We start from the raw sequence: 72,089 nt of genomic DNA on the forward strand, positions 1-72,089 counted from the left end.
CTGCTGTGCTTTTAAGTCATTACAACCAAAGTGACAGCTGTTAATAAAGCTGCAGTCTTTCTCATTATGTTCAGCTGCTATTAACACACGCTTACTAGTGTTTACTGACCTCATGGACATTGTATGTTACCAACTGTGAAATTAAGAAGATGCATGATTCATAGAACCATTATTTAGTTTCTAAAAATGATTATAATAGGCTGCATTTTCCTCCTAATTTTCCATAACAGTCTTAGTAAAAACTGAAATGCTTAACATATGTTATCATTGCGACTGTGTTCCAAGACTTACGTGGGCAATGTCTTTGTCCAGGTGTCATTTCGGCTCTCTAGGTCTTGTTAACCTACTCTAAACAGGCTACTGTTTATCCCTCCCCTGATACTGATCCAGTGATCCTTTTTGAATCTCCAAGTGTGAACAAGTGCCCCATCTTGCCCCCCCCTCTGGATGCCCATGATCATAAATTAATCTGCTATTGTTAATTTTCACTCTCCCTCAATTATAACAGCACTACAGAATTTGCAGGCATAACAATGATATAATATATGCAATGATTGTACCATAGTTCTAAGTGTCAAACCAATACAGGGCCCTAAAAAAGAGAGAGCCCTTTATTTTGATTGTTGGGATATAAGTGATACTCACCCCCAGAGGCAATCAGATCCTACACACTTTTGGGATGATCTTTGGGCGGATCATCATCATTAAAGCCTAATTAACATTTGATATTGGTTTCTGGCCATGGCAGAGATGTATAGAAAGGGTAAAAACTGAATAGTAGTTGTCTTTACAATATCGACTGTTAATGTGAGAGCCTAGATTTTCTTTTATAGCATACCCACCAGCGGGAACCCAAGATTTTACCGTGGCTTGAGCATGCAGTTAGTTTAGACTAGAATACTTGTCTGTGAATAAGTTGGTTTGAGTTCTGCAGAACTAAAATTGTTAGTGTCAAATGGTATAGTAGGCATATCATGGCTTGACTCTTGATAGGCTGCACTGTATGTTCTCTTTGTTCTGCCATTTGAATAACTAAAACCACCCAGAAGCTAATAACCACTAATGAAACTGAGTGGTTATATCTAATTGTTAAGTTGGGTTATTTGATAGGAGATAGTGTTAGGGTTAATGTAAAGTGTTTGTGTAGGAGGTTAGGTGTTGGTTGTTGGGTTAGTATTGGGTGTTGGGTTAGTGTTAGGTGTAACTTTGCAACATAATGTAACTATTGCTCCACATACCCCTATATTATCTTATTTTGTGTATTGCTCTGATATGTGGACACACTGTACTTGTACTTGTAGGACCGTGTCTTTCACTAGTTTGTTTTTTGTACTTGCCTTTACGATGGGAGGGTGCATGCAATCACATGGCTGGTTTGTTAGGCTTCCTGTACACATTTTCTCTGTGTATTCACTGGGTGAGTATTGCCATTTGATCTTCCTACCATGGCAAAAGGGGTTATGTCTTGCTTTTTTTTTTTAAGTCTGCTAAGTCCCTTTTTGAATATACACGGTACATATAAAAGAGTCATGTTCTATATCTTATGTATCTTCAATACCCTCCCAAGAAAATGTTTATACTCTGCTGTATTTAGTAATGACACTGTAGACTGATGATTATCTGAAACTTGAGGTGAATGTCTTCCATGTTTGTGCTGCCAAGAGTACAGAGAGGGCAAGTGGCACATCAAGAAACTTAATCATTTCATGTACAAGTTCTGAGATTGCCTTTAGAGATGCTAGGAAGTAAGTTCAGACAAAGGGTAAGTGGTGCAGAGTGAGATGCATGGGCTAGGAATACAGCTACAGTATACTGAATATAAGACAAGATTAATATTTAAGAATATTTAAGGTCTTTACAGTAAGAAAAAAATTACAGATGGCCCAAATGGCTCTTTTCTGCTATTTTAAAATTTTCAAAGACTATAGGAAGGCTCTCTCTCTCATACAACACATTTGACTTCTCAGATATAACCCAAGGGCAAAAACTATTATAGTACTATGTTAAGAAAACAGATACATATAGTTCTCTGATTAAGACTCAGACACGTCTTTCATATACATGTTTATTTTCAAGTTCACTGTTCAAACAACTTTTGACAATGCAAGAGATCGATCCAGAACAGTCTTTAAAATAGGCATCTGTCTTAAAACATTTCACAGGGTCATTGGAACAATTTTCTTAATGAAGGGTGGTTGGGATCGGGGTCACTAGTCGCAATAAGGGGTGAACAGTGTGCATAGTGTCTAATTCTCACTAGAGGTCAGACATCATTGCAGGACTAGCAGGGGTGATAATGAAGGAGCATTCGTAGTGGAGATTCTAAGATTTAAGGTTGACTTATTTACCCAGAGTATAGATAGACAGACACATGAAAACTATTATGGTGGTTTGGATAAGCACAGAACTTAACGTTATATACACACTTTGCAAGATGTATTTCCAATATTTTTCCAAGTATGGGAAGCAGTTGTTCACTAGATCTTCAAAAGCTAAAATGTTAAGAAAACTGTTCAGTAAATAAGTTGGGCTGTCTGAATGTAAAAAACTGTGTACATTTTAGGGTTACTTTAATTCAAACATAAGTCTTATACCAAAAAATAAAATAAAGTAACGTTTCTAGTGGCTGGTGGATATACATAACACTTGCTTTTCAAACCATTGCAGGAGGCCCTGCACCGATAAGCTAAAAAATAACTAAATCAATACATTACTAGTGCATTAGTTGTCAACTTCTTTTTAGAGAAGAACGCTTTGTAAATGGTTTAAATACATGTAAATATGTAAACTTTATGCAAGTACTAAACCCACACAGTACAGACACAATTATCCATGAGGGAGTCATGGATGAAGTATTATGGAATGTTCAGAACCAGCTGTCTGAGGAGCTGTATTGTTCTCCAAACACTTCCCTGCACATGTTGGTGTTTTCTTGATGTAAAGGGAGCTCAGAACCAGCCACGGTTTGTACTTTTCCTTTCCGGGAGATATATGACTTGCCCGATGGTAAGCTTTCATACTTGGTAATGTATCGCCTAAAAACACAAGTAGATTTCAGTAATGTTGGATGAAGCAGTAAATGATAAATACAATGAATTATAAAATGTAACAGTGACAATACTATATTTTTGGTTTAAACATTGCAGTGCATAGAGATGAACAAGGCTTTTGTCCGGAATTCTGCTGTTCAAAATCGACAAAACACTGATTGCACTCTCTAGAATTTTAAGCAAATACACAGTAGAGGTACTGCGTCGGGATGCGGGTCCTGCGAGATCCGTCAAAAAACTTGCGGGTGGTTTTTCGGGTGTTGCAGACAATGTACCTGCGGGTCCCAGTAATCCCGAGTACTCCCGCAATGCTGCCATTGCGTTGTTCGCACACAGCAGTTCTTCTCTTGTCCCACCTAGGCACCCAGCGGAGTCACGTGAATTTACATCATGTCACATGTCCGTTCCTGCTTCCCCTGGGCGGGACAAGAGAAGAGACGCTGTGTGCGAGCAACGTGAAGGCAGCTTTGAGGGAGTGCGCGATATCTGCAGTTCAGGTAAGGGAATGAATGAGTATCTGTGAATGATAAGTATCTGTGAATGAGGGAATGAATGAGTATCTGTGAATGAGAGAATTCAATTCTTCGTTATCTCTAAAATCTGTGACAGAATGTTTACAGGAGCGGGCGGGATTGGACACATGTTGAGGGAGCTGGCGGGAGTGGAACACACACGTTGCGGGAGTGGGTGGTAACGGTCAGAAATTCAGCGGGAGCGGGATTAAGAAAACAGTTCTGCGCAGGGCTCTAATACACAGTAACAGATCTGCCATTATTCATTCCCTTAAAGGTTTAACCACATAAAAACAACAAGGTTTTTAGTTCATAAGGCAACGTTGTATCGGTGCCTGCTATTGTGTTACATGACATATTTTCACTGCAAAAATGATTAATGAGGTGAATTTTTACATGATTTAATAAATATTTCTTACAGGGATTAGGCCATATTTAAGTACTAGGAACGAGGTTTGCAATGCTGTTGCGAAATTGAAAAGAGGCACCTTTAAGCTATATGAGTAATGATTAGAAACGTACAAACAAACCAAGTGATTTTTGCATTTTTATAAACAGATTATTATTCCCTAAAAGAATAACCCTGTAAGAGGGTCATCATTTCTTACATACTGTATATAAAGCTTCTGAGCTGAATGGACAAATGGAAGGATGAACCTAGCTGCAAATGTGTTCACATTGCATGTGCATTCAAAAATAACAGACCATATACATGCCCAGATACTGACACCAGAAAGTTGCTGTCGGGTAAACAGCATGGATGCATTTGTCCTTAGAAACACTCTGATTCCAGGGAGACAGCACGGTAAAACAAAACTAGGCATGAGTCACCAATGACTCAGAAGGGGGTATCTGGTTTAATAATTCAATACAATCCAATACTAGATGCTTTGGTGAACAGGTGTAATGGGTCACTACCACAGCTAAAATCAAACCTCTCTAAAATGCGCTGAATAATAGTATCCACTATTTTTTACCTGAATGGAAATGTTCCCTTATCCATCTGCATGCACACAAGAAATGGGTACGATGAAAACTTCACAGTTGTAAGAAAATCAAAGGATGACTCAGTCTCAAGTCGAGTTTCCATGCCAGCATTCACAAATCCTGAGTCAACAGTTACATTGCCTACAATCACAAGGGCCCCTCTGTAAAGACAAGGTAAAAAAACATTCCAAAAATAATCAACATATGCAGATGTATTTTTGTGGCCATTACAAGCTTTAAAACAATTAACACAGTTCAAAAACACAGTAACATATATCAAGCTGCATTCTGTATAAAGAACAGTTATGGTATCAGGTATTGTGCTTCATATAGCATTGCCTGCAACATTTCCACTACCACTTAAAAAAGAAACACAAATGAAGAATCGGGATCATGGAAACAACTTCAATGTTTTAATAGTGGTAAAAAAGCCCCACGGCTTTCTACTCTGCCCCCAGATATGCCTCATACCCCCTATTTACCACTCTGTCCACAGATATGCCTTATTCCCCCCTATTTGCCAATATTTCCCCCTGATATGTCTTATACCTCCTATATACCTCCCTACTTACAGTGCTACTCCGTCCCCCAGATTCCCCCCTATTTGCCGATATTCCCCCCTGATATGTCTTATACCTCCTATATACCTCCCTACTTACAGATGCATCCCTACACTTGTCCTCCGTGCTCCAGACACCCGTCTGTCAAGTGAGTGCAGCCCGTGGACGTCTGCACAATCCGCGCAGACAACCTCCGCTGCTACCCGGAACTTCTGCCAGGGCTTCTATGACTGAGCCCAGGAAGGTCACGTCACGCTGGTCCTCCGTCATAGAAGCCATGGCGGAAGTGTTGAGTGACAGCGGAGGTTGTCTGCACACATCGTGCAGATATTCACCGGCTGCCAAAAAGGAGGATACAGGTTTCCTGCAGTGCTGCGGGGAATCCTCCTCTCTGGCTGCTGGTGAACTTTGCTTGATGTGCATAGACAACCTCCGCTGCTGCTGGACGGTACTTCTATGGTGGAGCACCGGAAGGTCATGTCACGCAAGCGCCAGAGGAAGTGCCGGCAGTAGCGGAGGTTGTCTGTGTGCATCGATCCAGGTCCCCTGCAGCGCTGCAGGGGATCTGGATCTTAGTCTTGTGGTCCGACATCTATTTGTGGTGTGATTGTAAGACAACCTCGAATATAAGACAAGGGTTATTTTTCTGAGCATTTTTGTAACAATGTAAAAGATAACTAATTCATATATATTTAACCACTTGAATATTAACACTGATATCGTGCAGCTAAGTGCCTTACCGATTATTAACACTGGTTTTGGATTCTCTATACCACAGACTGAATTCCATTCCTCCTGAGATATCAATGGCCAATCCACCCTGGAACTCTGCACTGGCTTTTAGCCCAGACTGAAGCTGGATAGTCTAGAAGAGCGTTGCAAATGTCATTATCAACTCTCCATAGGGAGATCTGAAACATGTTTTAAACCTATTATTTCTGGATATTGCCAAGGTCACCTTACCAAACATTGCACAAATAGTTATAATATAAATAATAGTAATAATAGTAAAAACATATAAAAAATCAGTTGCGTTGCACTGAAGAAATAGTAATCTAAAGAATATTTCCCATTGTAAATTAATCTTTTATCTGGGCAGGAACGGGACCCATGGAAATACTGTCCTTTGCCTACTTCTTGCAACTAGAACTGCAAAACTGCCCTTGAAGAAATAGCTGTAGGGAAAAAAGAATGCTGATGCATATGTCACATGTACCTTTTCAGGTCACATGGCATGCAATGCTTCAGAAAATATCATGTGTAGCATGACTTCAGTAGGTGGATACTAGGAGTATCATCATTGTTTTAAAATAAACCAGTATGTCCGGCGGAAACAATTTTTAATATTATACTCTGCTCTATCTGCCACAAACCTATTCTAACAAAATAATGACGTTCTTTTTATGATACAAAGAGGATTCTAACTAAAGAACTTGGATATATATACGCTTAGAAAAATAGTATCATGCCATAAAATAAATTAAATGTTTTGCTAATAAATGCATTATATCACTTGTGTTACAATGTGTTTTAATCAGCTATGAGCAGTTGAGATCAATCTTGAAACTAAGCTTAACTTAAAAACAAATTACCTCTGAATGATCCATCAGAAGCACGAGTCCCTTCACCACACTTATAGGGTCACCCGTTGTTGATAGTATTTTGGACATTAAATCACTATATCCTTGGAAAAAGGTAACAGGCCGAAGCTGGACATCAAACAAGATGGCTGACATTGCAGCAAAGGCTTCCAGGTCTTCCTCACCCTCATCAGGAGTTGCGGCTATTAAGGATTCAAGACCCTGAGCTTCAATTACAACCTGAAAGAAGATTTCAGTAGATACCTATCATCTACATTTTACAGAGGGCATTTACTGAAGATGCACAATTCACACCCAAACCTTAGGAAACTTGTTTATATGTGTCCTTTAAGATATCATTTTCATTTAATAAACTTTCCACTCAGCTTCTGTTGAACCAGCCTGATGCGGAGCTGCAAATTCACAGTCAGCTGCTGAGGTGCTAATTTAGCATGAACTACCATGTGTCAAGCTACATCTCTTCGGGGGAAAAGTTATGCGTGTGTATAGGGCAGAGACTATTATGTGTTGGCAGTTAACCTGCAAAGTCATGCGGCTTTCAATAATACTTTTTTATCAATACACTCTTTAAAAAAAAAAAACTTGCAATTAGGTAGAATATTCATGTGAAATACCTGAATTGTGTGTAGCTGTGTGTTTTTAGAGTTAAAAAAGGTGTCCATGTTACTTCTTCTTAGGATGCCAGATCCAGAATACAGGATGTCCAGACTATAGGTAGCTGAGGAATCAGGTCTGTCTGCAAAGAGAATAAATGAGATATATACTGATATTTTAGTATACATATGGTACTATATACAGTATTAGCATTTCAGTAGACTGTCATAGCTGTTTTATAGTGGCACCTTGACCTTGCCATGCCTCCTCTATCCACACACAACCAGACAATAAGAATAATTTTGCTTACACACCAGGGTTTTCCAAAAATAACTAACCTGGTGACTAAACTGTCTCGATTTATGGGAAGACATGATGCTAAGGACCAAGTAAGTAGTACGTTTTTAAAACAAAATGGGTAAAAAAAAACCACCAGGTTATTTTGACACAGATGACTGCATGTAAACTTCCTGGCACCTCACACGGATCAGTCACCCGTAACACACGGATCAGTCATCCATAACACATAAACAGTAAGGACTATTGAAGAATATACATACGTATAACATATCCAGAGTAAGCAGAAGAAGATCCAGGCTTAGAAAAACGATCATAGTTATGAACCCACATATCTTTTAGAACTTGTCGAACGAGTTTACTGTTGAGTATAAACAAAGATGCATTAATTTATACTAGGTTGAACAGATGCTCCCATTTAATATATATGCCCATTGATGTCTCCAAAGCCTTCTTATGCCTAAACGTATATTATAATTTGGAGATAACCTAATATATGCTTTAAACTGTTTAGACACCATAAAATACATCAACTATAATCAGTCATTCTACAATATCCTCCAAAAACTTTATTTTATTGAATATTAACCTTATATACATACATACATTCATATATATACTCACTCGCATTAGCATTAGCAAGCCACTGGCTGAACAATTACTAAATTGCCTTTCTACAGTTCTGTTACTTTATTATTTGCCCTAGACAGTCACAGCACAATTCAGCCTGGGACAATATACAAAGCAAGTTTTTTTCACATAAAATGGCATGATAACTAACTGTTTGTCTATTATAGGGTGACCACACGTCCCGGATTGCCCGGGACAGTCCCGGAATGGGAGTTTAAGTCCCGTGTCCCGGGCAGCCTCAGTCCGGGACAATGCATTGTCTTGGAATTGAAGTGACGTTTTGTTTTTTTTTCACCACGGAGGAGAGAGAGGGGCGCCAATTGGTCGCTCATGAAGTTTTCAGCAACCGCTGGGCCCCCCTCCGTCTCCTCCGCAAGGCCTCTAGCTCTGTTGTTTTGCCGGCATGTCATGCTGAGCGCCAGAATATGACATCATATTCCGGCACTCAGCAGTGAAGCAGGGAAACAGAGGCCTCGCGCTCCCTCCGCAGGACTTCTGGAAGATAAGTGAACGACAAAGGGGGGGGAGGGGGTAGATAATGAGAAGGGAGGGAGAGGGGGGTAGATAATGAGAAGGGAGGGAGAGGGGGGTAGATTATGAGAGGAGAGGGGGGTAGGTTATGAGAAGAGAGGGGGGGTAGATTATGAGAGGAGAGGGGGTAGATTATGAGAGGGGAGGGGGTAGATTATGAGAAAGGAGGGAGAGGGGGGTAGATAGTGAGAAGGGAAAGGGGGTAGATAGTGAGAAAGGGGTAAATTGGGTGATTCGTACAAAGTCCCTAAAACGAGGCCTGACCCCCCATGGATCAGATGATAAAGCAAAAAGCTCTGAATTTTCATCCAAAATTCATGGATCCACATTTACTCTCACTTACCAAAATTTGGTAAATTTACAATTTGTACGAATCAGAATGCACAAGTCTAATCTATATACACTTTCAGGAAGTCAAAAACAAATCAGTAAAGTCATATGAAGGATATGTATATGTGTATACACATAGAAATTACATACCTGGCAGGCATCTGGAACTGAACAATGTCTTGGAACACAGATAGCATATATTTATTCATTTCTAGAGGGAGTTCCCCAATAGAAAGAAGCAGGTTTTTAACCTCCATGTAGGAAGGGTTATTGTTCAATATTATAGATGCAGCAGATGTTCTGGCTGTCTTTTCATGGATTTTAACATTCTGGTGATAGATTCTGTTCATAGTTTTCTTCACCTAGTTTGGGAACCCATAAATGTACAGATTAGATAATGTCCGAGTGGCATAATCAGTCTCTGCGATATTTTCAGCAACAGATGAAATGTTACAGGATAGGTCCTTAAGTAATGTTAAATGGTAAAACTAGTTAGTTTATTAAAACTTAAGAAAATATCTGAAAGTATCATAGCGTCAACAGTAAAGGAATCACTGGCATGCATTCTAGCCATTGTGAAGATTAGTACATGTGAATTTTTAATCTTGGAATTTTCTTATATTGACTATGACATTTTGTGGAAGACTGTCAAATATTTGCAGTGTACAAACTCTGCCCTTAGACAAGTCCTGACGAGTATTATTCTGTACAAAACTATGACGCTTGGCATTTTGCACAGATGGCTATAATTTATGTTTTTGGTTGCTCTCCAGTTGACATTGACGTCCAACTCCAAAGATAATCATCCAGTACCTTAAAAGAAAAACCTGTCCATGGCACGCTGAACATATTGAGAGTTATAGTTTCTCAACAGCTGGTGTTAGTCTATGGCATACCTGCCAACAGTCCCAAATTTCCTGGGACAGTCTCGGTTGTTTTGGGTCCTGTCAAATTCGGGTCTGCCCGCGCATAAAAATACATTACACTGTGCACAGGGAGCATTGTGTTTTAACTATGATTATATAAGACACACACAGTCTAACCACTTGTAAATGAGCGCCAAACTACCCAGTATCTGTACTGGGTAGTAGAGCCCTGCGCGGGACTACTTTTTTAATCCCGCTCCCGCCCGCTCCCGCCCGCTCCCGCCCGCTCCCGCGGTTTTTAATCCCGCTCCCGCCCGCTCCCGCAATGTGGGTGTTCCGCTCCCGCCCCTTTTGTGGCCAATCCCGCCCGCTCCCGCCACATTTGTGGCCAATCATGCCCGCCTCCTTACCTGATTTCCCGCACAGTCCCGCGCGGCTGCCCTCGAGTTGTTCCCTCACGGCGTCTCTACTCTTGCTCCGCCCAGGAACAAGGCGGAGTCACAGGAAGTGACGTCACATCACGTGACTCCGTTTTGTTCCTGGGCGGAGCAAGCTAGGACACACTGTAAGGGAGCAGCAAGAAGGCAGCCTTGCGGGACTGCGCGGGATTACCGGGACCCGCAGGTACAGTGCCTGACCGCCCGCTCCCGCCCGCAGCCCCAGCAAGACCGCCCGCGCCCGCAAGTTTTTTGGCGGGTCCCGCCTCCCAGTGCAGTCCTCTACTGGGTAGCCTAAGCTCAATGCTGCAGGGTCACGCAGAGTATGTGGCTCCGCCCCTTTAGGTCCCACCCCCTTTGTTCCGGGATCCAGGCAGAAAATGTTGGTGAGTATGCCATAGCTGCATAATTCTAATTACAGATTTTAAAGTAAAGGTAACCCCTTTAAAATAAAACATTCCCCAATGTGTGTGTGTGTGTGTGTGTTTGTGTATATATATATATATATATATATATATTTACTAAAAATATCATTATGTACAAGTAAAAACAAGCCATCACATAACATATCATTGGCCAGCCTATGAGTAGAATGCCCATGCACTAATTAACCCTGTTACCTCCTCAGTGATGAATGCTGGATCATATTTCTTGACAGCACTGATAGCAATGCTGCTGACAGGCCCCTCCCCGGACTCCGAATATTTTAGCAGCAATGGAATTCCTTCCGGCAGATTGGCATTTTTCAAGGCCAAAAGATATGTCTTAACATCAGAAGGCTTTTTGGCATTCTGTAAACCTTCTAAGATGATTTTCTTTGCTTCCACAACAGACTGTAACACAACGAAAATCAACTATTTCAAAAAAACTGTTTTAAATCAGTAATTCATAGATTAATGAAACACTTGCGTGATTTGTTTAAGGACAGCATTCATACCGCTAAACCAAGGACTGAATAAGGTTTGAGGATTTTACAGCGGGTAAAAATAGGCAGGCTATATGAGCTGAAAGATTCTGATCTGCTGTCAAATTATACATTTCTGAAATTTTCGGGAAGACTATTTTATTGTTTTTTTTCCTCAGAAGTGGTAGAGGCGAATACATTGTGGGAATTTAAACATGAATGGGATTGTTGTATGGCTATCCAAAATCTAACACAAGACCAAGGATTGAATAAAGTCTGTGTCCTTACATCAGGAAAAATGGGCAGACTAGATGTGCCGTCAAATTCTATGTTTTCTGTTTTATTTTTTACAATGTGATGTGTTTTGTATTCCGATTCATGCAAATATATTAGGTCCAGGTCAATGTTTGTTTTATTACATTTCATTGTGAATTTATGAATTAAAAAAAATGTACTGATGTTTATATCAATTCCAGTTCTGTTATTAGTACTACTCAGCGCTGACACTCATAGTGCGTTCTATATTTCTTCAGCTTTGGGAACAGCTTTAGCTGGTGTTAACAACAGTTTATTAGATTTTCTGTTAATCTTATTTCTTTCTCTCTGTGCTATCCCTTCCTGGTGCAGATCTATACTCGATTTCTCATAGATAAAAACCATGTCAATGTTTAACAATAATATCTTTTTTGTATCTTTAGTGGTCATTTTGGTAGTTCATCTATAATATGAAATTGCATGGAATTAAGTGCAAAATCAAACATCACTAGATACACAGAAAGATACACAACAAGATACACAACAAGAAAACAAAACTTACCGGTAGGTCACACTTTCCATCTTTACACAGTTTCTTGATAAGGGCACCCACAATTATGACCACAGTTTCCCTAATTTCATAATTTGCAATTTTTTCTTTATTTTTGTCCTGCAGACATAAAAATAATTTCTTAGTCAACTATGTATAATAAAAACACTGGTGGAGCTTTAATGTGCAAAGAATATTAAGCTGATATTCTATTAAGCTACTATCATGAAAGCCTTAATTTCATAGGTATGGCTGAACAGAGATAACACTGTTTAGCTGTACCCTTATGTACTTCATGTACATTCATCTATAACTTTGAAAGTGAAGTAGTTACTTCTTTTGTAAAAAGAAAACCTACAAATTTCAATGAATCTAGTGAAAGTAATCTGATGTGAAACTTACAAGCAGGGCTCTCAACATTATCTCATTGGGATGGGAAGCCAGACCACAGGCATACAAGAACCTCTCTTGCAATAAGAATTGGCTTCCGTTGTTGAAGTCCAAATACTCCAGCATAGCTTCCAATGAGTCAGGTGTCTGAGCAAAAGTCACGGCATCAACCAGCTGAGGGCTGTCAGAGAGAAGGTGGATAAGCAGTTGTCATTTGTCTGCTGTAAGGTTAATTATTTCAGGTAGCTGGAATCTGAGACTGAGTTTTTCTTGGTTATATGCTATGATAGTAGACAGAAAAATAATCTTCAAATATATCCACCGAAACAGTGCTACCTTCTACTCAATCAAATATGTCTACTTTATTACAGAAATTTTTACATACTCTACATCTTTATTATATAATTATCATAAATGACCAAATTTAAAGGGCTATAATGCCCATTTTAGCAACACCAACAATGTGCCCTATTACCCAGTAGCAAAGCTAGGGAAACAGAAGGTTTCATAGAGAACCCTGCCAAGAATAGACAGAATTTTGTTATGGACATTTGACATCTTCTGCTTCCACAAGCCAAGGACATTTCTACCATCTCTGAACATTCTGATGTTGCCTTTGATTATTATAAAGATCATTGATGTTAGCTTTTGATGGAGTAACGATTCTGGTCAGATAAGCCATATCGTTAATTAAACAAACTGTTGGTATATTAACATGTACTCACAGAACATCTTTCTCTTCAGACTTGAGAAGCTTCAGAATGTCAGATTTATTTGCTCTACGTAGGCTATGAATGAGGGCTAGGAAGTTACGGCCTGCACCACTTTTTGACAGGTTTTTGGGTAGCAGATCTTTGCGAATGGCTTTCCAGTCCTGTAACAGCTGAAATGTAACCACATTCAAACTATTAATAAGTAATATCTACATCCACCAAACCAAAGCTGTAACATACATAAGAATATTGGAACATCCTTGTTATTCTTCCAGTATGTTCAGAATTTTGGGGACAAAGTCAATTGTATTGAATACTTACTGTTGGACAACTTTTGCACTCTGACTTTAGCTGATCTGCCACTAGGGTAAAAGCCACATACTTTGAGTCAATGCCTTTGATTACTGATGCCATTTGCTTCCCTGCTGCTTCTTTGGGTCCAGATCTAACGGTTTTCAGTTGGAGTTTTTGCCTGTTTAAAGAAAAAAAACCAAATATAAATAAAATTCTAACAAAAAAGAAACACATTTTTTGAAAATCAGAATATCCATAATAATATTAAATATTTTTGTTTTACAAACCGACCACCATCTTTAAGGAACCTAGGTTTCAGTTTTATCAGAAAAAAATATAACTGTTATTCTAACAGAATTTGAATATCACAATTAGACCATCCACTCTATCATTGTTACAAAAGTACACTTACTTGCAAACAATTTTAGCTGCAATGTCTTGGTAAGCATTGAGTGTCAAGACATGATTTTCTTCTGCCAGAACTGATTTAATATTATCATCCTCAATAACATAAATTGTACTAGATGTTCCTTTAGTAGAAACTCCCAGGACCTGTTAAGTAAAGAGGACTATTATGTTTCTGGTTCCTTACAGCTCAAGAATGTTATTACTTTCTCTTAACTATGCTTATACATGAATCAAGTCAGAATTATGGAGATTTGAAATAAAAAGACAATGAGACAATGGTGCTGTTAAAGCGACAGTCTAATGTTCCATACAGCTTTACAACGCAAACATAGCAAATAACTTAGCTTTATCTTTAGCACAAAAATGTTAATGTAATTTATATAGGTTATATGGACAAAAGCATTGGGATCACCTGACCATTACACCCACAGGGACTTTTATGACATTGCATACTAAGTACATATACATGTAGTTGCCCCCTCCCCCCTTGCAGCTATAACAGCTTCCACTCTTCTGTGCTTTTGTGGCAATTTTTTCCCCATAAATCCAGTAGAGCATTTGTGAGGTCAGGCACCCCTTACAAACAATTACTGCAGCATTTTGGACATGAAAAAACTGCAATACTGCACTTTTAGTGCAGTATTCCTGCACATTTACTGCAGTTTTACTGCATTTGTACTTCACTGTACTGCAGTTTTACTGCACATTTACCGCACTTTTTTTTTTATATTGCAAACCTACAGTTGTACTTCAATGTACTGTAGCTTTATTGCATTTGTACTTCCGTACAAAAATAACTACAGTAAAACTGCAGTACAGTGAAGTACAAATGCAGTAAAACTGCAGTAAATGTGCAGGAATACTGCAGTAAAAGTGCAGTATTGCAGTTTTTTCATGTCCAAAAAACTGCAGTATTACTTCAGAAAAACTGCAGTAATTTTTTCGTAAGGGACTGATGTTGGACGAGAAGGTCTGGCTCCCAATCTCTGTTCATGTTCATCCCAAAGGTGTTCAATGGGATTGAGGTCAGGGCTCTGTGGGGGACAGTCAAGTTCTTCCACACCAAACTCATCCAATCATGTCTTCATGAATCTTGCTTTGTCGTGCTGGGATGGAAAAGGTCCTTCCCCAAACTGTTCCCAGAAAGGTGGAAGCATAGTATTGTCCAAAATGCCCTGATATGTCCCCTTCAGCATACAAAGACAGTTTGGACAATGCTATGTTTCCAACTTTTAGGTTTTAGGACATTTTCTTTATGACATGGTAGGATGTTTCGTTACTTAAAAGAGTTCTTAACAAATTGAGCAAATTAAACAGCTTTCCTCTGCCTGAATAATAAATGTAATAATATTGCCTTTAGGGTAAAATATAGTTAATCAAAAATGTGATCTTGATATGTTTAATGTAAAATGATCAGCTCAAGAGTCAGTTCAACTCTGCCTCTACTTAATATACCACTAGAAAGCCATTCTGGTGCCACTTTTGTTCTCCACTGGATATGCTGAAATAGGCCTTGTGTTATATAATATTGAGTTATTATAAAAATGTATCAGACCCTACCTTGCTGAAACTTGTGAACCCTGTTTTTTTAATTTTGCAGCTTTCGAGGTCCTTGATTTTGTTAATCTGGTTCTGTTGTGTCTTGTAGATAACTTTACAGGAGCCAGAAACATCATCCTACAAATGATGAAATAGTATTATAATATTTACAAACATATTTAATCACCTTATACTTCCAAAACAGAATATGTAACATTACGTACGCAGATATAACCTAATTATGTTGTCCTCTACTTCATGGCTTTGTTTAAGAATCATAGAATCTTTGGTAGAGTCCCTTAATGCATACCAAGTGTATAAATGTGTGGTGGCTAAAATAATTAAGTCATTTATCTGTTCTGAAACAGGTGTTGTCCTACTTGTCTAAACTCCTAAGACCTGAGGTTTGTTTCCATCCCACCACTCTAAATTAGTGAATGTCTTCATCCTAGTTTGTGTTTGACAGATGCCCACAGACCCTCACACAAACTAACTTTTGTTCTACATCAGGTTCTTTGATTACTCAACCAGCTCCCTGCTGAGAAACAAGCCACCACTTGAGCTAACTGCCCACACGTCATATGACAAACAATATTACCTCATTGACAGAACCAGAGTTAAATTGTATCTGGAAGAGGCTAGCAAGACCTCTCTTGATATTTGTTAGGATGATGGGCTCATTCTGGTACGAGTAAAAGCTTTTCACCTAAGGAAACAAAAAAACATTTGGTAACCAATGATACAAAACAGAAAAAATACATGAGCAGCACCACCATGGCTATTATTATAGTTATCTCTAATTATGCATAGGGCTACGCCAGACGTTATCTAGATCAGTGTTCTTCAAACTTTTGTTTCTCATAACCTAACGCATTAATATCAATTCACTAACAAGTGTTGGTAACATTTGGCCCACGAGCCAGCAAACCTAAGTGGCCAAGTACTATATCCACTTCTGTAAACTTTTAGTCTAAGCAAACATGATTGATTTGTTTGCCATGTTTATTGAGGACCTGGCTGCCAAACTGGGTTCATCCCTCTGACATTAGAACAGTTTATAGAGAGATATCCATTATTAGTGTTGGTAACACAATTCCGCCATTAGTGTAAACACCTGTTACAGCAAGTTTTACAGATCGCTGTTCAGTAAAACGTACCTGATTTATTATCACAGGTCTATGAAACGAATAAATTAGTGATGTGATTAAAGGTCACTTCCAGCCAATAGGCTGAAGACACATGTAAAATGCACCTTTTGACATATCTGTAGGTGAATTGTATTTTGCCCATCTTTATAGTGGGGATTCAATTTATTGGAGAAGAGCAAAGAAATACTGCCAAAGAGCAGTTTCATATTTCCAGTTTCTTATCTTCTATGTGTAGTTGTGCACAAAGTTGGTTTTTCAGGTCAAACTTATTAACATAAACCTTTACATTTATAAGGTATGATATTTGACAAATAATCCTCTTAGTGTGACACAAAATCACCTATTAAAAAGGTATGTTTTTTTTCTGTAAAAAAAAGGAGGTAATCTCCAAAAATGTTTCAGAGCTCCATTCACTGCAGCCAGGTAGTTGCTATAACTGGATACACAACAGATTATATAAATGTAAATATAAAATAATAAAAAAATTAAAAAGTAACAAGCTAATTCACTGTTAATGTGAATTAATGTGAATGTGAATGAATGTGTCATTTAAGACTATTTTTTTTTTTGCATGTTCTCATATGATACTCGTAGGTGTGTGTTGGGTCAGGCTAAGGGGCAACTGCCCCTGGGCTGGCGTGCTGTGGTAGTTGAATGTTGATTAGGGTCATTTAACGTGACAGTATGTGGCTTAGCAGTAGTAGAGTGGCAGCCTTCATTGCCAAGCACTCTAAGAGAGGTGCCAGCCTTCCGTCATTCTGAAATCTCCTTTGTAAGCTTGCAGATGATTTGAGTGTTTTTCAAATTCAAAGTTCAATTGATTTCATTTAAGAAACATGATGTGAGGTTAGATTGGGATAACACAAAGTCTAATTCTTGGATTAGCGTGTAGTAGCATACAGTCCTTAGTCATCAATAACTTGCAAATATGAGCGCCCATTCATGGGCTAAATGCACTAAAAGGTGATACACTGAAGATAAAGTGAACACAGCACAAGGCGTGATATCTGCAACGATAAAGGAACATTCCATGCTGCAAATAGCTAGGGAAATATATGCCACATTACCATCCTGCAATGGCTGTATGGTTGTTATTGAAGTTACAATGGTGCATAATTCATGCATAGTTTTTTAATGCATCTCGTAGTCCACTTTACATTATGTCCAGTATGCTTTTCCCCATAAAAGTGATGCACGTTATTTGAGTTAAAAAGTTATACTTCTGTCTCATTTAACTCCTCCCCCAGATGCCTCTACTGAAAGCAGGAAGCAGACGTGAGTATGCATCTTGCACATGCTCAGTAGATCCCCGTTTCTAATCAACAGAAGCTGACCCTTTTAAATCAAATCAACAAGAATAGCAAAAGTCAATCACATAGAGGCTACCTGAACACAACCAGGGGAGGGGGAAATTGAGACAGAATCTAATTTTCTCATTGCAAAAATGGAATCATTGCACCGATTTGCATGCAGTAGAAAATATTGGACTCAAAATTGACTCCAACATACATTTCAAAAAATAACAATATAACTTTGAGGACTAGACTGTTCATTTAATTAATGATCAAGCATGTGCTGCTGAATGCCTTGCCTCCTGACCTTAGTGTTGTTAGTTGATAGATCTCATATTATCAGTGGAATCGAACAGAGACGAAAAAGGGACGCTTGTAATCTTTAGGCATGTCTATCACGTTTTAGATAATCTCTTAGATTAAAACAATGAAAAAACGTGTGTGTCAGAAACAGGTAGGGGTGACAGCCCTAAGGTTCAAGTGTGCTGAACTAGACACGTTTCGAAACAAGTCATGCTTGATCATTCTAGGTTGACACACCAGTTCATTCTAGGGACAGGCAAGCATTGCAGCTAAATGACAAATGAGTATCTTTTTGCCTATTGCTTGGGTAGAGATTAAAATGCTAGAAATTAGGGCACATGGGTAACCACAGCGTATGCGGGACAGCTAATGCAATGCTGGATCATGGCATACAAAAAGGAGAAGAGGTGCAATTTGTTTTAGAACATCACAGCTGGTTGCCAACACCAAACAATACAGATGACATAACCAGCGTCGTCTTGTATTTAAGCATGATGAATGCTGACATTTTACAACTTTCACGGAACCTTTCAATGCGAAGATACACATGCTGGACTTCATAAGCATATGTTGAATTGAAATGCACAATACCTGCTAAACATACAATGCCATATGGAAAATGAAATATTAAATCATATTTAATAATAATAAATAGTGCAATAAAACACATGTATGAACAGAAATTAAAAACACACATTTTGTTTTTTCTAACAGATATTGCTGGGCAGAACTACTACCTAACTAGTTGAATGTTGAAGTGACACAAATAGCGATTCGTGATAAATATCAGCTCTAGTGACACGTTGTTTCACTCGGGTCAGTTTATGCCTCTCATTTATCTTTAGGTGTTTGTCACTGTTACAAAGTGCAGTTTTGATATCTTTGGAGTTTTTCATAGCGTCAGATTGAAATAAAGATGCAAAGTCCTTAAAGTGTAACAAACCCATGGCAACAGAGAATACTTAGGACAAAGACTACACAGCTGAGGACACGTCATTCAATCGAGCTGTCAAATGTTGAGCAATTTCTACAACCACTGGCCAAACTGTTGACTTAATGCACAAACGTATTGGTTTAGTTAAGAGAAACTACAGAAAATAGCCTCGATTTTCAACAAAACTGACCTGACCGATAATGGGGTGTACCGTATACAGTATATCGGAACTCGTTGTTATGAACTGCTATGTTTGGTTATACAAAGACCCTGACATAGTGAGCCTATATTTAACTTAAATGGTCCTTAAAAACTGAAACTTTTTTTTCAGAACCTTTGATGAATGGTGTAATTCAGAATGGTATAATTATGTAAGAATAAACATCAAAGTGAGGAAGAAGAATACAGTATGTTCTGAGCAAGATCACTATAGTAGCCCCTAGACCCCTCTCCCTCAAGCATGAATAAGCCCAGGGTATGATCAGCATTGGGGGACGCCACATATAGCTATGCAAGGGCTGCCACACAATATTCCACTTTAAGACAACCACATTAAGCCCAGACTTGATCTGTGTTGCCACCCAACGAAGTGAGATGAGGAACACTGCATATTTGTTTTAATACAAAATTGCCATTTTTAAGAAAAAAAGCCATTTTGTAATCAGAATATAAAAGTAATATGCCATACATATTTAGAATCAAATGCCTTTAAAATTGCTGGCTACATTCAACACTGGCTGTTATAACTCTCTCAAGACTGTAAGCTTGCAAGCAGGGCTCTCTTTGTCTTAGTCTGTCAATTTTACTCATGTCATACCCCTTGAATATATGTATTGTAAGAAGCGTTGCATATATTGTTGGCACTATAGAAATAAAAGATAATAATAATAATAATAATAGTTCCCATGATCTACCTTTTCAAACTACTTTACACGCCTTCAGGAATGGAAACCCTGGGTTGCATTTGACTGTGAGATTGTTGACCAATGCTTTGCACTGCCCACCCGAGTGTTCAACAAGATAGCTTTTGTTCTTACCTTTCCGAGACTCCATTGTATAAGGACTGGTCTCTGTAGAATGAATAAATCGCTTTCCCCAAGTATTTTTGCAGCACCCGTGAAGATATTCTTGCCTTGTGGGCGGTCACTTACACTTTCAACTTTAATATTTTTCATCTGAAATGCAAGGAGAAAATAGTTTGACAGACGTGAACTCATTATTGTTTAAGACTTTCTTTTACAGGCAGTCCTCAGACATGCAAGTACCTTGTGATTCACACACATGGATCTTCAATCTACATCATCAATGTATTTAATTGTGCTTATTTACATATCTATCATAAAATGCCACAACTTTGGCTATCCCTAATGTAGGCCTGTACACCAAACTCATTCCTGCTCCAACATTACGTCAAGTTGTAACCTTACTTGAATTTTGATGAGCTGATCATCTTTGTTGCTTGGATTCCTCCATACTAAGTTGACATCCACATCAGAGGAAATTTTGTAGCCAACACTGTCCTGAATTGATCCTCTGGGTCTATCAATGAGCACCTCAGTTGTGTAGAAATATTGATACAACTTGTCATTGTCAAGCTTCGGACCAGCTGGTTGTACTGTTTTAAAAGTAAAAATAGAAATACAATAATAAATTATTGATATTGTGGGAAAAAGATCATTTTTTGTACACTGGCGGGTTAAGTAGATGCATGTTAACTCAGAACACCTGTTGAAAAAGCTTACGGGTAATGTTTACCGATCGCCAATCACCAAAATATTCATGGGCTATAATTAAATCATGTCACTCTATCCTACAGATCATCTCAATGCATACATAAGCAAGTGTCAGTGTCTATTCAAAGTATGCATTTCTCCCCGCTGCTAAGCATGCATTGATCAAACAAATAAATAATTCGATGCCAGGCCTGTTGACAGTGGAGGTTTAACTAATAAATTATTATTGTTTATATTTATGTTTGCTTAGAATTAGATTTTGCTAATCAAGACTAATGAAATATTAGAGAACTGGGTGCCTAGATAAATGCAAATAACTATAGACAGAAATACTGTACATACACACACATTCATACGTACTCTGTAATGTATATATTGGTCTCTAATACACATTAAGATCTGTATCAAGGCAACAGTGGTGCCACAACAGGGTGTACCTCTTAGGACCATTGTCTGTGGTGGTCCACTGCGAGGTGGTTTATCAGTCACATCACCCATGTTGCAGGAGAGATGTGCTTTCATAACCAAACACTCTCTGTGCCTCTGCTAATGGGGAGCAGGAGACGATGGAACTGTAAATGTACAGACCTAACACACTGGACCACAAATGATGGACCACCCCAAGATTGCCTTTCTACCCCTGTGCTGGAAGTATGAGTGAGGGGACTGGAGTAAGGCGCTGTTGCATGGGGCCCACAATTGCCTTGACCTCCATAGGATGCTCTTCATAATTAAATTAGAGAGGAGAACACCCAAATCACCAGGACCCAAAGGGTCTCAACTGCAGTGGGGCATGCGCTTCATATCACATGTCACCTAGAACTGGCCCTACCATTTAGCCATTGAGCTGGTAGGAGTCACTTCCATGGTTTATTACTATGTTAGCCAGTACGTTCATGCAGGAGGTGTATGCCAGAAACACATTTCACCTACAGATCTAAAATTAGAGCACATCAGAGCGCATTCATTAAATAGCACCAGTTAAAGGCCTTCCTGTAAATATTGTTCATCAACTACAATTCTCTGCTACCTGCCATTCAGCCACGGCACTAAAAAATATTCTTATTCATGTTATTTCACAAACTATAGCATTACTGTTACATAGTAACATATTTGTGAGAATAAGGTAATAGAATAAGCAAGGTGAGAGTAAATGTTATGAAAGAATACGCTGTATACTAAGTGGGTGAGTGTTAGGAGGTGAGACATCTGCTATAAATTATATGAAATGTTGATTTTGGCATTCGATGTCATTTACAACAAGGCCAATTCGAGTAAAGATGAAGAGAGCTTCATTCTGAGAAGCTTCCCACACTGTACACCCGCTGTTTCATGCCTGTCAGTACAGGAGACTGTATCACAGGACTAGAACAGCTGTTGATGTAGGATATGGAATATGAAACAGTGCAGGGCTCTGCGTTCTAAAATAGATTTACTTTTAAGAATAAACTACATCCAACCCATAGACATATTGAATGTGTCAAAATAATGACAGATAGTATGCTATGTGGAGTTGTGAGAATAAAAAAGAAACTACAAATAAGTGACATATTTGGATTTGTAGACAAAATGCCGCATACTGCCAATGCAAGATATATCGCAAAATTAACAAAAAGCCACAAATTTTAAGGAATAGGATGACCACATCTTCTAATTCATATTATTTCTTAAATCTGGCAATGTAATCTTGGTTGTAAACAGCAAGACTAGCAAGAGGAGAGAATAACAGCAGGCCAATGCTGGTCAAGATTCCAGAATCAAAATCATAAATGGCAGGGTAGGAGATCTAGTGAATCTCAAATTGACATTAACCCCTTAAGGACAATGGGCGGTCCCTAAACCCATTGAAAACAATGCATTTTGAACAGGCTTTGTCATTAAGGGGTTAAATGCTGAGGAATAATTTTATAACACACTGCTGAGCCTACATATGAAATAATAGCTATTTAAGCAACTAACTGATTTAACATTTGGTTGATTGATCTGTTTTGCTCCTCCACTGTTAATTTATTTCAATCAAATAATCTGAACCTTCTGTTGCATATCCTATGTTAAAAGCAACAGCAAGCAGTAGGTATCTAGATGATTGTATGGGCTTCCAATTATGGTTGACAAATATGTTTGTAGTTGCTGCTTAGGGAACATAACATATAGTTTCCTAGCAGTGTTGTGGGTGGTGGTAATTTCCAGTTGGACCATAGTAGGTTTATGTCTTGATTACTTCTAGAAATAAGTATGCAGGAGAAGAACACACAACACTTATCATCATCAACCACATCTGAAGACTAGTACTGTATATCTCAAAATCTACTTGAGGAATCTATGGAGGAAAATGAGGACACCATGGAGAAAATGTATAAAGGATGAATTGTCTCCTTAGAAATTTTAAGTAATAAACAGGCTGAAAATGTCAATCTATGTTTTTAGATAGGCGGAGGAGAAGCTTGTTAGTATAATATGTATTAATATATATTTGTTGAAAGCTACACTTATCCATATTGAATTATAGGCTGAATCATTTAAAATCAACTGAGACAAATACTTGGATTTATAGGTAAAAGGTTTACAAAGGTAAAAAAAAATGGGCTTCCTAATTTCATTATATTGGCCTACAATTTCTTCACCTAGTACAAAAAAGGCCAACCTTTGCTTCTGTGTCATTCTGATTTCCATCTTTATAGTATCTAATTTGTAGTGTTGCACTCAGCAATTTAGGCACAAAAGATATGTAGGTGACTTAGAGCTGGCTTTGGGTCAAATGGAATTTGATAATAAAATATGTGCCCACTGCTGCTCGTAAATTGTTCTTTAGCCAACACAAGTATTTTAATGGTCTAATTGTCAGCCCTCAGGCACCTAATAGTTTAATATTTCTATTACCTACGTCTGGTTGCTTTCACATGTTTTGCACTTTTACATTTATTGACTGCTATTGTGCAGGGCTACAGTCCCTTTGCCAAAATAGAGGGTGAGGGGTTATAGGCATATCGTCGGATCTGGATTTTATTTTTTCGTTTCTTATGGGTAATGAGAGTTGGGTAACATCTGCTTCAGTGATCTTAACTTGTTTTTTTTTGTATATTTTATAATTAGTCATGAGGGAAAAAGCTAGGGTAACAGACTGGATAGATGAAGTCTACAATGGCAAAGAAGAAGAACTGGTTCCTGTTGGACCCATTGAGTGATTAGGCTCTATGGTGTGCCACTGATCAATGTGCTGGTTGAGGAGTTCGGAAATCTCCTAACCATCTCGTTTACACTACGGGGTTCTATGCCTAGCTTAAACAGGCTCTATAGTATCTTTGCCCAGCATAGCGTTTCCTTTATAGGTGGAGCCCAGGGATATTACATCATGTTCTTGGGCTTAGAAAAGAGGATGGCAGCTCAGGAGGTAGGTCCAGGCAGCTGCATGGGACTTAGGAAACAATGGCAATAAACATTTCCCAGCTGTTATGATCCTGACCACTTGCATTAAACCACGGACGTAAGTGGCATGGCCATGTAATCAGTATCTAAACAAGGGAATATTTATAGTCTGCTCCTTAGCTGTTATGGATAGACCCCATATGCTCTTGATTCTTGTCTGTAAAAACCTAGATTTAGAACAGCAATCACAGATACTTTTACATGCCACAGTTAAAGCCATTGTTAATACTCTTAAGTCTTTTTTGTGTCTCCCCCCCTCCCCATAATGTTCCAAACTTTTCAAGCAGTTGCCCTAATGGCCAGAATCCCTCTAATGTAGGTACCTTTATTTAAGCAGACACTTCATGTGAAAAAAAGCATAATTTAGGAGCAACCTCAGCATAGGCACCCTGAGTGAAACATGTAGAATTCCCTATTGTGCCTACACTATAGGTGCAACATAGTAACATGTTTTAAAGCAACAGGAGAACTAAAAGAAAACAAGCCAGACAAGGAAGGCGATCTTAATGTAACTATTAAACAGTACGTAAATTACATGCCAGAAGACCCTCCTATCTGTCAGTCTCCATTATCTATAGACTACTTTGATAGCACACAACACATGTGCACCACAACAAAGCCGATGAGCTCAAACATTTCTGTATTCATTGAAATGATTGTATGCTTACCTTTTATTGTGGCCGAGAAGGTGGAAAGAATACAAAAGAAAAATAACAAAGTTAAGGATACCATTTTTTTCTTTTCCCAGGTCACAAGGCAGTATGTTTCATGTGCACCAAAAACATCAAACACTAAGTAGGAGACATATGTGATGTGTCCCAGTAAAACACAAAGTGAAGAAAGCTCCCTATACAAGATTATGTTTATCTAGATATAGTAAAGGTCAGATTCCAAACTCCATGTGCCGGTTACATTGACTAAAGGTCTTTTAGTTAATAATTACCAATGATTACATTTTAGATGGTATCCTCATTATTTAAACTATTGCCCTTTCTTCCATTGTGTTTTTTTTAATGTTGGTTTCACTAGTTAGGATTAATGATAAGGTTGTAAGTAAGTGTAGTGATATTCCTGGAATTCCTGGACAGTGGGATCTTGTTGTGTTTAACTACAGTTATTTGTAAACCATATGTTTTGCTTACGAAACATTATTTGATACTACAGTTCATGGGCCTACACGCAAAAAACATGGATGCTCACAATTTCAGTCAGAGTTTATTTTATTTTGATATGCAAACACTTGGCTGTTCTTGGCATCAGGAATCTATCTATCTGCTGCCATAAAATACAAGTAAGGAGGCGGAAGGCCCTTTGGAATTTTTTGTTGAATCATTGATTAGAGATAGATAGAAATGGGCTTTGCAGAAGACATAGGAAATCAGAGATACAATAAGGGATTTCATTCAGGTTTACTGGAAACGGACAAGTGGTGAAGGAGATAAATGCGGATGGAATAGATCATTTTACTATGTAACAAATACAAAAAACTTTCCACTTTGTGTTTAGGTTCCATGAGAGAGATTGAATACCTCTTGCCAAAGGTACCATCTTCCTTGGTGGTTTGATTTTGGACTTTGGTGGTACTGGGTATGTTTCTTCTTCTTCCTTGTGTTAATTATTGTTCCTGGCTCTTCCTTCACTTTGTCTATTATATGAAAACTTGAACGTTATTTCCTATGTTAACACTTCATGATGTTTATTCTGACGTACACTTCTTATGTACATTGTTATCAAAGTTTACAATTAAATGTCTTATGTTTTACTGTATCCTTGTGCCATAAATAAGAATGTAAAAACTAAGTATTCCTTCTGATAAATATATCCTAACTTTTTGGCGAATATGATTTTCTACCAGTCTTACAAAGTTGGGTTATTAAGTTTTTTTCCCATAAAATGCCACGACATAGAGCCTCACAGAGGAAAAATAATCTCTTGACTGTAAACCAAAACTCTACTAGTTGTGGATGGGTCCACTTTAAATTGACTGCGCAAAGTGGTTCGGTATTAAATAAGTCTTGAACCATACCTAAGGCATTGCAAGGACATTTTAGGTTTTGAGTATGTCTGGCAGGTCCTGCCATTGGCTAAGCCACATTGATACTCAGCAGATTCATTTCTGTTTGCGTGAGCAGAGTTCAAATGTCATCCCAGGGCAAGTACAGTTTTCCATGTTATGCATAATACATTTTCTATAATAAGGTTTCCTGGGTACAAGGTTCTACAATTCCAATGTACATCAAGTGCTGTTGCTAATGAAGCATACATATATCATTTTGGTGTCTAGTATCTAAATATACACAGTTTCAATGTAATGTTAGAATAATGTTATAGCAGGTTTCATACAAACTGTTGTAATGCTCATATTCTGGCTCTGTAATTTATAAATAAAGGCCAAAATTATATTTGCCATAAATATATTACGATTTTTAGCTGTCTTTCCTCTTCTGTTGAATTACGTGGAACTATGAAATCCCTTTATGTCACATTAACTTTTTTTCTAGTTGACAAAAGAGTGGTCAGCAGTTGGCAGTACACATATGGCACTGAAAACAAGGGGTTACAGAGACTGAACTATTATCTATTATGATATACGTTTTCAGCACCTCTAATGACCAAGCTCTTAAATGTCTCATTTAAACTGTTTGCTCTGGCAAGATTGGAGGTGGGGGAAGGGCTTTCTCTGCACTGTTCATCTTTAGGTAAATATAGCTTTAGTTGATAAGATTCTAGCATCTTAAAAAGCTTTACCATTCCACTACAGTAAGAGAACTCCCAGTCCCACTTATAGCAGCTTATTTGGGAATGTTTGGTATAAAAGTGATTCTGTAGAAAAGTGTAACGTGGTCTTATCATCATATCAACAAAGGAAATGTCTATGGTGATTGCAGTATTGAATAGGTTGCTAAGCTAATAGGATCACTTTTCAAATTCTGTATCAGAACCTCCAACCTTCATTGTCTCATTAGATATCCTAAACCTAGGACAAAACCAAGGACTGATTAACGATGTTGATGCTTGGCTTTGCACATAGTGATGTTCAGCTTGTGTGCAGCTGCTTGGCCATGAAAACCCATTTCATGAAGCCCCTGACGCACAGTGCTTGCACTTTTGTTGCTTCCAGAGACAGTTTGAAACTTTATAGTGAGTGATGCTCAGTGGCGTCTCCAGCTTTCATCTTTAGGGGGGTCACATGGGGAAGACAGGGACCAAAGTAGGCGCGGAGGCAATTATAAAATGCTACACATACACTATATATATATATATATGTATGTAAATATGTCTATATATGCATTAGACATGCATTTTTAACTACAGGAAAGCATTTCCTTGGGCTCCACTCCACGCTCCCTAGCATGCAATCACCCCCTCTGCTACCACGCCAAAAAAATATATTTGCCACACAGACCGCTGATTAGGGAAGACTGTGAGTCAGCACTGAGGGTATAGATCAAATAAACAATACATGAAAACAGCATTGCAGGTATTGATCAACTGAATAAGAGGTATACATAAATAATGTATGGAAACGTAGCATAGAAGATATAGATCAACAGAATAACACACAAACCTAGCTTTGCAGGTATAGATCAATTGGAATTCACATAAAACTCAGCGTTAAAGGTATAGATAAAACTCCCTGAATTACAGGCATAGATCACAGGTTGCACAACTCAAAGCCAGCCATAGCATCCACAATGCCAACATAGTACCTGACCAGTACCCAAATAACACACATAGGACTTGCCATCTTTGCCCACAAACAGCCCAGCATGAGTCAACTTTATCCGCAAACAGCCCACCCTGTGCCATCTTTGTCTCATAAACACGCTACCCGTGCCACCTTTTGTCCCATAAGCACCCTGCCTGTGCAACATTGGTCCCCAAGGCTTAAACACTCTGCCTGTGCCACCTTTGCCTTTCCAAAAATCAATTATACATCTATGATACACACAGACGCTTTCACCGTCACTCATTAATTCACACAATGATTTATTCTCTCACTCTTTCACACAAATTGTTTACTCATATTTATTAATGCATTCTCACAAATACATTAATTCTCTCACTCATTCACACAATTCTTCCACACATTAATTCATTTATTCCCTCACTCATTCTGTCTCTTTATTTCAATATTCTTATAACCCTCCTTTCTCATCTACCCTGCCCCCTGTTTTCTCACCATCTACCCCCTCTCCCTATCTACCCCCTTCTCACTATCTTCACTTATCTTGCAGACATCCTGTGGGGGGAGTGTGAGGCCTCGAGGAGGAGAGTGAGGAGCATTGTGCGGTTGCTGAAAACTTATTCCTGAGCGACCGCTCAGCGCCCCTCTCCTCTGTGTCAATTGGTGCTTCCTCGCGGCTGCAGGGAATAAAATGGCATTTCAATTGGGGGGCACACGGTGGGGCACATCATGATGTAGGGGGGCATCTGGTGATGCTACAGAAGACAGGCCATCTTTACATTCTACATGCTTCAGAATGTGGCAGCCCCGCTCTGTGATCATGCATAGTCTACTGCCTTATGGCTGAGCTGAAGTTACTCCTAGATGCTTCCACTTAGCAATATTAGCACTTACAGTAGACCGGATCAGATCTACCCGATCAGGGCAGAAATTTCACAAACTGACTTGTGGCACAGGTGGTATCCTAGGCCCATTCTGCTGCCAATGTTTGTTAATTGAGATGGCATACTTGTGGTTGATTTTATACACCTGTTAGCAAGGGGTATGGCTCAAACACCTTAACTCAATAATTAGGAGGGGTGTAAGTGTACATCTATCCATGGTTTTAATTTTTAGATATCCTTAACTACAATGGGTAACACTTTTAGAGAAAGTTTAACATGCCAGTGTCTATTATATTCACATTTTATATATCACCTTAACACCAAAAGTACAATTTAAGAATATAAGACTGTAACTACTATTTTATTAAATTTTTTTTCCTATATACAGTAGCATTTAGTTGGCTGGATATGTTAGTCCTGTGCATGCATGCATAATCCCTGCCTACTTGTAAATGTAATTTAGCACAAGTGGGCAGAAATGAGGCAATGAAAAGGGAAGCCACTTGAAGACTAAGTAAGCCTGGAAAGTAGATAAACTAGAGACAGAAGGGACAAAAGCAAAGTGGCAGTAGAGTAGAAGGGAAATATATATCTATCTATATATATATATATATATATATATATATATATATATATATATATATATATGTATTGTGACAAACCCTGTAGCACAAGGGCCATACATGTCACATTTATGGGTCCGAAGCACAGTCCTCTAGGGCAATCAGAGTCGGGAACACCAGCTTGTAACAAAACAGCGCTTTATTTTTAATTGCTTAAACCCCAAAAACCAAATCATAAAAAGAAAACCTAGCTCCCAATTGGAGCCCTCTCTAACTAAACTATGCTGGTCCAGACTGACCAGCCTAATCACTCACTAACTCGACCTCCCAGCCAGACCCAGCTAAGCCAGTCTCTGGAAAACCTCCCCCAGACAGCACACAAGAGGTCCAGGCAGGTATTGCCTCACTTGGCTCAGGGATGGTCTTGTTCAGGGCCTCTCCTTGCCCTGGGAGCACAGGGAACTTCCTCTTCCCCCAACCGTCTCTCTGATCATCAAGCTCCAGGGGGTTTTAAGGCCCAGCGCCTGTGCCTGGTGCAGGTCCCATAGGAATCCCGGACCGGATCCTGCAGACTTCTAGCCACTTGGAAAAGCCGGCATGGATTTTCCACAGAATGGGGGAACGGAGCATTGGCCCACCCTGCTCTCCAATTGCTCCACCCCAGGGACCCATATGTATGATCTGCATAGCAGCTGTACTCAGATGCCATGCCAATCAACTCCCTGGGGTTCACAGTCTCACAATATATATACATACACTGAATATTAATTTAGGAACAAAAAGAAAAAGCCTGAATATAAGATGACCCTATAGGAAAAAAGTTTTACTAGTAAATATTAATTCATGTAAACTATGTAAACTATTTTTTTTAATAAAAGCTAAGATTGAGAAAAATATTTTGTTTTTATTTCCTTTAATTTTCCAACCTGCCCCCCAGTTATGCACATCTGCCCCCCGGCTTGCCACTCTGCCCCAGAATTGCCTTATACCCCCTATATTTGCCTTATACCCCATGAAAAGGCTCATGATATGCCTTTTAACCCTCTATATGCCGCTGTGCTCCATGATATGCCTTTTGACCCCCTATGTGCCACTCTGCCTCCAGAAATGCCTTATACCCGCCATTTAACACCCCCCCCAACTTTCCGGTGCTTCTGACTCCCTGCTGTGTAGTTGGGGCAGCGGGTAGACATCTGCGCGATTCGCATAGGCAACTTCTGCTGCAGCCAGAAGGAGGTGCGGTTAGCAGCGGTGGTTGTCTGTGTCCATCGCGCATACACCCTCCGGCTGTAAGAGAGAATTCCCCGCAGCGGTGCGGGGAACTCTGATCTCTGACAGCCAGGGACGGTCTGCGCGATGGAAGCAGACAACCACCGATGCTAACCGCACCCCTTCCGGCTGCAGCTTAAGACAATTGAGTCTCCAAATAAGTTCTTTCATTTTCTTGCAGATTTAATAAATACGTATTAAAGTACTCACAAATTACTTTAATATACATTCATTGTTCAAGATCTTTCTGATCAGTAGAATTTGAGCCCCTTTTTTGTGTATTTTACTTGCAACATATAGCCACCTGGAGTGCAGAATAACAAATGCTTTAGGAATGTTCCATGTAGTGATTTTGTCGAGTGTGTGTTAGAGAAGACTGAATAACTTATATGGAGCATGTTGATTTTCAGATGGGTTCTTTACTATTATCATAGCACTCTCAGAGATACTTAGCCCAATTACTACCCCAGATCTGCAAGGCTCACACATTTCAAAGAAAATACATAAACAGTAATGTAAATTATTGCCTATTGAGATGTATCCTCTGTTTTGTATTTCTCCTACACAGTGCACTATAATTTGCTTCTTTTAAAGACGTTCTTTACTTTTTATGGAAGGGCTTGCTTAAACAATGATGTCTCCTCTATTTGGATAGGCAAGGACACCAATATTTACCAACATACTTGCGCCAGCCCCTGTACTTCAACTGATAAAAACACCTATACACCTTGGCATCTGACAAGTCAGCAACCTTCAAGATAAACCTCAATAAATAGACTTAAAAAAAAAGGTTTATGTCAGCTGATGAAAAATTAGGTGCTTTTTCTGATCACAATTTTATATTGTTGAATTTTTTTTTTACAGTAATGAATTATTACAAAACATGAAATAGTGCACACACACATGCATATTGTGCTGAAAAAATCCACTAAAAGTGTGGGTACATGTGAACAGTATATATTTTGTTGATTTGCTTTTAATCAAACATGTTGGATGATTCTGAACTGACCTTGCTGTCTGACCCAGACAGCCATTAAGTACAACTAGAGTGCAAAATCAATACTACTGAATGTTACACATCATGTTTTTTTTAAATTTCTTTTCAGTAAATAACACCTGTTTGTGAAATTATGTTGATTATAATAATTTAAGAAAAGCCTTTTTAAATACTGCACTACAGAAATATGTACTTTAGATCTGACAAAGCATGGAGTTAGGGAAAGTACACTAATAACATAGAAACATAGAATTTTTACAGCAGATTGAACCATTTGCCCATCTAGTCTGCCCTCGCAAATGCACGTTTAACTTCCCTCACTGTATTAGCCTTTACCACTTCTGCTGGGAGGCTGTTCATCTTATCTACCACCATCTCAGTAAAGTAAAACTTCCTGGCATCACATGATATCACCGCATAAATCCCTATAAAAAAAAAAACTTTAATTTGGGTTATTATTCAGACCTCAGTTACCTGTTCAGATCCAGCATTATAAACATAATTTCTGGTGGAGCTGAATGCCCAAATCCATCCTCAAAATAATGCAATTTCTTTCCTGCTTTATAATTTTTGCTGGGAATATTTAATAGCCATGTGACACAAGAGCAGCCATTGGAAACCTGCCGGATTTTGGTGAAAATAGAGGCGATACTAGTTTGTAATGCCTTAGAAATGTGATATTTAGTGATTGGTCCCAGATCATATGGTGATAGTATGAAGAGGTGTGCTCACCATGTGGACTGACATCTGCATCATAGTTTTGGAGATGGGTTAACTCTGGTGCCCTGTCTGCCCGACATTTTCACAATATGAAGCTTCAAGGTTTATACAGTTTGCACACAAATACTTCCAGACTTGCACAATCATGTAAAACATGTATTGACCCTAGAGTGTGTCCTGATTCAAATAGCCATTTATGAGATAATGACATCAGAAGAAAGGATAATGATAACAGAAGAAAAAAATAGCTTTATTTTTTCCCAGGGAAATATTAATCTGTTCCATCTTTGTAACAAGTTATTCTAACGTTCCACCAGTATTCTCAACGATTTAATAAAAACCTGTCTACTCAATAGATCCATGTAAAGGGTGCATGGGAAAATTATAAATAAACGGCTGTTTTGGTTGTTTTGCTAGTAGCAAATGACTTCCCAATTGAACAATGCGCTGTATATAAATAATATTACACAAGGAATACTTGAGTTTAGTCTCCATCTACTGATCACACATGAATGATGCAGTCAGATAGTATTGGGGCCGGGCCTAGACCAAGTAGCATCCCAGGCGAGAATATTCTCTAGTGCCTCTCCCCTCAATTATTTTACATAGATGGCAATATTTTCAAAGCCTAGCGGAATCAAGCAGTGAAGAATCTATGCAGAGCAGAATGCAGAGCAAATATTTTTCTATAGGGGAAGCTGAGCCAGGTACAGGGGACCTGGATCCTCCTCTCTGGCAGCCGGTGAACGTTTCCGGGATGCGCGCAGACAACCTCCGCTGCTGCCGGGACTTCCGCCGGGGCTTCTATGACAGAGCGCTGGCGTGACACGTCCTTCTGGTGCTCCCCGGTGGAAGTGCCAGCCAGCAGCAGTGGAGATTGTCTGCACGCATCGCACAGACCTCCCCCGGCTGCCCCCACAAGGAATCTGAAGCACGGGGGACAAGTCTAGGGATGCACTGGTAAGTCGGGGGTAAGAGTGGCATATGAGGGTGTATAAGGGCTTTCTGAAGGCAGAGTGGCATATGGGGGGTTAAAAGGAATAGCAGGAAGGCAGAGTAGCATATAGGGATGTATAAGGTATATCTGGGAGGCAGAGTGGCATATAGGGGGTATAAGGCATATCTGGGGGCAGAGTGGTATATAAGGGAGGTAGGTTGGCAAATAAAAAGAAATAAAAACAAAAAATGTATTTTTCTCAATCATAGTTTTTATTAAATATGAAAACATTGTTTACATGTGAATTCATATTTACTAGTAAAACTTTTTTTTTATAGGGTAGTCTTATATTCAGGCTTTTTACTGTTTTCCTAAATTAATATTCACATTGGAGGGGGGGTCATCTTATAATTGAGCAAATATGGTGTGTATATATATATATATACACAAATATATAGACCCAAATTACTATGATGTGGACAAAAATTTATTTAATAAATTAGTTTAAATAAAACATGTACTGAACAGAAAAATGCTGATTTTTATAAAAACAAAAGCAAAAAACCCACAGGTCCAAATTGACCACTAAGTCTATTCTGCAAAGGCAAATGGATTTACATCCTCTGCCTTGGAGCCTCCAATTCCGCAAATTCATCAATGACTTCATCAAAGCTATATTCATGTTTACTGTTAACTATAAACTATATATGTATATACCGATATATATTCATATTTGCGCCCAAAGAGGCTGATTTGCGCCACAAGCAATCTTGTTGCCAGCTGAATGGTTAATACGTTGATTAATCCTTGTGAAACCAATCACACAGTTCAGCGGCGCTGAAACTACAAATCCCATGATGCTCTGCTTCATTTGCCAACCACATGCCACATAAGTGTCCCTTTCGTTTAGGTTACCCCGGCTGTTTCTCTATAAGATCTCATTGTGACTGAAAGTGCCGCCTCCGTTAACTTTCTAAAAAGTGTTACGGGAATCGTAGTCTTGGTTTTGTCTCTGTAGGCGGAAAAACTACATCCCCCACAAATGCTTGCGTGTTTACCCACATTCGCGTTTCAAACAAAACGTCGGTCCTTTGCCTTATTTGTGCCAAGTAAAGCGTACCTCGCGTGTGTTAACACAAAGGCTGCAATGGGAAACTAGTCATACAAATAACGCTCATAAATTTTGTTTTCGGTATTTGCCCTTCTCAATAATGTCTGCCGGAGCCTTTGGGCTTTGAATTGCGCGACCGTGACGTAACTGAAAGCGCCAGAGAGTGTAGTTATTAGTGGAACACGCTGTTTCCGCTTCATAAGTAGGTAAGATGTTGTGTTCTACTTTGTTGTTTTTTTGTTTGTTCTATTTGTACTGGATAGAGTCACGAATTTACAAACGCAGTGTATATATATTTCTCCTCTTTGAAGAATGCAGGGATACATACCCACACGTCTGTGTGTGTGTGTATATATATATATATATATAAAATCTGTGTGAGTGAATTTTTCAGTTGTTTGGCATTGGGTATATTTGCCACCTTTTGACTTGGAGCTTGAAGGGCAAGTCATCATTTAAATGCTGTACTTCAAGCAGCCTGTCAGTGACAACACCTTTCAGACCAGGGAGAAGGGAAGCTTCGGTACTTGCATTCTTATGGTTTCTATGAGAAATTTTTACAGAGTTGCCAGTTGCTTCCCTTTGCCAATGTTAAAAGCTTATATTGTTTCACAGCTTTCTGTCCTACTGGCATAGATGGGTGTATGTTGGTTTAGCGATGAGCCCAGCTGCCATAGGGACTACTGGGTGTAAACCCTCCATGTTTATTTAGACACTGGTTATGTCAGGGGTCTTTTTCCTTAGATCAGGGGCGTCCAACTTGCGGCCCTCCAGCTGCTGCAGGACTACATCTCCCGTAATGCTCTTTCAGCTAAGGGGCTGAAAGAGGAGGATGGGAGATGTTGTCCTGCAGCGGCTGGAGGGCTGCAGGTTGAACACCCCTGACACAGTTGATAACAGTAAAACTTCCATTTATGAAAAATGTTTAGTAAATGAAAGCTATTTTATGGAGCGTAGTTGTGACTTTTCTTTGTTGCTTTAAAGGACAGACCGCACTGTATGGAACAGTTACTGTGGACTCCTACTGGACACCATGTCATCCGAGGCTATAGTGGAGAATAACAAGACCAATCTAGAATCTAACGATGAGGGAAGCTTGGCAACAAACGTTGTTGATAATGAAGACACACAGGGGACAGAGGAATGTACAACACCAAATGTGGTGTCGAAGCGTCAAATGAAGAAACTGTTAAAACAAAAACAGTGGGAAGACCAGAGGGATTTGAGAAAGTATGTGTAATTAGGTTCATATTTTTTAAGTGCACTTTACATAGTGTGCGCTGTTTTTGCCCCGATAAAGAGCTGCCATGTGCTATTGCTTATGGCTTTAGACAAACGGTGAGATTTCAGAATCATTTTTACAGAAGGATCATGGGGAAAACCAAGAAAAATAATTCTACAAAATGCCTTTGATGAAGGCAAATGGGATGGCAGAGCTGAAAACTATAATTTAGTTTCCTGCTTACAATGGTGTAAAAGAAAATACTAATACAATGGGTGGGTGCTTTTAGGGCTTGTTTTATCCCACATATGATGTATTGAGGGTGCCACATTGCTTGCACAAGAGCGGGCCAGAGGAGATGATGTTGCAGGGTAGGACACGGTGTCCATTCACGAAAGCCTATCTGTCTCTAAAGACTTCTTTGCCCTCCTACTGGTTCCCGCTCGGATTAAGACTTGGTTTGAACAGCCATGGGACTTCCTGATGATCCTCCGAGACTGAGGGCATTCTCAAAGAGTAGTAAAGATAAGCCATATGGTGCTGGGGACAGGCAGCTGGAGTTCAGGTAGTGGTGTAACAAAGCTGGGGTCAGGTAGTCCGAGTTCGGGTTAGTCGTGTAACAAAGCTGAAGTCAGGTAGTCGGAGTTCAGGATAGTAAGGATCAATCAACGCACTAGAAGCCAAGGATTAGGCTTTATATAGGGCTCGATAGGAGACAAGTCGGCAAATTCATATTTGGTGCCAAATTCAAAAGGAGCGATGTCGCTCTGTTCCTTCAAGCTACCGGATCATCGGAAGCTGCCACAGGAGGACATGCCGGGCAGCGTGGGACAAAGGATGGAGCTCTCCCTCGATGAGGAGGAGTGTGTAGTGCCAGTAAGGAGGCTTGCCTTGATAGCACTATGGAATCTGCTGGCACTAATGTAGATTACCAACAAAACTAAAGTAGTCTTTCCTGAGAACTTAATTACGATGTGAGAATTTCACAGTGAACAATGTCACAGCGTTATTAATGTTGATGCAAATCTAATATTTAGGCAAAAGCGGAAAGAAAAAAGACAAAAGAGGAAACTGGAGCGTCAGGCGCAACAGGAGCAACTTGTCGATAGTAACAGCAGAAAACGAATCCGCAGGGAAATTCAACCCAGCACTATTCGACTTGTTATTGACTGCAGCTTCGATCATTTGATGGCATTAAGGGTAAGCCTGATGTCGTATACATAACTGTATCCCATAGCAGAGAACATATATACCGTATTTGCTCGATTATAAGACGAGGTTTTTTTCAGAGCAAATGCTCTGAAAAATACCCCTCGTCTTCTAATCGGGGTCGTCTTCTAATCAGACCTCAAATAGAGGTCTGATTAGGAGACTAAGATCCAGATCCCCCGCACCGCTGCAGGGGACCTGGATCCTCCTGTCTCCCCCGACCCCCCCCCCATACACACACTTACCGGTGCTTCCTTGCTTCCTGCTTTGTTGCCGGGGCAGCGGGTTGACGTCTACGCGATGCGCGTAGACAACGTCCGCTGCAGCCGGAAGGAGGTGTGGCTAGCAGCGGGGGTTTGTATGCGTCCGTCGCATAGACCTTCCCCGACTGTCAGAGTCGGGGAAAGTATACGCGACGGACGCATACAAACCCCCGCTGCTAGCCACACCTCCTTCCGGCTGCAGCAGAAGGCGACGTCAACCCGCTGCCCCGGCTGGAAGCACCGGTAAGAGAGGGGGGAGAGCGGGGGAAGGGGGGTGAGAGAGAGAGGGGGGGGTGAGAGAGAGGAGAGAGAGAGTGTGTTAGTTAAATGGGGTTATAGGGTGTGTGTGTGTTAAATGGGGGCATAGGGCATTTCTGGAGTGGCGTTAAGGGGGCATTTAATAGAGCACTCTGCCTCCTGAAATGCCTTATACCTCCCTATATGCCACTCTGCCCCATAATATGCCTTTTAACCCCCTAAATGGCAGTGGCATATAGGGGTATAAGGCATTTCTGGAGGCAGAGTGCTCTATACAATGCCTTTTAACTCCCTTAATGCCACTCTGCCTCCTGAAATGCCTTATACCTCCCTATGTGCCACTCTGTCCCATAATATGCATTTTAACCCCCTAAATGCCAGAATGGGATATAGGGGTATAAGGCATTTCTGGAGGCAGAGTGGCACATAGGGGGTCAAAAGGCATACCATGGGGCACAGTGGCATATAGAGGGTTAAGAGGCATATCATGGGCCACAGTGCCATATTGGAGTGGCAAGCCTGGGGGCAGATGTGCGTAACTGGGGGACAGTTTGGAAAATACAAGAAATAAAAACAAAAGAAATCTTTTTCTCAATCATAGCTTTTATTAAAAAAAAGAGTTTACATGAATTAACATTTACTGGTAAAACTTTTTTCCTTTGGGGTCGTCTTATATTCAGGCTTTTTCTTTTTTTCCTAAGTTAATATTCAGATTTTGGGGGGTCGTCTTATAATCAGGGTCGTCTTATAATCGAGCAAATACGGTATATGTTTTTAACTTATGAATGTGTTTTAGGATATAAAAAAGCTGAACAAGCAAATCCGGCGGTGCTATGCAGAAAATCGTCGTGCAACACATCCTTCTCAGGTAACATGCGTGTTTGCTTATGGCAGTAGAGACAAGATACAAGTGGGGTGTATTTAGCTGTTTGGTGTGTACATAGAATAATACAAGCAGCCCTGACTTTCTTGGGATCAAGGAAACACATGGATCCATAAACAACTTTAGTTAGATGCCAGAAGTAACCATTTTAGGTTAGTTTAGTTTAGTTTAAAGTTTAGGATTATAGTGAGACATTTAACCATATTGTATATAAGGTAGTTGTACTTTTCAACAGTTCTGAATGTTTTGGGGGGTTTATTTGTGGGGCTAATTGCTGTACAAAATTTTGATATTAACAATCATGTTCTCATTTTCATTTCCAAGCTCTATTTAACCAGTCATGGTGGACAACTGAAGAGTAACATGGATGAATATGATAAAGGATGGCTTAACTGGAAGGTAGATCATAATATGCAAAATTAGCACAATACATTCATATTTTAAAAATCAGAATTTCTCCAAATATGTAAAATATTGCATTTAGATAACATTATGGTATCGTATTCAGTTCTATTTTTTTCTGGTTTAGGATATCCATATTAAACCTGAGCATTTCAAAGATCTCATGAAGGCTGAAGACTTAGTTTACCTTACTTCTGATTCCCCCAATGTTCTCAGTGAGCTTGACGAGACTAAAGCTTACATTATTGGCGGTCTGGTAGATCATAATCATCACAAGGTATAGTACTAAAAGTCATGTTGCTTTTTTAAAGTGTGTGTTCATTGAAAATATGTACTGTTAGCGTATTTACCTCGTGTGGTAACCTTAAACTCGCAATGTAAATGTTTTTCTTTGATAGAGGCTATATTATAATCTGGATCGCTACACCGTAGATCTGTGACTTGTATAATACTTATTTTACTACCAGCCTTTTTATGACATTCTGTTATCTACATGAAGCTGTGGTTAGAAAGTTGAAAGTTTTTGGGTTAAATCAGAAGGACATTGTGGGGTCACTGATAGAGAGGGAAGGGTTTGCTTAAGCAGGAGTTGGCAGGGGAGTTGTGGTTTCAACTTCTTGAATTCATTGTGTATTGCAAAGGACGATCCAGGGCTTGTTTCTCTTTCAAGAAGAGCTGAGCTCAGAAAGCGTGAACACTGAGGAACAAAATTCTTGGAACAGACGCTCACAGGGATTGGCCCTTCGTAATATAACGTGAATTCAGGAAGAATAGACATAAAAATAACTGCCTCGCAGGTAAACGTGAGCCAGTCGCTTCATCAGCCAATCCAGTGTTGCAGTAAATGCTCCAGTATAATATTTTGCTTCAGAATTGCTCTTTTTATGGTGAACACAGCTTTGTGCTGCAATCAGGTTTGTTAGTAATATGTGCTGATTATATGCATAACACATGCATAGTATACATTCTATAATATGGCTGTAACAGAATTTTCAAAATACTTATCATTTTACATATTAAGTGTTTGGCTGCGGCTGCATTACTTTTTATAAATAACCCTATATGGATAGACAATTGGTATATATCTATACTTCTGTCTGTAAATGGTGGTGCATATATATAACAGGGTAACATGACTTTACAGTTGCACATTAATCACCCCCCCATATTTTCAGAAACCTGCTAAGTCTTGTATGAGTTGTACGTATTTGTTTTTTTTTTTTCTTCTACAGGGGATTACATACAAGCAGGCACTGGATCTTGGAATCAGCCATGCGCAGCTTCCCCTTTCAAGCTTTGTGAAAATGAATAGTCGAAAAGTATTGGCAGTGAATCACGGTACAGCTTTTAGCATTTTTATTACATATATTCTCTTTAGTAGGACTGCCTATTTGTGCCTATTTGTGCTTGTTTTATTACAAGGTAGAGTGCTTTAGTGGCACAATAGAAAACCTGCCCAACTAACCTATTATTTGCCATGAAAAAATGCTATATAAAGAGGCTAAGTTCCATATCTGGTCTATCTGCAATTACACATCAAATGCCATTTAGGGAAGAGAAACAGCAGGAGAATTATACAGTTTAAAATGCTGGAAGATCCCTTCCTGCCCATCTAGTCTGCATGATTTAAAGACTTTAAACTTTAATCTCCCCTTGGTCTCATCTTAATTTTTGGATAGCATTAATGCCTAACCCATGCCTGTTTAAATTCCCACATTGTATTGGCCTCAACCACTTCTGGGAGGCTGTTAAATTTTGTCAGAAGAGTAAAAACTTCCTTATATTAACATTCAATCCTCTAGTTTTAGATTATGACCTTTTGTTCTAACAGTTCTCTACATTATTAACCCCTTAAGGACAATGGGCGTTTCCTAAACCCATTGAAAACAATGCATTTTGAGCCTGTACATGCACGTTAATAAACGCATATAGGTTTTGTGGTTCCTGCTGAAACGGTCTGTTATGCACTCTCAACGAAACCAATAATTAATGCTAACGTTAGATTGTTCTCTCCAAAATATGGTTCTTTGATGCTGTGCCAGAGAATCTTACATATAGCAATATAATGTAACTAAATCCCTAATGTTATCTTAGAGACGTATTGTACCATTTTCATATTTTGCATTTAAGGAGTATGTACCAATTTCTTTCTTCTGTTGCAGTTTTTGAGATCATGCTTGCTTTCCTGGAAAAGAGAAACTGGAAAGAGGCCTTTTTTTGTGTTCTACCTCAGAGAAAGGGAGCAGTTCCACTCAATGAAAATGGTAATACCCCTGCTGATCCATCGCCTGACCAAGAAGACGAGGAGGAACTGCATAGTGACTCAAGTTTGGAAGAAAATGATCCAACTACGGAAGATATCAACCCAGAAAATGAAAAAAGCTGACTTGACTATGAACTAATCTGATTGTGTATTTATTTCCATTGTAGGATCAGGATTGATTCCTTGAAAGCTTTGTGTACTACAAACAACATTTAAAATGGCTGCCCATTTGTTTGAAGACGATACAATACTTTGCAGCCTTCTTAAAGACTAATATGTTAGCTTTTTTATGAGTACATTTTTTTTAAATATACAAATTTATATAATTTAACATTTGTTTTGTTTTTTTTTGCAAACACCATAGGCAGTAAAAACACCTGCATACCATGTTCAATTGTAGCACTCATTTCTAACACATTAACCCCTTAAGGACAATGGGCGGTGCCTAAACCCATTGAAAGCAATGCATTTTGAGCCCGTACATGTACGGGCTTTGTCATTAAGGGGTTAATAACATTTTTGAACTTTGCTGTGGTGGATGGATGCTTTACCATTATGTTTGATATTTGATGTGCGCAAGTAATAGGCCCTGCTTATTGATGAGTCAGATGATTTTCAATGATCTCTGTTCTCTCGTGCCTGTTTATCCAACTGCTGTGTAAATATCATTGCATGTTATATCCACACAGACATCACACACTTGGATCTAGTTTTCATTTGTTTTGTATGGGTGTTTTTCTTTATTATGATTTGTCTGCATCTACTACAACTCTGTAGGACATATACATGGGTAAAATTGTAGCTGTTTTTAATTCCAAAGGATCAAACTGTAGGGGAATTAACCTGTGGTGCAATCAATTTGTAGTTTATTCAAGTACAGCACTCCACACCCATATATGTGCCATTCTTCATTAGAAAGGGGTTTATTCACTGAATGAGAGTGTACAGGAGTGCTGTGTTTTCAGTACTCATTTGCCTCTTTGTTTAGGAAGGCACACCACTGCACAGTGGTCATTTTTATACTACTATTCCCGAGTTGATTGAGTAGTATTTACACTACCAGCAAAGCCTCCTGTTTGTGTTGAGCGCAAAATAAATTGGTTAAATACTAATGGGTGCGCCAGAATAGGGATTGTGAGCTTGGTGTGTACCCCTATAATGTATAAGCTCCACCGCCATCGCAAACATCGTATTATGAAAAGTAAACGAAAAAACCCCTTTGGGAAGGTGTAAGGAAGTGAGCCCACATAAGGCAGTAGGACATCTCTACAATTCTGATGTGACGTGACACCGCTTTGTGGCCTTGCTTCCGGAGCTGATCCCACCAGCGAACCCACCAACAGCAGCAGCTGCCAAAGGAAAGGGCCTTTGCGAAACTTAAGTATTTTCTAAGAGTCTAACCGATTGGCCTTCCAAGTACATACTATAAGAAACTCAAAGTTGCTCTGTCAGGACTCGGGTAAGCAGGTCAGGAAGAAGCCCAATTGCAGGTGATATAAACAAGCTAAGAAAAAATACATGGCTGGATGTTTAGGAAACAGACTATCGGAGTATGCTGGTTGGTCAGGTAATACAAACAGGAAACATGCTGTAGGTCGGGGCATCAAATGTGGCCCGCCGAACTTCGAGGTGCGGCCCGCGAGAGCAGGGCCGGGCTGGTACTGGCCCCTGGGAAAATTCCCTTGCTTGGTCTACGCTACTCTCCTCTCCTCGCCCCCTTCTCACTATATACTTGCTATCTACCCTCTCCCCCCTTTGTAGTTCTTGCTGAAGTCCTGTGGTGGCCTCTGTCTCGCTGCTCTGCCGCAGTGCTCGCTGCTTCACTGGTGAGCACCGGTATATGCCGTTATATTCCGTCGCTCAGCATGAAACACGGGCACCAGGACCAAGATAGAGGCATCGCGGAGGAGACTGAGGGGCAACGAACGGTCAACGCCACTGTGAGAGCAAGAGTGAATGTGGGCACTGGGGGACGAATTTAATTCCTGAATCAAAAATGCCCCATAAGTTAAGGCCAAAACGAATGGGCAAGGAATTAAATTTGTTGCCCAAAAACAAATGGGCCAAAAATGAACCTAAAAATTGGTCCGCATTATTATTTATTTGCACAGGTCTACTACGCACTGCTCTGTCCAATAAAGACTGGAGTACTGCCCTTCAAACTATACGTAAGCAAGCAGTGGTATAAGAACATCCTACAAAAAAGTGACTCGCTGGTATCTTACCCCATCAACAGTCAGAAGGTATTCTGCATAAGGAACAGGCAGCTGCTTTCTTGGCTGCGGAGCAAATGGTACTTACTTGCGTTCTTGGTGGGACTGCACAGCCAAATTGTTGGAGTACCAGAATCCCTTACATTTGTATTGCTAAACCAGTACTGCGTACGAATAATGGGATTTGTAGCAAAGATGTATACTAACACCTGCAGAGCAATTGGTGCAATGCAAAAGGGTACCAGTAGATGGAGACATGGAACCCAACAAGCTCATGATGTTTGAACAGTTAAATTAAGGTTACCATAATGCAGGGCCTGAATTGACTCTACTGTCAGGTGGCAAAACTATAACAGGTCTAGTCAATGACACCATTCGTCTGCCAACTTAATATGTTATTAACTAGATTAAACAAGAATAAACTATGCTGAATGTGAAATATCATGATGTTGCCATTGGGGAACATTGTTCTTGTTGTAATGTCTGCTGTTTATCAGGTATACACAAGAAAAAAATATTAAAATATTTTATAATTTTTACGTTTACAAAGCATTTTTCTCACTGTTGCTATGTCTTTTATTATTATTATTTATCTGTTTAAATGCATTTGCACACTTACTGAAGATTTAAAAAAAAACACTTTTCTTAATTTTGTCCAGTTGTGTCTGAATATATATTCGTGTTTTGTCTACATCTGTATAAAGACAAAACTGTGTAGTATATCCAACAAGAATGGTGGCATATTCCTCTGAATATATTTAAGGAAGGTTTGAATACTGAATACAACCAACATCAGGGTCTGAACCTTCTAGATATCCATATTTTAACATGCAAGACACTAAAATTGTATATTTAAAGTATTGTGTAATTATGCAGTTTCACCTATTTTATCTGTGGACAGGAGTGATGGAGTGACCTATGGCTCGGTGTCCCTGGATGAGTGTGTTACTGATTAATTTTATTGAAATCCAAACAGATTTTTATCGAGAAAAATTGCTGAATCGCTTGCCTTTCTGCTGTTAGTTGGCATCTATAAGTTATCAGGGCCTGTTTTGCAATCAGCCAAGCCATAACTTATTAATGATATTGGCAAATTAGCGTAAACTGACCACACTTTACTAAATTAATTCTCCACAAGCCTTGTCACAGACAAATGTTCTGTAGGGTGGGTAAAGAATTGGGTAAAGTGTAATTGTTTTGCCTTATGGCAAGTATACACAAGTCAATAAGGCACCATCTTATTTACTGAATGATAGCTGAAGATGAAAGCCTAGCTGTTTAATTTGGTGACAAGCCACTTTTTGATGTGGATTCTCCTCTGGTCATGGGTCTGTTCTAAATATTGGTATTTTTAGTATTCATATCTGCCAGTCTACTTCTATGCACAATGGGTTTTATTCACTATAGTTTATGTTGACCCAGATAACTCACAAGTTGCTCCTTTTAACTCCTTTTAAAGAGCAAACAATATCTTCACAAAGGTCAGCAGTTGAACCAGTTAACACTTAGTGTTTTCCTCAAAACAACTGAATTGTTACAAAACTAAAATGTACCGAGTTGAAAAAAATTAAGAACTGGGGTGTTCAAGCCTCCTAGTCTAACTCTCCAACCTCCTGACCCTTTAAGACAGGTAATCTAAAGCATTCTGTCATTATTGTTTACTTTTATGTGAGATGACATAATAATAATAATAGTAACTTCATTTTAATTGTAATTGTTCTAAGAATTCATTTCCTACAGGCAGGGAAAGACGGGCAACATTCAGTCCAGGAGGCAAGTCTGACTAAGTCGACCAATAAGAAAACAGCCCAAGGCATCAACTTACTGGACTTTGGAACAGTAGAAACGTGTTTTCTGGAGCGATGAATCATTCTTCATTAAAAGTCTAATTTAGGAATCTGGGTTTGGAGAATGCCAGGGGAATACTAACTAGTGGGATGCATGGTGCCTACTGTAAAATCTGGGGGAGGAGGTATAAAGGGAGGAGGGAAGCAAATCCAGATTAATGCCTTTGGTTGTGGAATGGGATGTCCAACAAGCTCATAGAGATGAGATGGTCCTATAGTGTAGATATGTCTATTATTAGTTGTAGTATTTGGATTTGTCTTAGTTATGTGTTCACCCAAACACATATCCAAGACAAATGCATATGGGAGCGTGTTACTTTCAAGGGGAACCACATGAAAGTACATATAATGGCTGGAGCGTCTCTTTAATTGCATGACAAAATTGTACACCTTTTAGTTCATGGATTTACGTTTTTTGACTGTCCGGTTCTATGAAATGTTATAGAAATACTTTTCTGTAAATTGGTGCAGTAAAACTTTTTAGTTTCATCCACATTGATTCATACAATCTACTTTCAGACTATGTACATTGTTTAGATACGAGCATAGTTAAGTAACCTTAAGGTTCATAACAACATTGCGTGCTAGATTTTATTTTCAGCTTCCAGTTTAATGTAGATAAAAAATATTGCTTCAGGCTTGTGAAAAGGAACATATTGTCCATAAAGTGCTGGAAACGAGGACATAGAACGGCACACCCTTTCCATGTTACAAAACTTGTATTGTAGATATCAATTCAATAATGTTATTTACTAACGGCCAAGTTCTAACAAACCCCTTAAAAACCAGTAATTCACTGCATAAATATGTTTTGGCAGTAACTATCACCAGTTAAATTTGATAATCGAGCGTGGAAGTTTATCTTAGGACAAACCTTGGACTCTTTAAATATTAACTCTTTAATAGTCACTCTAAACATACTACTCTGGTGAGACCCGTGCTGGCCATCTGATACCCCGGGCAAAATACTTACTAATTCCTACTAATGCTTACTGCCAATCCAGCGATAGATTGGGACCTGTACTGTGCAGCCACCAGCTGGATACACATGGCAGTACGGTAGGTGACTATGAAAACATAACACATGGATGAGCATATCCACACCCCAACCCCCGCCCTGTGTCACGTACACAATTTATTGGATGCTGGCCTTAAAGTGCCAACCCTAAGTCCAACACTGATTGTAGCGACATAATGGTGCGAAACAGTAGTCCTAATGAATACAATTCCTTCTCTGGAGGTAGAGATATTCTGAATTATGACACCTATATTCAAGGAAGAATTTTGACTATGAAAATAACTAATTAGTGATACTTAAAAAATTGAAATAGAAATGTGATAGCTCCAGAAGATGCGCCCCTGAGAATCACTCACTATTCCGATTAATGATTTGTGTAACATCTGAGGGGTCATGTGGTTGAAGGGGCAGGGCCAGGAAAAAACATTGTTATATACCCTGTAACAAACGCTGGCAATGGATTTCTCCAGCTTGCGACAAACGGGGAGCTTATTTGTTCCAATGGACACAGCAGGAATTGTAAGAAGTTATTTTTTTAGTAATTTGATCTAATTCTATTATATATATATTATATATATTTAGCAAGATAGCATATCCCACTGTAACGTCTGATTACATAAATCATGTTACATTTTCAAAATAAAATGTACAAGAAAAAAAATAAAATGAATCAAACTGATTGAGTCAGAATTACGCCACTATGTTGGCTTATTGTTAATACTAATCAAATTTGATTTTGGAAACAAATTATTATGGTGTAGGTGATTAAACCTTACTTTCATTACAAGGTATGAATAATTCATTTTAGCAGTCAGAAGGACTGCAGTATGAATTTGTCAGGTTTCTCCAACTAGAAAGACTGAACTGACCCTATATAATGTATAATTCAATGAATAAGGAGACATTGAAGAACGTTGTCTGATTTGACTATACGGTACATTATACAGGGCCAGCCAAGCTCTTCATGCAGCAGAAGGTAACTGGGGTTTGACTTTCATGATGTTTAATGAAGTAAATGTTTTGGAACCACAACTCTCCCTTAAGTAAACAGACCCCTATGTATTTATCAATGGTCATAATAGCCCCTTCAATGTTATTAGAATTTTTAATTATCTATTTACATCATACAACTGCATGTTCTAAACATTATTTTACTCATCTGTGGTTAAGGTTTTGCAGGTGATCTTGGAAAGTAAATCTTATTGAGTTCAGCTGAGCTCAAAAGCTGACCATGCACTAGATATGTGCAAATGGGTCAAAAACTATTCAGACAAATTTTCGGTTTGTTTTTAGCCCGTTTGTTTTCGAACAACAGATTTTGCTCCCTGCCCATTCAGTTCGGAGAAAAATTCGGGGGCATTTTTAATTCAGGAACAAAATTTATTGCCTGGTGCCCACATTTACTCTCACTTTCTCACTCTCTCACACTTTCATTCTCATTCATTCTCTTATGCTCTCTAAATGTTTCCCTACTTTCTTTGCCAACAACTTTAGGTTCTGCCGACCACTTCTGCTTCCACATCTTCCTCTATCTTTTATCTTCAGACTGCTATCTTCTATGTTCGTCAGCATTTGTGTGGCCATAACCCGACGGAAACTTCTACCAAATTGTCAGTGATTGTGGTGACGTCCTCTCCCCGACACTCCAAAATAAAAATGTTGTCTCCAGAAGACATGCCCCTAAGAAAAAGAGATTTTCCCTTTCAGTGTTCAAAGTGTACGTATCTGGATGTACTGATATTCTCCTTCCTCTAATTTTTGTGACTTTATCATAATAGGTTATAAAATGCAAAGCCGCAGTAGCTTGGGACATAGGGAAACCTCTCAAAATTGAGGAGGTGGAGGTTCAGCCACCAAAAGCCCTTGAAGTGAGAATTAAGGTAACATTTTTACATAATGACTTTGTCTTAGAGAGTTATCACATATGTATTTACGTAATGCTTCATTACTATGGTATAAATCTTCTTCTTAACTTGTGCAGATGATAGCAACAGGAATCTGCCGGACAGATGACCATGTGATAAGAGGTGCCTTCAAAAATATAAATTATCCAGTTATTCTTGGCCATGAAGGGGCTGGAATTATTGAAAGCGTTGGGGAAAAGGTGACTGACCTTAAGCCAGGTATGTTACAAAATATATATTGTTACAGAAATGTAACTACTAATATTAACCAAAATTGCACCATTGAGATATGGTTAGGTAGGGGTTACCATATTTGTGGTACACCCCCTCAGCACATAAAATTTTTTAAATAGAGTTTGTGATAATTGAAACAAATATTAGAGACCTGGATATGCTTTCCCATTCACACACTTACCTGGAGCCTGTCTTGTAACTTGCACTGCTACTGCCAGGTCACATTACCTGACCCTACTGCGCTCCAACTTCCCTTTGCGCGTCGGCTCTGAAGAATTTTGACCGAGTCTGGTATTCATGGTGAACAATTGACAAGTATTTTATCAGAACTTACCTGAGATCAATAAATCGTGTCTGCATCCTCTGCTCCCCCTCTGCACGATAGACACTCAGATTATAGTCTCCAAATTTAATCTTCCATGATAAATGACGCATCAGAATATTAATTCAAATAATTCACTATTATTAATTTTATTGTTATTATTAACCCCTTCAATACCATATGGACTTAACGGAATGTCCTAAATAGCTGTGCTAAGAAGCCCATTAGGACATACTGGTACGTCTTGAACTTACTGCCGCAGCGGGGACATCTCCCTGCTGCTACATGGGAGATCAGGCTCTCTAGTGACAGCCTGGACTCCCCCCTGTCAGCAGGCATCCTGGCGATCGATCATGTGTAACAGGGCTCGATGCAAGCGCTGGTAAGTTATTACATGAGAAATGCTCAATCACGCAAGTGGGTTTTTTTTACATTTTTATTTTTAATGAAAAATTAAATAAAAAATAAACAATACACTGAACTCAGTGATGTCACTGGTATGCATAAGATATACTAGGAAATGGAAACCCTAAAGGGATCTCTGTCCATATTCCACTAACAATGCAGAAAATAAATAAAAAAAATATAAAGAAAAATATGAATACAACAGCCCTGACATTGTAGGAGGGGTTAATTGTATTATTGTTAATATTATTAAGCCATTTCTTTTTAGGTGACAAGGTAATTCCATTATGTGTTCCGCAATGTGGAAAATGCACGTGTTGTCTCAATCCACACACCAACTGGTGCATTAAAACTCAGTAAGTTGGTTGTTTTTCTTTTTTGTTTTGCTTACATTCTATTCCAGTGTAGCAGATTGTGATATGAATAATAAAACAGGAAATAGTTAATGGTCTTTTGTTTAGTTTTAGCGAGCCACAGAATCTCATGCCAGACAAGACATCAAGATTTTCATGCAATGGGCAAGTTGTGCATCATTTCTTGTGGACAAGCACCTTTTCTGAATATACAGTGGTGCCTGTCGATTCTGTTGCAAAAATTGACGACAAAGCGCCTATGGACAAAGTTTGTCTTTTTGGGTGCGGTTTTCCAACGGGATATGGTGCTGTTGTGAATATTGCCAAGGTAAAATTTGAGCAGGAGCTAATCAGTTTCTTGCCTGTAGCATCACAATCACGTGATGATTAAAAGTCAAATGATGAACTTCCTTCCTTTGCCATGCCAACTATTACACTAAAATAATGCGATATTATGGGGCATTATATTTCACATTGAAAATGCATAATATATTTTCAAAATAATAATAAAAATAAGTGTGATTACCAGTGAGTGTGTTGGACTTGGGCAGAATTGCTAATGGTCAATAATGTTTCTAATTGTTTTACGGCCTATACCAAATTTTTGGTAAACAATAGATTTTTTTTTTTGTAGGTACAGCGTGGTTCTACTTGTGCCGTTTTTGGCCTAGGTGGAATAGGGCTATCAACCATCATTGGATGCAAGTTGGCAGGAGCATCAAGAATTATTGCTATTGATATAAACAGTAGTAAGTTTGAGAAGGCTAAGATGTTTGGAGCCACGGAGTGCATTAACCCATTGGACTTCACAAAGCCCATTCAGGAGGTGATAGCTGAAAAGACCAACGGAGGAGTGCATTATTCCTTTGAGTGTATTGGGACTACAGAAACCATGGTAACAAAATACACTAATTCATCAGTTATCTTTGTATGAAACGTATAAAAACATATGAGGTATAATATAAGTTTATTATATATTTTAATTAGTATAGTGTCATATATTGTTTGATTGTAAATTGTATACATTTTTTTATATTTAAAACCTTATTGATAATGAAATTCCTCTTGCCATAGAAAGCCGCTCTGGAATCTTGTCACTTTGCGTATGGAATCAGTGTGATTATTGGAGAAGCACCCCCAGAAGAAATGATCTCCCTCAATCCCATGGTGCTGTTCACAGGGCGCACCTGGAAGGGGGGCATTTTAGGAGGTACAGATTGATTGGTGCACTTCTTACCTTTGATAATACAAGAATTGTGCCCACTTGAAATGAATCTTCAAAGTTCAGCTTTGTGTTGTACTCTAATAAATACAAAGTGAGGAAGAACAGTTATGTTGGGAAAAGTACAGCAATATGTGGACAATATAGTGTTTCTTTAAACGTCGACCCAACTATGAGCATTGTTGGTGATATTCCTCCTTATTAATGCTAATTATCTGGCTTTATGCAAATCTATTGTGTCCACTGTGGTGGTTTTATTTACCTTGTTATAACATTTAAATTTAATACCGGAATATTGAATCAGATTTGAAACCTGATCATTTGTTTTTTGAATATTTTGTAATATTGATATAGTATTTTTTATTTTGCTGTCTTTCATTATACCTTTCTTCATTAACTAGAACATTCCGGAATCATCTTCTTTGTTGGCTGTATATATATTTTTTTCACCATGTTTGATCATCTATTTAGCCTATAGAAAGCTTAAGATGGGATCTTCAACTGGGTTATTGTTTTGCCCAACCTTCAGTATACTCACCATTTTGCATGCTCAGATGATATTTACAGATACTTAGATTTAATATAAGTATTTGAATTATATTGAATATAAATATTTAGGTAATTTTAAAAGTGTTAAAAAATAAGTCTACTTTTTTTGAATGCATTACACAAATACAATAATCCATACAAACTGATCACAAAGACGTGAATCCCTGTCCAAAAGCCGCATCTCTAACCACATGCCATAAAACAAAATTGTCCTTCTTTGACTTTTTGGAATATTGGGGATATAAATTACTAGTGAAACACTCAGGGATATCAAGAGACAATATTATTTGCCATATTTTCAGTGCTTCTGGAGCGACTTCACCTGCATTATACTTATTTGCACTATTATAAAAATAAACATATCACAGTAAATGTTTGTATTTTCAGGATGGAAGAGTAAAGAATCCATTCCCCGTCTGGTTGACGACTACATGGCAAATAAATTTAATTTGGATGGGCTAGCGACCCACACTTTGCCATTCAATCAAATCAATGAAGGATTTGAGCTTCTGCGTTCTGGGAAGAGGTGGGTATTTATTGTAATGCAGATATGATCTCATAAACAAACGGATCTAATATATATTTTTTATAACACAGCTATATAACTGTTTTTACAAAATGACAACAAAATAGTCTACAAATGAAGAGCTATATCCTCCCAGTAACGATAGCTGCGGTAGGCTGGAAATGAAATTGAAGTATTACAGACAAGAAATGCACATGCATCACATTCAATGTAATAAAAGGGATTCCAATGTGCATTTAAAAAAAACAAGTTAAGATAAAAAAAACCTTTAATTGCCAGAAGATGTAATTGTTGGAAAATAATGCACTAAAACATGCTATTCCTCTATTTTTCTTTTCTTGAAGCGTCCGCACCATTCTGCTATTCTGATGTTCCAGTGACTGATATGACCTAATCCCATAAAGAAGTGGAATTGAAAAAACAAATGTGAAGATATCGTAGTTATTGTTAGTTAATTCTTAAAATGCCAAAGTCAAGGCACTGCTTTAATGCTACTGTGCAAATTGCAAATTAATTTTAATAAAATGATTTCCGTTGAATTTTCTTTTAATATTTCTCAGCATTTATCTTGGAACTTGCATCTGTGCATAGAATAACTTGCTTTACAAAGAGAGTAGTAATATGCAGATATTTTCACAGGAATGACTAAAGCAAATTACGTTTGTTTCATTCACACCATTACTCAGGGAAAGGGCACTGGCAGATGACAGTGGTAGAGGTAGAAGTAGTAGAGCATTGGGCCTGGGCAGCTAGGCACTGGCAGATGATAGGAACACGTGGCCCCATGGAGCAGGACTGAATTCCCGCCACAACATTATGGAAATTGAAAAGAAAGGTTCCCCTGGTGTAATGACAGTCAAAGAGGTGCAGCAGCAGCAGCAGTAGTAGTAGTAGGGCTCTGGGCCTGTGCAGAAAGACAAAATTAACCAAAAATTGGGAAGCTTGTACCCACCAAAGTATCAAGGGCTGCTGTCCAAATGGCTGATGCTCTGTTTTGTCTAGTGTAGCTGCTCTGCATGGGTGCAAAGAATTGGAAATAGGACATTAGGTTGGCACTACTGCCACTGCTGCTGGGAATTTCTTTTGTTCTGCATCTCACCCACCCTACGCACAGTCATTTAAGGGCCAACTTGACCGTAACCTTTGGTTTACAGAGGATTGCCAGCATGTCCATAATGGCTTGCATGTGACCTTTCAGCTCTTCATTCTGCCTACTGATCAGCTTTGCAACCTCCATTTGTAATATTTTGTCTGGAAAGACCTCATTTTGTTTTAGCGATTCATGCATGTGTTGTTCAAGATAGTTAAGTAAGGGGATGACCTGGCCCAAAGTACCAGTGCTCTGGCTCAAGTCCCTGGACACATCTCTAAATGTCGTAACCCAGAGGTGGGTCGGTGAATGATGACACTGATCCCAAACAAGACATAGGTGTCTTGGACATCATTTCATCAAGTTGTCCATTGGGTTCATATCTGACGTTGAGTCTGCCTTTCAGCTCCTATCTGTTCATCCCTCTTGTTTCCATTTGATGGGTTGCAGTTGGGGAGATGAGTGCCAAGTGACTGCCTATGGGCTGCTCAATCTTGTGTTTTTATTTGGAGACATTTAGCAATTTCCTGTCTTATTAGACACTCAATAACAGACCATAAATATATATGCATACAAGCCTAGGAGCTCTACCAGATTTTGTGGCTTACCCTCGTTTGTACCTAGCTGATTTATTGGCAGTTCACCCAGATACTGCAGGTTCCCCATTGATTCAAACAGACGGCACTATCTTATACCATTGCCAGTTCATTAATTGAACCTTGTTCAGTTGAATCTGACAGCATCGTATTTTGGTTCACACTCTTTACGTATTGGGGCAGTGACCGAAGTGTCTAGATGGGGTCTTCCTGAGGAGTTGAACAGGAATATTGCCATGTGGGAATCCGCTTTTGCTTCTATGTGTGACTGCATTTGGTCTGAGCTTGGGTGCTGGGCTTTGTTGCTTACACGTTTGTATTTGTATGTGTGTATATATATACTCTGCCCCCTAAACAGCTTGCCTGTTCCATCTCTGCCCCTAACCAGTCTGCCTCTGCCATTTCTGTCCCCTAAATAGCCTGCCTGTGCAATCCCTGCCCCTGTCATCTCTGCTCCCTAAGCAGCCTGACTGTGCCACCTCTGCCCCTAAACAGCCTGCCTGTTCCATCTCTGCCCCTCCATCTCTGCCCCCAAATAGCCTGTCTGTGTCATCTCTGCCCCCTAAACAGCCTGCCTGTGCCATCTCTGCCCCTAAACAGCCTGTCTGTACCACCTCTGCCCCTACACAGCCTGCCGGTGCCACTTCTGCCCCTAAACAGTGCTAGTGGAACGCTGGGGTGCTGCCTTGGGTTAGAAAAAATATGCAACTGTGCTGTCAAAAACAGTATCACAGGGTGTTTTCCAATTGCACAACACTGATATGATTTTTAAAATAAATTATAAATTATAATAACACATGATTTTAATAAAGTAGTCAGTTACCCAGAACAAACAACTTGTATAACACGAGAAAACATGCTGAAAAGATCACAGTTAAGACTTCTGCCTAAAGGAAAAAACTCAAATTGAACTCATCAAAGAGAAACTAAGAAATGCATTGTCAATTAAGCCATTATTTTTAAGAAATTTTATAGTTATTGTATATACGTTTATGAGAAAAGTATATTTTTCATTCTCTTAGGAGGGACCTAGAGCACTCTTTGTTCTATGTAGGGCTGGCCCAAGACATTGTGCGTCCTGGGTACAAGAATGAAATGCTGCACACCTAAACGGTACCCACTTAAATCATGAGAACCAAGCTCACACTCATTATGCTATATAATGATTAATAACTTCACTCTCATAATACAGTTGTAAGGCAAAGCCCCCATCCATTTTTTCTAAAAGAAAAAAAAACCATGGTGGCAGCTCCATCGAGCTCATGTTTTCTGTTGGAAAGCGGTTCCATTTCTCTAGCCCTCATTAAAATATCACATGATCAACATTTTCATGATTGTACTATGCAACCTGTGTCAATTCCCTGGGCTATGTTGGAACTCTTCATAGCCTGAATGTAATTTCTGTATGCTTTGTTTTTAAAGTCACAAACTGTATATAAATTATTTTTTATTAATAATAACATTTCTCTACGTGTGTGTTTTATGGAGGACATGGTCTTCTGGAATTTAACTTTATCTGAGCACCTCTGTATAAATGTGTCATTCAGTAATCAGGGCCATTTTAACAGCATTGTAGGTCCTGGGAAAAGCAATGCACTGGCGCAACTACCTACGCACAAAAAAACTTGAGGTGAAGTGAGGATTAATCAACAGAAACCAAAAAAGGCATATATGTCTGTGCAGATAAGTGAGAGCATGTACATGTGCAGACGTGTCATTGAGTATGTTAGTTTGTGTGGGGGGGGTATGTTCGTATGTGAACATGTGTCTTTGGGTATGTTAGTGTGTGTGTTGTGTCACAACCCTGGGTTGAAAAGTGCTGTTTAATATAATTGTTGTGATAGTTATGTATATTTATCTGTGTGTCTGTCTTCTGTGCCTTTGATCTCCATCCCGTGCCGCCCCTGTCCATGTTCCACGTGCCCTGCCCACATACTTTAACCCCTCGTATCCCGGACGCCATCAGCCCTCACCTACCGCACCATTTACCTTGCTATTAACCTACCGGGGGTGGGGTATAGAACAAGACCAATTCGGGGGGAAAAGCCTCCCCTGGATGCCTGGTCACCGGGACTTCCGGAGGAGTGGAAAACGGCCGGCGCGGCTGCCGAACGCGTGCCGGCTATCTTGCGGTTCGTCCCAGGGAAACTTTAAACTGTTGTCGCTCGGGCCCCCGTTGACCGATCATGACGCTTTTGGACTAGATCTTCCTGGTCCCTGACCGCCCCCTCGGCACCCCTAAGATCGCGGCTGCTTCTTCGGGATCACCCCGAGAACGATGACCAAAGAATACGGACACTGCGGGGCTCAGTAGCCTAAGCGCGGCGCCGGACTGTCTGATAGGGTGGGAAGATGTGTCCTGATTTATGACCTTTTTATCACCTAACCTGTATATAAGCCTGTGTATTTCCCAATAAAGTGTGTCACCTCCCTGGACATTAGTCTTGTCTAATGCTTCAGGGGCTTGCTGGATCACTCACTGTCCTTCTCAGGACAGTTACAGCACCGGATCCAGCTACGCTTCGGCGAGCTACGGTGCTCGTTCACCAAAGAATCCAAGCCACATTCCTGGTCCCTTCCCCACTAGTATAGGCTACAGCTGGAAGTGGTTAACCCTTGTGGTTCCGGGAGGAAGCAACAAAGAATTGACGGGTGTACCCAGCCGGGGTACCCGAGGCCCGTCACATGTTGGTATTTTAGTGTTGGTGTTTGTGTGTCTGGGTATGCATGCGAGTGTGTAAGGGGGAAGAAAGAAGGTTGAAGACAGAAGAACAAGAAGAGGCAACAGAAGAAGCAGATCTGTGGGAAAGTAGACAGTGACACTGATGCAGTCAGCAGAAAAGGTAGGAAGACATTGAGGGAGTCAGAAGAGTTTGGTAGGGGGCAGCTTGCTTGGACCCAGGCAGCACAATGTCTCAGGCCATCTCTGACACTTTTTAAGAACATTCAAGCGCATTACATTATCTGTAAGGTAGAAAAGGGATCCCGAAAAGGAACTCTATTCATTTTGCACTGGAACAGTTAATTTTAGGTTTTGCAGTCCCTGTAAGTGGTATATAAAATTATATTCATACACTACGGTAGTACACTACAGCTTCTCCAATCCACCCCACACCAGTATGTTTTCTGCACTAAAATAAACTATTGTTAATTTATTAATTAACTTGTAGTATTGTATATGAGCAATGAGCATCAATCTCAGCCTCTGCTAAGCTAACTGTCACTGTCTCTCACTCCAACTCTCATCAGTCTGTATCTGCTGTTACTGACAAGTTAAAATGGCATCAGCACACATATATCTAATGCTTGGCCCTTCCCATTGTAAATGCTGATTAGCTAGGGTTGGACCCATTAATCACAGCCATAACCATCAATGAGACCACCTCTCATTATATTTGGCTATTTCTACCTATCAGTTATTGATACATACCCTCCTATACACAGTCCTTTCCCACTTTACCTCATCAGGGAGCGCCAAAACAGAGTGATAGCAGGTACACGTGTCAACAAATGGATGAATTCTAAAGAAATTTCTGCACTTTTGCAATGCGTTTTCAAAAGTTTCGTCAGTGATCGCCCTCCCTATTGGAGATTCGTACAAATGTACGAAACAGGCAATTTTCATTAAAAATACATTCGTACAAATCTGAATGCTCAAGTCATACAGATAGTGTGTACAAGTGTGTGCTAGTATGCATATAATACTTGGCTGGGGTGAGGGGCCTGGAGTCAATCAGCTGTACTTGTCTCCAGCAGAAGGTGCCAGCCCTTCCCGGAGGAGATGGCATGACAAAATGAATACATGTTAAAGATAATTACAGGTAATATCAAGGGCATGTAAAATCATATACTGTATATTCATGAGAAAACAAAATTTGTTGCTGCATACTTGAACCAAGCATGGCTGCCAAATCTTTATATTAGAACTAAGGGTTATCATAAAAATCCTGCTTACTTGTATGACAAAAGAAAAATGTGAGTTATATATAAGGGAAATCAGAATTAACAAAAAGAACATTCCATTGGTTGCTATGGGAATACTCCATATTTCCAATCAGATCCCCCACTATAACTCAATTTACTGTGACGCTCACAATCCTGGAGGAGATATTGATACAGTATAGGACAATGTGTACCCACAAGAGAAGTTCGTCGGCCCCAGGAGAGTTCATCACTCTCCAACCGGTTCCCCCTCGGGTTTAGCTTTTGGGTTTCTATCGGCCGTGGGACTTTCAGATGATCCCCAAGAAATACTCTGGGATGCACACGCAGAATAAACAAACAAGTCATGGTCAGGGAGCCTGAGATCAGGATAGACAATATACAGTGTCAAGGCAAGGCCAGGAAGCCAGAAATCAGATAGCTGGGGTCAAGATGGGTTAAGCCGGGTAGAATACACAGATAGATATCAGGAGAATGCACTAGGACAAATCACATACTGGCCCCATATTTAGCACACGTGATATAGAAACATAGAATTTGACAGGATATAAAAACCCTTCAGTCCAACTAATTTGCCATGATGTACATGATTTGTACGTTTGCCCGCTGACAAAGAGATGATCAGTCTATAATTCTAATGGTAGGTTTATCTGAACAGTGTGGAGCAGAATAACAAAAAAATCTAGACTAAAGCAACTTTCAAATACCGTATTTGCTCGATTATAAGACGACCCTGATTATAAGACGACCCCCCAAAATCTGAATATTAACTTAGGAAAAAAAGAAAAAGCCTGAATATAAGACGACCCTAAAGGAAAAAAGTTTTAGCAGTAAATGTTAATTCATGTAAACAATTTTTTTTAATAAAAGCTATGATTGAGAAAAATATTTTTTTTTTGTTTTTATTTCTTGTATTTTCCAACCTGTCCCCCAGTTACGCACATCTGCCCCCAGGCTTGCCACACCAATATGGCACTGTGGCCCATGATATGCCTTTTAACCCTCTATATGCCACTGTGCCCCATGGTATGCCTTTTGACCCCCTATGTGCCACTCTGCCTCCAGAAATGCCTTATACCCCTATATCCCATTCTGGCATTTAGGGGGTTAAAATGCATATTATGGGGCAGAGTGGCATATAGGGAGGTATAAGGCATTCCAGGAGGCAGAGTGGCATTAAGGGAGTTAAAAGGCATTATATAGAGCACTCTGCCTCCAGAAATGCCTTATACCCCTATATGCCACTCTGGCATTTAGGGGGTTAAAAGGCATATTATGGGGCAGAGTGGCATATAGGGAGGTATAAGGCATTTCAGGAGGCAGAGTGCACAATTAAATGCCCCCTTAACGCCACTCTGCCTCCTGAAATGCCTTATACCTCCCTATATGCCACTCTGCCCCATAATATGCCTTTTAACCCCCTAAGTGCCAGAGTGGCATATAGGGGTGTAAGGCATTCCAGAAATGCCCTACACACACACACACACACACACACACACACACACACACACACACACTCTTACTTACCGGTGCTTCCAATTTCCTGCTGTATTGCCGGGGCAGCGGGTTGACGTCTCATTCCGCGGCACCGGTAAGTGCGTGTGTGCGTGCGTGCGGGGGGGGGGGCGACGATAGGAGGATCCAGGTCCCCTGCAGCGGTGCGGGGGATCTGGATCTTAGTCTCCTAATCAGACCTCTATTTGAGGTCTGATTAGAAGACGACCCCGATTATAAGACGAGGGGTATTTTTCAGAGCATTTGCTCTGAAAAAAACCTCGTCTTATAATCGAGCAAATACGGTAAGTTATAAATTGATTTGCATTTTACTCAGTGAAATAAGTATTTGAGCCCTATCAATCAGCAAGATGCCTGGCTCTCAGGTGTCTTTTATACAGATAATGAGCTGAGATTAGGAGCACTCTCTTAAAGGGAGTGCTCCTAATCTCAGTTTGTTACCTGTATAAAAGACACCTGTCCACGGCAATCAATCAATCAGATTCCAAACTCTCTGCCATGGCCAAGACCAAAGAGCTGTCAAAGGATGTCAGGGACAAGATTGTAGACCTACACAAGGCTGGAATGGGCTACAAGACCATCGCCAAGCAGCTTGGTGAGAAGGTGACAACAGTTGGTGCGATTATTCGCAAATGGAAGAAGCACAAAATAACTCTCAATCTCCCTCGGTCTGGGACTCCATGCAAGATCTCACCTCACGTAGTTTCAATGATCATGAGAACGGTGAGGAATCTGCCCAGAACTACATGAGAGGATCTTCTCAATGTTCTCAAGGCAACTGGGACCATAGTCACCAAGAAAATAATTGGTAACACACTACACCGGGAAGGACTGAAATCCTGCAGCGCCCGCAAGGTCCTCCTGCTCAAGAAAGCCCACCCTCTCTCCCAACATTCAAGAAATATCTCAAAACCCACTTCTTCAGAGAAGCATACCATCTTAGCTGCTAGAACTCCCTTGTCATTGATCCAACCACCACACTACCTTCCACCCTTTCTCTGTGCCTTATGGTTGTCACCCCATTCCCTCAAGATTGTAAGCTTGCGAGCAGGGCTCTCTCCACCTAATGTATCGATTTGTCTTAGTCTGTAAATTCTTGCCTTGTCATACCCCTTGAATATATGTATTGTATTAAGCGCTGTGTAAACTGTTGGCGTTATATAAATAAAGGTAATAATAAAAAAAATAACATGGAGGTGGAAACATTATGCTTTCGGGGTGTTTTTCTGCTAAGGGTACAGGACAACTTCACCGTATCAAAGAGACGATTGATAGGGCCATATACCATTAAATCTTGGATGAGAACCTCCTTCCCTCAGCCAGGGCATTGAAAATGGGTCGTGGATGGGTATTCCAGCATGACAATGACCCAAAACACATGGCCAAGGCAACAGAGGAGTTGCTCAAGAAGAAGCACATTAAGGTCCTGGAGTTACCTAGCCAGTCTCCAGACCTGAATCGCATAGAAAATCTGTGGATGGAGCTGAAGGTTTGAGTTGCCAGATGTCAGCCTCGAAACTTTAATGACTTGGAGAGGATCTGCAAAAGAGGAGTGTGCCAAAATCCCTCCTGAGATGTGTGCAAACCTGGTGGCCACCTACAAGAAACGTCTGACCTCTGTGATTGCCAACAAGGGTTTTGCCACCAAGTACTAAATCATGTTTTGCAAAGGGGTTAAATACTTATTTCACTGAGTAAAATGCAAATCAATGTATAACTTATTTCAAATGGGTTATTCTGGAGTTTTTTGCTGTTATTCTGTCTCTCACTGTTCAAATAAACAATAAAATTATAGACTGATCATATCTTTGTCAGTGAGCAAACGTACAAAACCAGCAAGGGAATCAAATAATGGTTTCCTTCACTGTAAGGTTTAGACTGCATTGAGATTTGTACGAAATGTAACAACATTTTCCAATTTATATGAATGTACGAACAAGGAGGGACCTCCCAACAAAACAAATAAAAACAAAGCACACAGCTCCAAATTTTCATTGCTCTCTGTCACACTCTCTTACACCCCCTCTCACGCACCCTCACACTTTATCATGCTCTCTCTCATAGTGTCTTTCAATGTCTCCGTACCTTTTTTGCCAACCGCTTCAGTGTCCCAGTCTCATTTTATGCAACTCCTCTTGTACTTCTGTCTTCCGCACAGACCCACCTAAAGATGCCCAAACTGTGTCTGGGTTCTCCTCCTTACCTTATATAAAATTAACCTTTTAGCAATTTCTTACATAAAAGAAAACCCTTCCTTCTTTACTGCCTTCTCTATCTTTTGTGTACATGTATGTATTGCAACATCCCACTCATCACAGTATATATTGCCTTCCTATCCACACATTATATACCAGTTTTCACTTAAGTTCCTCAAGGCTAAGGATTCATCTTGCACTTCAAACACAGTGCACACTTACTTACTTACAGTCCAATGGCAGATCCAAAGCCTGATCTCGGGAGAGGCACTCACAATAACATGACCAGACATTCACACATCCAGACACTAACACAGTCTGACACACACACACACACACACACACTGTAAAACACATGTACACAGACACTCACATTAACACACACACATCAAGGCACTTACACTATCACACACACAGACACACGCACAAACACACTAAGACATACACTAACACACATACCCAGAGAGACTTACACGCTCAGGCACTCACACTAACACAAGGCACTCATAGTTATTGAAACTGGCTCCCTTGCTTACACAATATTATCAAGTTATAGCATATAGCAGGGCTGTTAACATGCCATGATGGTCAATATTTAATCATGCTGTTGTTTAAACTTTCCTGCTTGTCCAATAGTCAAGGTAATATTAAAGTCCATTTAATTGCAGTAATTCCATTTAACTTTAACCCCCTTAAAGCCTTCATGACATTGCATGCAGTGCCCAAAAACTTATAATTTTTCTAAGCAAAATATTATTATCATTTCCAAATGGGCCAATGACAGATTATACCCTCAGTTTTGCTGTTGCATAAAGTATGAGTTGTAGTCAACAAAAGCAGGTGCACTAGAAGATCAAAAGGCTGGCATACAGGGGAGGGTTGGCACCTTCTGGCCAGGGGCAGGTAAAGGCAAGTAGCCCCCATTGACCCCTTGCCCCCTTCCCCAGGTAAGTCACATGTGCACTGGCGCAAAGATTTACACACACATTCACCTTGACACAAACTTACACTCTTGCACTAACACATATACAAAAATACACACATACAGTCATGCTCACACACAAACAATTGCATGCTTTTACCACATTACATGACTCCACTGCATTCCTGCCCCCCCGGGCTGTTCCAAAATTGTTCACAAATCTGGATCGGCTGGCTAGGTCTTATCTGGCCTTTGTACCAGCCTGGAAAAGAACTCTGGACCAGCCTGGGAAGCAAATGCCCTCGGGTTAGCCCACCCCTGTTGTTCCTATGTGTTTGCATAGTGTATTATGTCATTTACATTTTCTGTGTTTTATTCATTTTATTTTATATGCCTATTTCTATCATAAAAACAACCTATTTTGTGAAAGAAACTTCAGGTTAGGAGTCCTAATTTAAAGACCTTTTGGGGAAAAAAAGTTGATGGCCCTTTGTAATTCATGATGGAAAAATATAAAATTATATAAAATAGTATTATGTAAATATTGTAATCATAAATTTCCTTTGCTTGTGGAACAACATTGAAAACTCTTTATAGGCTTCCAAACCAGTTTAACACTTACGTAATAACATACATATAGTATAGAATCTATATTTACTAGAATTTGTGCACATTTACACATGACTCACATAAATTTGACAGCAGAAGAATCAAGATGTTGTAGGTAGAAAAAGCTAACAATGTGCAGATTCATCGACCCGTGTTGCTTGTGAGTAAAAAAATGCAACTTGCAATTAACTACTAACTTAACTTTTACCTTGTATCTTCTCTTACACCCCAACATATTTTTTTAAAAAGGTTTTATATAATAAAAAGTAAATGAATAAAAATGAGAACCAGATAAAACAGTGGTCTCCTATGTGACAGACTTGCTTGTACGCCGGTGGGGTATCTCCATCAAACACGGCTTCCTCAGCACTGAAACCACTAAGTATAGCAGTACATAGCAATTTACTCCAATCACCAGACAACATCGATGTTGGCGTAAAACAGGAACTGGTTTATTGAACAACACACCGATTTATATACAGAACAAAAACAGATAAGAACATCATTAACTTAGAAACACAATACCCTGCCTAGACAGCCCGGCGCCACAATCTGGTCAGCATAGTCAGCTGTACCCATAGGCTTATAATGTCACTCTTTCAAGGGCAATTTAGTACAGGGCAATTTAGTATATGGATAGCTGGGGTCACCCTGGGGTTGGGAGTAGCTGGTGTGGAGAGCAAGTTGGTTTTATCACAGCTTCAAACTATCACCACAGGCCGTCCCAAAGGCATTGGTGCCAGGAAGTCTGAGTGGATTGTTTGTGTTGGAGGGCTCGGAGCTGTTTCAGCCGGAATGCCTGGGTTTATGGGAGGAGGACATGATGGGGAAACTGGATTTACTGTTGAATGTGCCATTGCATGTGAAATACCCCTGTCTGGTATAAACGGCCATGCTTCACCTCGCCCCGCTTCACAGTGCTGCAGCTCAGTTTCAGGGTCTTGGCAATCTTCTTATAGCCTAGGCCATCTTTATGTAGAGCAACAATTCTTTTTTTCAGATCCTCAGAGAGTTCTTTGCCATGAGGTGCCATGTTGAACTTCCAGTGACCAGTATGAGAGAGTGTAAGAGCGAAAGCACCAAATTTAACACACTTTCTCCCCATTCACACTTGAGACTTTGGAACACTAATGAATCACATGACACCGGGGAGGGGAAATGGCTAATTGGGCCCAATTTAGACATTTCCACTTAGGGGTGTACTCACTTTTGTTGCCAAGGTTTAGACATTAATGGCTGTGTGTTGAGTTATTTTTAAGGGAACAGCAAATTTACGCTTTTATACAGGCTGTGCACTCACTACTCTACATTGTAGCAGAGTGTCATTTCTTCAGTGTTGTCACATGAAAAGATATAATAAAATATTAACAAAAATGTGAGGGGCTGTCAAGGGCTGGGTCCATACAGACGGCTGTAATGATCCAGGGCGCCCAAAGATGGAGTTCAGGAGGTATTGCGCAGTAGCAGAGATGGACAGGGCCTGGTGCAGGGCAACTGCACTCTCCAGGGTGTTGAGCACCTAGGGTTGTGCGGCCACATACCAGGGCCCTGACATAGCAGCGGAAGTTGTCCAGAACAAAACAAAGTGATATCCTGCAGGCACCCTGGAGCAGGCATGAAACATAGCTCTCCAGACGAATGTGCAGGATGCTGCAGGCTGGGAGTAGGGAAGCTAAGCAGAGTAACAGCAGAACATAGCAAGCAAGGGGGACAGAGCACGGAACAGGGAGACTGAGCAAGAAACAAGACAAGACATACATGGTACAGGACACAACAGAGGACAGGGAAACAAGGGATGGAGTGAGGAGCCGGGATCCTCAGACGCTTCTCCTTTAAGCAAGGATAGGATATCTTAACTGGGACATGGGGAGAGGAAAGAGGAACCGAAATCCTCAGATGATTCAGGGAAAAGAGGGCAAAGGTACATAAGAGACAGACACACATGAATACAGGAACTAGCCTAGGACTATGTGATAACAATTGAAGATTCCCTCACATCGTATGGCCGTAGAACGCTTAGCCCACCACTACGCCAAAGTATTCCAATATTCAGTGAGTCCTAACACTAAACCCTGCCTACTGAATGACTAATAAACTGAAACTAAACATTGAAATCTAAACAAAACCAAGAAGGACATACCTTTAGACTGCTGACTAAGACAAACATAACAAACGGGTGGGGCACATCTTATAAAGAAAACAGAGCTGAAGTAAAGAGCAGAACTGGAATCAATGAATCAGAAGCACAGAACAGAGCATATGGAAATCCAGGAATGGATTACAGCAAAGGGGGAACTGTAGCAAGACAGGGAAAATCAGAAAAATGCAGCTCCGCAGCCTGGATGGACCCTGACAGGAGTGTACTCACTTGTGATATCCTGTATATATATATTTAGGCATGGAGACGTGGTCAAGACAACTTGCTGAAGTTGGAAGAGGATTTAAGTGACTTTGAACATGGCATGGTTGTTGGTGCCAGAGGGGCTGCTCTGAGTATTTCAGAAACTGATGATCTACTGGGATTTTCACGCACAACCATCTCTAGGGTTTACAGAGGATCAGCCGAAAAAGAAAAAATATCCAGTGAGTGGCAGTCATGTGGATGAAAATGCCTTGTTGATGTCAGAGGACAGAGGAGAATGGGCAGACTGGTTTTAAATGACAGAAAGGCAACCGTAACTGAAATAACCACTCGTCACAACCAAAGAATACCATATCTGAACATGTCGAACCTTGAAGCAGATGGGCTACAGCAGCAGAAGACCACACCGGATGCCACTCCTGTCAGCTAAGAACATGAAACTAAGGATACAATTCGCATATGCTCACAAAAATCGTACAATGAAAGACTGGAAGAACGTTGCCCGGACTGATGAGTATCGAATCTAGCTGCGACATTCAGATGGCATGGTCAGACTTTGGTAAAAGCAACATGAAAGTATGGATCCATCCTGCCTTGTATCAACGGTTCAGGCTGCTGGTGGTGGTTGTATAATGGTGTGGGTGACATTTTCTTGGCACAATTTGGGCCCCTTAGTACCAATTGAGGACCATTTAAATGCGACAGCTTACATAAGTATTGTTGCTGACCATGTCCATCCCTTTATGACCACAGTGTACCCATCTTCTGATGGCTACTTCCAGCAGGATAATGCATCATGTCACAAAGCTCACATCATCTTAAACTTGTTTCTTGAACATGACAATGAGTTCAATTTACTCCAGTGGTCACCAGATCTCAATCCAATAGAGCACCTTTGGGATGTGATGGAATGAGAGATTCACATTATGGATGTGCAGCCCACAAATCTGCAGCAACTGCGTGATGCCATCATGTCCATACGGACCAAAATCTATGAGGAATGTTTCCAGCACCTTGTAGAAAGTATGCCACGAAGAATGAAGGCAGTTCTGATGGCGAAAGGGGGTCCAACGCGGTACAAGCAAGATGTACCTAATAAAGTGGTCAGTGAGTGTATATACTGGCATAGTTAAGTAGCCTCGTTTTTGCCTTATTGCTTTTAAATATACAACTGATAGTTTCGGTTATAGTTACTTATAACTGGCCCTATTTACAGCCATCATTTTATACACAGCATGACTGTGAACTCATCATATGTAACCTTCACTATCCACAGACCTTGTTGATGTTGGTGGGGACTATGGCATTGATGGCAGTAAAACCCTGCATGATCTGATTGACTTAATATTGAAGTCAGAAGCCACCCGTGAACATATGGATCATGCTAGTTATTTTGCTAGGTCTTGAAGACTTTGGGGTCAATTCACTTTAAAAACATCAGAGTTTATCATAGTTTTGAAACCGGAGTTATTGTACCTTTTACTGTATAAAAAAAAGTAGACTTTGTAATTTCGCTCTGTGATCTTAATTACAAAAGGCAGATAACAACACTATACACCAAAAAATATATATTTTAATAGCTGTGTGTTCTTAACTATGTTGAGTATAGTAAAAATGTATAATAAACTACGGACCTTCTCTAGGCTGTTACCACAGAATGATTTTCCAGTTCTTTAGCCTTTTGCATTTTTTTACTTTTTAAGGTGGAGTTTGTAGGATTGTGAATGGTTACTTGCTAAGGGGAGGGAGGACGGGTGGTTAAAACTGGAACGTTTTCTGAATGCAACCGTGGATTCAATCTCTTTTTTATCTGGTGAAACACATATTGGAAGCCATATGGAGACTGCTGGAAAAGTAAGCAGAAAGAATCAAACTCTTTCTAAAATACAAAAATCTAGGCAAATAGGTTGAGGGATGATTATTAGATGATTATTAGAGACTGCATTAGAATGAATAGAAAAAAGCAGATACATTTAGAACATACAGAATACTTACTCTTTATTTCTTGATTTTAACATTAAATACCCCTTTGCTGAACATTATGTGATTTTTTTTGCATTTGGTTTGTTTATTCAGTTGTCAGCGTATTAGGTATGTGTGGGCTTCTACAATATTTAAAGTAAAAAGATCTTTTACATTTACATGTGTAATACTCCCTAACTCCCTCCTAGATTGTAAGCTCTCCTCACCTGTTGTTTCTGTACGTCATATTGTTATGTTACATACTACTTGTTATGTCCTGTATACCCACTGTACAGCGCTACGGAATTTGATGGCGCTATATAAAACAATAAATGATAATAATAATAATACCATGTAAGCCATCATTAATTAAACCACACTAAAGCATGCATGAAGAACAGGCAGTTCTAGATGGGATCTAAAGTAGATCCACTGTCCCCATTAAGAAGCAGTCTTAAAATTGAAACATTGAAACATTCACCAGAGCAATTGAACAGTATTTTACACAGCTGTGTTGGGAACATAGTTATCTTGTGCAACCATTTAGAATAAAGATTTCGAGATTGAGGATGAACATTATCCTCTTCATTAAGCCATTAAATGTATACATTTTTCATTTCTTTATTACAAGTTCAGCTGTTCATAACTCAGTTAATGCAGTTTTGAAATATAATATATTTATGATTTCACTGATATTTTGTCAGCTTAAAATTTGCATTGCATGATCTCACAATGAAAAATTACTTGGCAAATGTATTAGTTTGGCATGTATTTTAGTTATACTGAGATAGGTGTATTTAGAGACACGTCAGCAACAGTCCAACCAAAAGTGCTTGGTTTGTGAATTTTAAAGGGACAGTTTAATGTCCCAGACAGCATGACCAAAGAGCAATACATAATAATAATAATAATAATAATAAAAGTGCTTATATGACACCTCTTCTTCCATAAACAAAAAAATAAAATAATTTCATGTACTCAGACATATTATTTACTGGTTTTTTTTCCATTTTGGTCATATCGTAATAAAAAAAAATATTAAAAAAATGTTTATGACTTTTCTTTGAAAAATCTTTTAGTCATCTACAAGGCTAATAAAAAACTGCTGAATGAATTCTAACATTTGTCCTGGGTTTAAAAATGTTCAATGTTTTTGTTGTTTTTACTTGTTTTGCAAGTTATAGGGCAATAAATGTGAGTAGCTTTTGCTATTTGAAAACTTTTTTTTTTTTTTAAATCTGGTCATCTTGTGCCCATGTGCTATTTGAGACATTTTTGAAGCCAGCCAACTTAATCCACCTTCATACCATATATCTTTGAAAACTAGACACCCCAGAGCATTTTATATGAGTGTATCTTAACTTTTTCCATACGGCACTTACGGTGACATCCTCTCCCCAATCCTTCAGGAACACTGGTTAGTGAAGAACAATAAAAGGAACATTTTACACACGTTATTCTGTGTCACTTTGTGTACGTGAACAAAAGATCTATTCTTCTTCCTCTCTGAGGATATTAGGCATGCCACTTAACCTCAATGTCATCTGAATCTCACTTTCTTTGTAACATTAGAGTATCATTGGTAATCTATGGTCATTTAAAATATGAATAGGTACAAATGAAGTCCATGTATTATCATTATGTACAAGAGTGTGGCTGCTTCATTTCAGTGCTGATAAATGTAAAATTATGCACCTGGCCCATAAAAATCCAAGGCATATCTGGTATTAGGAATACCAGGGGCGTAACTAGACGCCTCAGGGCCCGGGTGCGAGAATCTGTTAAGGGCCCCCCCACCCCCCCACCCCCCCACCCCCCCCCAAAAAAAACATGATTTTTACCCAACAATTTTTTTTCAAAATATTTAATAAAATAAAATAAAAATAAAATAATTAAATTTACATATTGAATCATATCTGTAAAAAAATCAAAGAAAAAGGGGCGCATGTACAAAGGGCATAATCAAAGAAAAAGGGGCGCATGTACATAGGGCCCCTTTTGTACATGCGCTCCTTTTTCTTTGAATACATAAATAATGTATGGAAGCATAGCATAGCAGATATAGATCAACAGAATAACACACAAACCCAGCATTGCAGATATAGATCAAATAGAATTCACATAAAAACTCTGCATTAAAGGTATATTTAAAACCCCCTAAATTATAGGCATAGATCACAGGTTGCGCACCCCAAAACCAGCCCTGGCCTCCACACTGCCCACATAGAACCTGACCAGCACCCAGATAACACACGTAGGGTTTGCCATCTTTGTCCCCAAACAGCCCATCCTGTGCCTGGCTGGATGGGGACAAAGGTGACACTCGGGAGCTGAACTTGTGTGTCTAATCTATATATAAGTGTTTATATATGTATATCTATATAAAAATAAATCTAGAAATCTCCATTTTTTAAAGAAAAAAAACTTTATGCGTTTTGTCCCCCTCCACAGACACACACATATATTTATTTTTATGTTTATAATTGAAATAATAATGAAATAATAATTTAATGCCATATACAATATTTTTTTTTTAAAATACATTATTGTACCGACCTCCCTATTCCTTCCACTTTGGGGCCCTGATGAAGTGCTGATGGAGTGATAGATGAAGACTGCCGTTTTATTTTCAAACTGGATGTACGTGACTGACACGACATCCGGTGCTCCAGCAGTCTGTGTGATGGGGCAGAGCTTTCAGCCCTCATACAGCTCTTGTGGCACGATCCAGTGCTCCTGCAGTCTGTATGAGGGGGCGGAGCTTTCACCCCTCATGCTCTATGTGATCCGGTGATCCTACACTCTGAGCGTGAGGGGGCGGAGCTTTCGCCCCTCACGCTGCATCAATGATTAGGCGGCCGTCGCCAGCTCCGTGGCGCGGCTTGCCTTATTTAAAAAAAAAATAATAAAAAAAAAAAACATAAAAAGGTATCGGGCGGCCCCTTGGCTTGGGCCCCCCTTCCACCGGGTCCCGATTTCGTGCGGCCCCTTGGCTTGAGCCCCCCTGCCGCCGGGGCCCGATTTCGTGCGGCCCCTTGGCTTGGGCCCCCCTGCCGCCGGGGCCCGATTTCGTGCGGCCCCTTGGCTTGGGCCCCCCTGCCGCCGGGGCCCGATTTCGTGCGGCCCCTTGGCTTGGGCCCCCCTGCCGCCGGGGCCCGATTTCGTGCGGCCCCTTTGCTTGGGCCCCTCTGCCGCCGGGGCCCGATTTCGTGCGGCCCCTTGGCTTGGGCCCCTCTGCCGCCGGGGCCCGATTTCGTGCGGCCCCTTGGGTTGGGCCCCCCTGCCGCCGGGGCCCGGTCGCAGTCGCGACCCCTGCGACCCCGGTAGGCAGGGGTCACTAACAACATAGTATTCCTGGAATACTATGTTGTTAGTGACAGAGAAAACAGATTGTGGAGTAATTATTTTTGATGTACTAAATTAGTAAGCATGCAAATCCCAGGGCGTCTCTTTAAACACTCAGCAAGGAGGGGGCTTGTTTTCTACTTATTTCATGTGCAAGGAGGGAGGATGGGGGAATTGTTTAGATATATTTAGATATATTTAGAAACAAGCAAAGCTGCTGAGTGTTTAAAGAGACACCCTGGGAGTAGGTCAGCACTAACTTAACTCCCTGAAGGAGAGGGTCCTGAAGGGGGCTAAGAGGGAGAAGGTACTCAGTGGTCATGCTGCACATGTGTAAGATTACACATTACTTTAGAGCAAACATATTTTTATGCAATGTTTTCATGTAGAACTTTTTTCGTATTGGGGCTTTATATTTTTTTCCTGTTTTAAAGTGCTCCATCATCAATATCCAATATTATTCTGTTTATTACATAAAATATTTTAAAATATGTATATATTTTGGATGAGCATAATTTTTGCAGCTGTGAACTGTAAAATAAAAAAACATTAAGAACAGTACTGTGATCATAAACTTTCATTCTAGCAACTACATTTTTAAGTTTAAACTGATATTTAAGATGTTTCCTCATTGTAAAGAAGGTTCATAATTTCGTATCAGGGTCCTCTCCTCATAAGGACTTCTCTTATAAAGCAGGGAAGTCTGGCTTTCTTTATGTGGTATGATGGATAACCCATTTATTTAGTCATAATATGGTCTCTTAGCACAAGGGAGCTATAGTAACTACTATTTGTTATTTTTGTTGCTATTAAATATTGAATATCATTTACATTTTAGGTAATCAAATGCAAGGCAGCAGTTGCATGGGGGCCTCACAAGCCACTGAGCATCGAGGAGATTGAAGTTGCTCCACCAAAAGCTCATGAAGTCCGCATTAAGGTTAAGATCTTTTCATGCGTTGATGTGCACCTGGGAAAAAATTAAGGGCCGGAATATAAAAATATTAATTATATATATTAAATATATTAATTAATCTGATACAAACAGAAGAAAGACTTAGTTTTAGATTTAATAACGAAATAGTTATGGCCACATGAAGGATATTTTGGAGAATGCGAGAAGGCAGTAAGCAATAACTGACCACATACAAAGCTCATTTTGACTGAGAGATTAAGGTGAAAGGAGAAACTGTACTATCTGTACTAGATCTAATGATTTATTTTATACAGTGCAAAATATTATTTATACTATACAGTATGACCACTACAGGAAAGTAAGCTTGCCTCATTGAAATAATTAATTATCATTTATTATTGTTTGTTTTATTGCTTGTTCTTGTTAACTTCCTTTTTGTATAGGAGTTATATATCTTCATTTTATTAATATGTATGCTTCTCTTTAATATAGATTGTTGCAACTGGGATATGCCGTTCAGATGATCATTTCCTAAGCGGTGCAATAACCGAAATCAAGTATCCAGTGATTTTAGGTCACGAGGGTGTTGGGATAGTGGAGAGTGTGGGAGAGGGAGTAACCGACCTTAAACCAGGTAAGACCAGCAGGAATATAACATATGAGAATAACAGTCCTGAACTCCTTAAAATGGCCATTCCACATAGGGGGGCTATTAGAATATCCACAGATAAGTGCTGCCACATAGAAACATAGAAAGTGACGGCAGATAAGAACCAGTAGGCCCATCCAGTCTGCCCAACCTCTGAGTACTTTCCTTTAGTACTTGCCCTTATCCTATATCTAGCTTGGCCTTATGCCTATCCCATGCTTGCTTAAATGACTTTACTGTATTAACATCTACCACTTCTGCTGGAAGGCTATTCCATGAGTCCACTACCCTTTCCGTAAAGTAATATTTTCTGATGTTACCATTAAACCTTTGCCCCTCTAGTTTATGCTTGTGTCCTCTTGTTGTGGTAGTATTTCTCCTTTTAACCCCTTCGTTCCCCTATAGACGTACCGGGACGTCCAAAAAACACCCACAAAGAA

At 39.7% G+C, this 72,089-nt stretch overlaps 4 protein-coding genes across 4 annotated transcripts in view; 3 read left to right on the forward strand and 1 right to left on the reverse strand.

The window, feature by feature from the left end:
* Nucleotides 1-2,047: 2,047 nt before the first annotated feature.
* Nucleotides 2,048-25,159, reverse strand: MTTP (microsomal triglyceride transfer protein). Its single transcript, XM_053461563.1, has 18 exons — nt 24,953-25,159; nt 20,553-20,740; nt 20,163-20,300; nt 16,047-16,154; nt 15,470-15,586; nt 13,914-14,053; nt 13,529-13,679; nt 13,220-13,377; nt 12,507-12,675; nt 12,117-12,224; nt 11,016-11,228; nt 9,243-9,454; nt 7,865-7,962; nt 7,325-7,446; nt 6,702-6,929; nt 5,850-5,974; nt 4,540-4,710; nt 2,048-3,035 (listed from the first exon to the last, which is right to left on the reverse strand). The coding sequence occupies exons 1-18, from the start codon at nt 25,014-25,016 to the stop codon at nt 2,867-2,869; spliced, it is 2,679 nt and encodes an 892-aa protein (XP_053317538.1). The 5' UTR covers nt 25,017-25,159; the 3' UTR covers nt 2,048-2,866.
* Nucleotides 25,160-34,528: 9,369 nt separating this feature from the next.
* On the forward strand, nt 34,529-41,299 carry TRMT10A (tRNA methyltransferase 10A). Its single transcript, XM_053455636.1, has 8 exons — nt 34,529-34,659; nt 35,438-35,683; nt 36,713-36,875; nt 38,202-38,273; nt 38,613-38,687; nt 38,818-38,967; nt 39,923-40,028; nt 40,853-41,299. The coding sequence occupies exons 2-8, from the start codon at nt 35,487-35,489 to the stop codon at nt 41,074-41,076; spliced, it is 987 nt and encodes a 328-aa protein (XP_053311611.1). The 5' UTR covers nt 34,529-34,659; nt 35,438-35,486; the 3' UTR covers nt 41,077-41,299.
* Nucleotides 41,300-46,449: 5,150 nt separating this feature from the next.
* LOC128473439 (alcohol dehydrogenase 1-like) lies at nt 46,450-52,085 on the forward strand. The gene is made up of 9 exons (XM_053455648.1): nt 46,450-46,550; nt 47,810-47,911; nt 48,013-48,154; nt 49,165-49,252; nt 49,358-49,577; nt 49,884-50,144; nt 50,324-50,459; nt 51,408-51,546; nt 51,891-52,085. The coding sequence occupies exons 1-9, from the start codon at nt 46,488-46,490 to the stop codon at nt 51,913-51,915; spliced, it is 1,176 nt and encodes a 391-aa protein (XP_053311623.1). The 5' UTR covers nt 46,450-46,487; the 3' UTR covers nt 51,916-52,085.
* Nucleotides 52,086-66,535: 14,450 nt separating this feature from the next.
* LOC128486942 (alcohol dehydrogenase 1-like) overlaps nt 66,536-72,089 on the forward strand; it is a 19,417-nt gene continuing 13,863 nt past the window's right edge. Inside the window, exons 1-3 of the mRNA XM_053461564.1 lie at nt 66,536-66,631; nt 70,923-71,024; nt 71,493-71,634. Of these exons, the coding sequence (XP_053317539.1) occupies nt 66,614-66,631; nt 70,923-71,024; nt 71,493-71,634 (262 nt within the window). The 5' untranslated portion in view covers nt 66,536-66,613. The remainder of the gene's footprint in view (nt 66,632-70,922; nt 71,025-71,492; nt 71,635-72,089) is intronic.

This window comes from Spea bombifrons, chromosome 1 (assembly GCF_027358695.1).
Source record: "Spea bombifrons isolate aSpeBom1 chromosome 1, aSpeBom1.2.pri, whole genome shotgun sequence".
In the NCBI taxonomy this organism is placed as follows: Eukaryota; Metazoa; Chordata; class Amphibia; order Anura; family Pelobatidae; genus Spea; species Spea bombifrons.

Excerpts from the sequence above, each read along its gene's own strand:
- MTTP (XM_053461563.1), bottom strand. The coding sequence starts at position 25,016 with ATGGTATCCTTAACTTTGTTATTTTTCTTTTGTATTCTTTCCACCTTC. Across the intron at positions 14,054-15,469 it reads GGTTCACAAGTTTCAGCAAG|GTCCTGGGAGTTTCTACTAA; the intron begins GTAGGGTCTGAT and ends TTTACTTAACAG. Across the intron at positions 13,378-13,528 it reads AGTGCAAAAGTTGTCCAACA|CTGTTACAGGACTGGAAAGC; the intron begins GTAAGTATTCAA and ends GTTACATTTCAG.
- TRMT10A (XM_053455636.1), top strand. The coding sequence starts at position 35,487 with ATGTCATCCGAGGCTATAGTGGAGAATAACAAGACCAATCTAGAATCT. Across the intron at positions 38,968-39,922 it reads TAGATCATAATCATCACAAG|GGGATTACATACAAGCAGGC; the intron begins GTATAGTACTAA and ends TTTCTTCTACAG. Across the intron at positions 40,029-40,852 it reads AGTATTGGCAGTGAATCACG|TTTTTGAGATCATGCTTGCT; the intron begins GTACAGCTTTTA and ends CTTCTGTTGCAG.
- LOC128473439 (XM_053455648.1), top strand. The coding sequence starts at position 46,488 with ATGGATTTCTCCAGCTTGCGACAAACGGGGAGCTTATTTGTTCCAATG. Across the intron at positions 46,551-47,809 it reads CAATGGACACAGCAGGAATT|GTTATAAAATGCAAAGCCGC; the intron begins GTAAGAAGTTAT and ends TTATCATAATAG. Across the intron at positions 48,155-49,164 it reads GGTGACTGACCTTAAGCCAG|GTGACAAGGTAATTCCATTA; the intron begins GTATGTTACAAA and ends ATTTCTTTTTAG.